Below are 64153 nucleotides of genomic sequence, written 5' to 3'. Positions count from 1 at the left end.
ACAGCACCTCAAGCTGCGGACAAGCAGAACTCGTGACATGGGTGCTTGTGCAACTGTGTCTATCTTGGGGGATGGGAGGGGGGGTTGTCTACTACTGGCCTGGCTGCTAAGCTACTGTGTTACCACTTACCAATTGATCATGATTCACTCAGGGACCAGCTCAATACACAGTACCTAGCTACTACATAAGTTAATGAGCATGGATTAACACCTACAAAACCACAAACTAAGGAGAGGAAATAATCAATATGGACAATCAACTGCCCCAAGACACACACAGTTAGTTGCACAAGCACCTGTGTCACGAGTTTTGTCTGTCAGCAGCTAGGGGTGCAGGGTCCCAGAACCCCCCTGCACCTATCTCCTTGATAGCTGGTAGGCTTTGTGGCCTGAGCAGGGGCCATTACCCCTGCAGTTTTCATGCTGCTGCGCCTTAACGCACACAGAATCATTTATGTCATAAGTTTTGCTTGTCCACAGCTTGATTTGTAGTTCCCCCCCAAACCCCTGCACTGATCTTCTTGAAACTTGGCAGGCTTTGTGGCCTCACCAGTGGCTACCACCCTTACATTTTGACCCTACTGTGGCTTAACACATACACGTGACATAAGTTTTGCTTTCAAGAATTTGGGGTGCAGTTCCCCCTGAACCCCTGCACCGATCTTCCTGAAACTTGGCAGGCTTCATGCTCTCAGCGGAAGCTACCACTCCTTCAAGTTTCATCCAAATCAGAAAAAAACAACAAAGTTATAGATATTTTATTGATTCCCCATTATACCCTATGGCTGGATCTCTGAAGCGGCTCTGAGGCTTTTCCAAAGTGGTTCGGAAAGCCTAACGAAGCCAGTGCTTCGATCCGAACATGCTGCTTTGGACGCCGAAGTTCCTCTGGATCCAAAGCACGGTCTGAAGCCTTGCACAGCTCTAGCCAGCAAGGCCAACAATATGCTGGTATGCATCAATTCATGCATCTCCAGCAAAACCATTGCAATGAAGTGATTTTCCTGCTCTACTCGGCTCTACTCAGCACTGGTGAGACTGCAGCTGGAGTACTGCGTCCAGTTCTGGGCTCTGCACCTTAACAAGGATGTGGTAAAGCTTGAGAGAGTCCAGAGCAGTGCCACTCATATGATCAGAGGCTTGCATGGCAAGCCATATGAGGAAAGGCTGAGGGACCTGGGACTCAGCCTGAAAAAGAGAAGGCTGAGAGGGGACTTGGTAGCAGCTTACCGCTACATCAGAAGTGTGCATCTAGGGCTTGGCAAACAAATGTTCACCAGGGCACCCTTGGGAAAAACTAGGAGTAATGGTCACAAACTCCTGGAAGATTGTTTCAGACTCATTTCAGGCTCAACATTAGGAAAAACTACTTCACAACTGGGGTGTCCAGACTGTGACCATTACCTATATTCTTGAAACTTGGCACGCTTTATGCCCTCAGAAGGGGCTACCATTTCTGCAAGTTTTATCCAAATCTGGCCAGACATTACAAAGTTATAGGCTGTTTTGACCTTCCCCATTATAGCCTATGGTCAAAACAGCAAACCGTTTCAACTTGCTTTGTTTTGTTTTGAGGCTGTTTCGACCATATCTGTTTCATTTTGATTTTGCTGTTTCAACTTTGAAACAGATTGAAACAGTGTTGAAACAAAACTGGTAGTGAAATTTTGCACGGCCCTAGTGAACATACTCCCACCAGTACATATAGAGGAGGTTAGTTTAGACACATCTCAAGGCGGGGGAAGGTTAGAGAGGAACGTCTGCTCTCAGCAGCGTGTCCAGTCCTGGCTGCATGATCCCTTTTTCTCCAGGCAGTTAATTTGCTTACACCACCCTCGGCTGATGGGTGTGTGTTGGACCGGGTGAATCCACTGTACCCATTAGTGATGGCCTGTTGGGGCTTGTGGAGCCAACTGGCATGCACCTGCAGCCATCCAAGTACTTCAAAAACAACAGACAGCAGACACCTGGTACTGTAAAAAGGTTCACATTTCTGTCCTACGTCAGGCTTTCCCAAAGGTGACAGCACATAGGAGTGGTCCAGGCAGAAGACAGGTCCTGTCCATGCCAAGAGAAGACACCAAGGGCCCAATCTCTTTGGCTGTGTGTTGGAGTCATCAGCCAGCTTCAAAAGAAGGATGAAAACTGTGGCTTCTCTCTCAAAACATGTCTTCTAAAATCAGGACACATACTCTTGCTTCATAGACAAGTGCGTGGAGGAGCTGAGCACTGTCACAGCTGACTGCCTAGTACAGCCTGGTCTTGTATGAGTTTCCACTGTGGCATGCACAAAGGTCATGAGGAGCTCATCAGGGCTTCAGTCCTCTGGAATCCCTGGGGGAAGACCAGGCAACAATGGACAACCCCTCATTTCAAGTAGAGAGCTTCTCAATAGCAAGCGAGATGGAGGCTCCTTCCAGTCAACAGCTATTCCGTTTCCTTTGGGACTTCATGTTTCGAGCATATAAGAGGAAGTACCCGTGACGGCAGTCCTCTTTTAGATAATTTCATAATCAGCCACAGACATATCTGCCACAGAAAGGATGATATTGGCCTTGAGCAGAATGCTGAACTGACCACGGAGGAGCATCTGCTGTCTGGTTTGGGTTTTCCCCCAAGCCATGCCTGTTGATAGCATCATCTCCAGGGTCTTTCATGACTATGTGTTTGCAGTGTTTTCCCCTTCCCAGCTACATTGGCAACAGCCTTCTGCATTCTTGAGGAGCTCAGGCTGATATTACCCCAGACCAGTGGACCAGGAGACCCTAAGAAAGGGGTGTCCTCTTTGCTTTCATTCCCATTTACACCTGAAGCTTCCACCCAAGGTTGCTCAGAGCCAATCCATTCATCTCCTCACTCAGCCCCTCCATTACACGTTTGCTCTTCCTCACTCCTCCCATGACATGCTCCACTTGGTGAGGGTTCTCCCTCTATTCAGACGGAAGGTGACCATCCCACAGAGCCATGTGGTCATGGATCTAATTCTGCTGGAGCACCAGCCACCTCCATTGCTCGTTGAGAAACGTTCCTCAACTGCATGTATATGAAACACTTTTCCTTCAGCAAGCATCCAGCTAATAACAGTCCTGGAAGGGTGTTCCCACAGCCAGTCCTCACGCCAGACTCTTGCTTACCCACTTCCAAGCAATTAGATTACTGTGTGAGAGTCATCCATCAAGGAACTTATGTGGCCAACCGCTGGAAGGATGGTCACATCTGCTGCCATAACTATGAGTCTCTAGGGAGGACATTCTCCATGTGGAGTCCGTGACATGCCGTCCTTCCCCAGTGCTGTGGAGTCCAGCTCCTTGAGGCCACAGTAGTAGCAAAGGAACAGCTAGGCCCTTTCCATCTTCATGTGCTGGTGAGGATTGGCAGGGGAGGGCACTAGAGTTCAGTTGTGGCTTTGGTGGACATTGCTGGTCAAGAGCATCTGATCTCTTGTGCACACGCAGGATGTGCCAGAAGAAACAGCACGGACATGTCTCAGAGGGCTGTGAGACAAGGACCTGCTGTTTCCGGTGACTACCTGTTGTTACCATGGCTGTTAGCAATAGCAGAAGTGTTTGTGACCAAAGAGCTCAGAGGCAATGGCCTCCATGTTGCCCAACCCTGCGCAGAAAAGGGCTGATGCAGACGCAGCCTCTGTGTGCTGCTTACCAAAGCAAAAGGGGGCAACTTGGAAGTGTCTAATGCTGGGTATTTTTCCCCTGTTACAGCCACTGGTCACGGAAACAGCTGCCGCTGTGCAAACCCCTTGTGAGCCAGGATGTACCCTGCTTTGCATGTATATCTCACAAGTGCTGAGGGGGCCTGAATGCAACTGGGGGCCCGCTTTCAGTTGGCAATGCCCACACAACCTCTGCCCCACAGCCTGTCAGACTCAGCTGGAAACCAGGGACACGCACACAGGCTAACACGTGACAAGTTGAGTTGAGAGGCTGTGAAACAGGCAGGGGCAAAGCAGCCCTTGGATGTGTTGGGGCATTGTGGGGGGGTGGGGAAGTCAGTCAGCCTTGGGATGACGTGCTCTAGGATTTGGCCTCCAGCTTTGCCTCTCTGCATGTGCGCTTGAGGAGTCACAGAGCAGTGACATGCTGTGTGTCCAGCCAGGCAGGTCTGCGGCAGCTCCAAAAATAGTACCCAACTATCCGGTGTCCCAGTGGGTTTGTTAACCGCAGTGCTGCAGGCTGCCTCCTGGCTTGAAGCAGGAGCGAGCGCCAAGAGCAGCTTTACATATCACTGCAGGAGGAGGTTTCTTCTGGGGGTTTTGCCTTCCGCTGAAGTGATCATCTGGGCATGTCTCACCTGATGATTTCCCTGGCATTAGCAATGTCCTTGTTTTTCTTGCTCTCATCCAGTGGCATGTTTGTATGGGGCACTTGTGGCTGTGATGCAGGAATGGTCCCCATGACCTATGTGCTTGGCAACTCCAGTATTGTCTGGTATCCTCTGCGTCCGTGGGATTTGGGTCCCATCATCCAGCCTTTTCTGAAACCAGGAGTATCTCTTGTGGAGATCAAGCACCTTTCATTTGTCCTCCCTCCACAGCTTACCCCCCTTCCCCCTCCACAAGCTGTGCCAGCTGTTTCATAGCATACAACAGCCCCATACGGGAGTTTCAGACAGGAAGTGAAGAACAGCTCAGCTACTGTGGGCATTCCCCAGTGGCAGCTGTGCCCCAGATGTCTCAAGGAAGCAGATCTTTAATTGAGTTTGCGGGGGGGGGAGAGGAACCTGGTAGTCAGAAGAGGAGCAGAGATGGGGAGGATATAAACAAAAGGACTCTTAAGCCACAAGATGCTGACTTGACCCTGTGGCTCTTAGATTTCCCTCCAGGGCCCAGGAAGAAAGCAAGACTATTGGCTTCCTACCTACCCTGTCCTGCTATCATCCACCCTTGTGAACAACAGGATTCCTCCCAAACCAAGAGAAATGGGGGCTGGTTGCTTTGACCTGTCAAAGATTATTGGCGTAGGAGACAACCCCCCTGCCCTCTTCGCAGGAGATCTCAGCTGCCTATCTGATTTGCCTCAGAGCTGTTTAGAGAGAAGAGCAGCCAGCATGTTTCAGTTTCAGGTTTGCTCTTTTTCCTGTCTGAAGCTGTGGCTCAGTTTAGTGAAGGGGGGTTACTGAGGCAGGGGGTGATTTATTTTTACCCAGGGCAGGTTGCAGATGGTGCTCCAGCTGGAGCTGGGCAGAGCAAGGCAGGATGCCTGGGTTCTGTGGTGGCCAGGTCTGGGGTGAATGGCTTGGCCTGGCTTGAACTCATTCTGTCTCTTGTATTATAAAGACTGTTCCGTCCCCACCCTCCAAAAGTTCCTTATCATCCTTACGTGGAAGGCAAGGCCCAAGAGCCTGCTGGCATCAGGGTCCAAGTCCTGCTCGATTACTGCCAGCTGCAGGTTGCACCTTCACCTGCTTGGCTCATGGACCCTCCTCCTTCATAGCCCTCCCACCAGTCCTGCCTCTGCTCCATTTGGGACTGCAGACACCAGAGTCTTTGCTCTTGGGCCTTGTCACACTTGAGCTTTGCTGTGGCAGATACTGGCCACCCCCTTGGGTAGGTATGATAAGCTGATTGGCATAGTTACTGGGGAAGATGAGAACAGGACAGTGTACAGCTCGCTTGGTCTAGGGAGGGTTGGTTTGCTTCCATATATTGCTCTGGGTTTCATAGTTTCTAGGGTCGGAAGGGACCTGAGCAGATCATCTAGTCCGACCCCCTGCCATGGCTGGAAAGAGTACTGGGGTCAAATTACCCCAGCAAGGTGTACATCTAGCCTCCTCTTAAAGACCCCCAGAGTAGGAGCCAGCACCACTTCTCTTGGAAGTTGGTTCCAGGCCCTAGCCGCCCTGACCGTGAAGTCGCGCCTCCTGATGTCTAGCCTAAATCTACCCTCTGCCAGCTTGTGACTGTTATTCCTGGTCACTCCTGGTGGTGCTCAGGGGAACAGGGACTCCCCCAGTGCCTGCTGATCCCCCCTGACTAGTTTGTAACAGGCCACTAGATCCCCCCTCAGCCTTCTCTTGTGGAGGCTGAACAGGTTCAGGTCCCGTAGCCTCTCCTCGTCGGGCCTGCCCTGCTGCCCCCAGATCATACGAGTGGCCTCCTCTGGACCTCTCCATGCTGTCCACATCCCTCTTGAAGTGTGGCGCCCAGAACTGGACGCAGTACTCCAGCTGCGGCCTGACCAGTGCCGCATAGAGGGGGAGGATTACCTCTTTGGACCTGCTTGAGATGCATCCACGGATGCATGACAAGGTACGGTTGGCCTTCCTGACTGCATCCCCAGCAACCTTTTGGCCAGCCTTTTGGATGACCACTTACGGATATGCTCAGAGGGACCTGCCCAAGGTCCTGGAGGACGTCATGGCAGAGTGCGGACTTGAACCCAGACTTGGCCTGCCTCTAGTCCCTACACCAGTTTGCATGGTTAGACATTGTTGATGCTGATGTGTTTTATTTTTTAAGTGGGGCCAGTGGACAATAGGAAAGTGGGGCTAAAAGGGACCTCTCAAGGTCACATCTAATCTGGCCCCCTGTTCAAAGTAGGATTGTCCCCAACTAAATCATCCCTGCCACGCGTCTGTCCAGCCTGCTCTTGAAGATTTCCGGGGATGAAGACTCCACAGCATCTCTAGGTGTCTGTTCCAATGCTCGACCACCTTCAGAGCTGGGATGTTTCTACTCATCTCCAACTTCAGTTTCCTCTGCTGCAGCTTGAGGCTGTTGCTCCTAGTCCTGTCTCCTATGGCCACGGAAAAAAGCCCATCTCCATTCACTCTGTCATCACACTCCAGGTACTTGAAGACCACTGTATCAAATCCCCCCATTAGTCTTCTCTTTTTCCAGACTGAATAACCCTAGCCTTTTCAGTTTTTCCTCAACAGTTTTGCTTCCCAGGCCTCTAATAATTTTTGTCCTTCTGTGCTGGACTCTTTCCAATCTGTCCACATCCTTCTTGAAGTGCGGGGCCCAAAAGGCAGCTCCAGAGTCTCTACAAGCTGTTCCATGTTGAAGCAAGGGGACTCCTCACTCTTTCCACACCCAGCCAGACCCCGGACAAAGAAGCACTAGCCCCTCAAAGGTGTGACCTGGTCCCCCTCTCCCTCCTCCTCCTGCAGCCAAGTGTGAAGCTCAAAGCTGACTTGAAAGCATTTCTGAGGCTTCATGTGATCCAGCAGCAACAGCCTGAGACAAATGGTCGGGGGGAGCATCCCCCGCCCTCCTCTGTCACTTAGCATCCACTAGGCTGCTCTCAAACCAGGATCTCTCCTTGTAGTGGGGGGAGCTGGGGCAGATTGGCCCTAGGACTAGCACTTAAGCACTGCCAACGCTCAGGTTTAGGGTCCTGCCCCCTCTCCTCCAGACAGGCAGCAAGATCCCTAAGGGACACACTCAGCCTGTAGGGTGGGGGCCTGGTACTGTTGATTTGGTCTGCAGCCCCCCACACACATAGATTCATAGATGTTAGGGGCTGGAAGTGACCTTACAAGATCATTGGGTTCAGGCCCATGCTGGAAGCCAGCTGCTAGGAACTGCAGAGGATGGGGTACACCTGAAATCCCCCCCTCTGGAGTTGCGTACAACTTCCTCAGAGGGTTGAGTGGAGCTTACCTAATGGCCTATAAAGTGGAGGGCCTGAGGGGTTCACACTTTTGAGGGGACCCATGAGGTTCTTGAGGGCCTTGCTCCTCTGCTCAGGGTCAGCCTGATCGTCATGGTTGGGATCAGGAAGTAATTTATCCCAAGGTCAGATAGGGGTTTTGCCTTCCTTTATAGCAGGGGCCACAGCCCTCTTCCTTAGATCTTGACCTGGGCCAAGCAAGAGGGTGTTTCCAGTACTGCCTGGTCATTTGGCATAAGGGTCATTCCTCAAGTTTTTTAGAACAGGTTAGATCATTGCTTTTCTAGGGTGGTTTAGACAGTGCTGATCCACTGGCAAATACATCTTAAGCCCCTGCCTAGGGGACAGGATAAGTGATTTTGCTGCTACGCAAGCGGAGAATTGCGTAGCTGAGCATCCGGTTTGTCTGTATCTGTGTGATGTTCCCTGGCTGCAGCCAAAAGCTGGGTTCATGCCATCACCCTATGAAGACAGTGATGGCAGATCTGTGAGCAAAGTGTATTGCAGCATGTTCCCAGTGTCTGACTTTCCCCAGCCACGAGGCAAATCTGTAGGATGACGACTTTCCTACACTGCCCATCAGACTATGAGAATTCAGCTACAATGCTGATCCTTCCCCATATATGCAGAAACGAAGATTTATACACTTACCCAAGAGGAACTGAGCCACAGCTTCTGAGAAATTACGCAACCCCAGCACCCATGTAGACTGGCTGCACCCCTGACTCAAACAGCCCTCTGAAACTCCAGTGGGGTTAGAAGTAGCTTTCCCCAAGTTGCAGATCTGAAACCCTTTAAGTGAGAGAGTGTTTTTTCAGGTTGATGAGCTATGCGTAGCTTCTCCTGTGCTTAGAGAAAACATGCTTTGGCTGGTTGCTTGCAGCAGTCAGGGAGGTCTGTTTTCTCCTCTTGAATGCTACTGATTTTGGCAGAGGGTATTTTTTTATTTCCTCTGAAGCACTGGGACCAGGGCCGCAGCCAAGGCTTGGGGGTTTTGACTGGGAAGCATTGTTGTTCCGGTACTTAAGACAGCTCGGAAGTTTCCGGATCGCGGGTCTTGCTCTTCTACTCAAAGTTAAACCAGTTGTCATATTTAGGGTGAGGAGTTCTCACCTCCCTGCCTGTCAAGTTGACCAGGCCCCTAGGGGATCTGTCTTTCTCTAGAGTCCTCTGAGCTTATGCTACCTTAACCCTGCTCTACTTTCACCTGTGGCATGGTGCAAGGCTACCCTGTGCTTTATGGCTGTGAGGGTTTTAAGTTAATGATTTTCAGGAGCTTTAAGGTTTTTGCTAATGTGGTGCTTGAAATCTGGCCCTGTGTTCTTCCGCATATGAAAACCCATGTGAGACATCAGCTATTTAACTGGGAGCAATGGGCGGCAATAAATCCTCTTAGCCCAATTGTTTACACGGTGGTCCCTTCACAACAGGCTTGTTGGGGCACAGTCTGCCACTAATTGAAATGTTCTGCTGGGATGCACGTAACAAGTAACAGGCCCATCACTCACTGGGCTTCTGAAAGCCCTCAGATAAGGTGATGGAAAGGGCAGAAGAACCGATAGCTGGAAGAGAAGTGAAACCACTGCTGTGTCTTCACCATGACTCCTGCTCCCTCCCATCCTACCTGCCCCTCTGGATACAATTTGCTGCTTAACTTCCTGCCCCCAAATTATGTCCCTATCGCTGTGCGCAGGTTCCTCCCAGGCAAGGGCAGCAAGCACCCAGCTTGGAGCTGGTCCGTTGGCAGAAAAGTTGGACCATTGGTTGCATCTGCATGTTCATTAATGCCCCATAATTACTGCGTGTTAAGTTCAGTACTTGGAAAATCAAGTACTAAATTAGTGTGCAGTAACTTGTGTGCACAGTGGCACCGGCGCACGGGTTTTTATAGTTTCATAGATTGTCGGGGCTGGAAGGGACCTTGCAGATCGTCAGGTCCAGCCCCCCAGCTCTACGCAGGAAGACAACTGTGGTTAGGTGACCCCAGCAAGGTGACTGTCCAATCTCCTCTTGAAAACCTCCAAGGTAGGTGACTGCACCAACTTTGGAGGGAGTTTATTCCATAGTCTCCACATCCACACTGTGAAGGAGTTTTTCCTGGTATTAAGCCTGAAGTGATCTTCCAGGAGTTTGTATCCATTGGTTCTGGTCTTCCTCAGGGGTGCCCTAGTGAGCAGTTGTTCACTGAGCTCCTGATGCACTTCTTTGATATAGTGGTAAGCCTTTTTAGTGATGCTAAAAGACTCCCAGCGGGGGTGATGCAGGCACATCCCCTGGAGATGTTCAAAAGGAGACTGGACATACCTTGCTGGGGTTATTTGCCCCCAGCAGTGTTCTGCCCAGAGCAGTGGAGCTGGACCCGATGGGCTCATGAGGTCCCTTCTAGCCCTAAACTCTGAATCTAACTGTGCAGTATCTTAATACTACTGCACGTTAGTGTATAAGCACGGTTTCTGCCCCGCACGCTACCATACAGCGTTATTACTAACAACTTATAACCTGCATGTCACCAGGTGCATCTACACGAGACCTAGTAAATTATTAGGTGTCATGTCGATGCACCCAGTGACACCCTGCTCTCTGCTCAGTGAATCCCAGAGGCTGCTAGGGCTTTGCTGCCAGACCTACAATAAATACGAATAATAATAAACCACCGATCTGTGCCTGTTTGTGCTGTCCCAGCTGCGTTTTTTTCTCCCTCACCACGGGAAAAATGTGGGGCTCTGGGTTTACCGCCCCCCTGTACTGCCTCTTCCAGCCAGCGGCCTCAATAGGTGGAAAATTCCAGCTTCAACCAGAGGCCACTGCTTTCCCATTACATAATGCGGGGGGTGAGAAACGCCGACATTTGGAAAAGTGTAGGCTCCGCCCCGCGGAATTTTTCCAGCTCTTTCTAGATCCCTCTCCAGCCCCGCGGGGTCTTCCTCTGTGTCTGCCCCGGTACCCCCCCGGCCCATGCCCACCGCCATCAGCGACCACCCCCCGCGCTCCCCTCCACGTGCCCCCGGAGAAGCCCACGCCCCATCCCCGCCACCCAACTACCCCCTAAGCCCCTCCCCCTCCCTCCATTCACAACCTTGTCCCTGGTCCTGCCCCCCGACGCGTGACGTGCACCGCCAGTGACGTCTTTACGTTCCATAAAGACAGCGGCTCCACCCATCGGCCTCCGCTTTTAGCTCCGCCGCGCCGCGATCGTCGCTGCAGCCATGTTGAACCTGAAGCGGAACGCTGTGCTCGGCCTCAACCTCTACTGCGGCGGCGGCCCTTCCATGGCCCCCGCGTCGCCCGCGTCGCCCGGAGTGGGGGGAGGCGGCAGCGCCGGCTCCTCCGCCCCTGCCAGCCCCGCCGAGGAGCCCGCCGTGCTGCTGGGCGGGGGGGCGCCCAACAACTGCTCTGAGGCCCCCCGCTCGCTGATTGGCTGTTCGCCGGCCCCCCGCTCGTTGATTCGTTGCCCAACGGCCCCCCACGCGCTGATTGGCGGCGCAGAGCGGTGGCGGCCTGAGGAGGAGCTGGACGGCTGCGAGCCCGAGGCCGAGGACGAGCTGCGCCGGGCCTCGCTGGCGCTCATCGGCCGCTACCTGCGCGAGGCCGCGGGCGCCGCCGACCCGGGCCCCGGCGGCAAGAACCTGTTCAAGGGGCTGCTGGGCGCGGGCGGGCGGGCCGCGGAGCCCGGCCTGGAGCGAGCGCTCGACACGCTGCGGAGGGTTGGCGACGGCGTCCTGCAGAAGCACCAGCTAGCTTTCCAAGGTGAGGGGCCGGGAGCGGGGCTTTGGTGGTGGGGGGCGGGGGCGTGGTCGGTGGGGGGGGGCTCCGCTGGGTGGAAGGGCTCTGCAGGTGGGCCCCTGCCATCCAAGGGTGTTGTGGCGGGGCGGGACGCTGGACCCTAATGGGGTGGGGAGGTCTAAGGGGAGCTGGGGGCGGGGCCTCCACGTGGCGGGGCGGGGCTCCAGACTTCTGGGGGGATTCTGAGGGGCCCCGAGGGGGCGTGGTCAATCCTGAGGGGTAGGGCAGGGCTCCATGCCCATCCGTGGTGGGGTTGCAGAGCCCCTCAACCCCCTTCCAGGTTGCCCCACCCTTCTTGGTGGAGGGTAGGGGGTGGGGTGCTGCAAGTCATCCCTGTCCTGGTGGGGTGCTGAGGGAGCAGAGATATCGAGGGGGCGTGGTTTTCAGGCCAGGGGGCAGGGCTCTGCATGTCACCCCTGTCCTGGTGGGGTGTGAAGGGGCAGGAGCTCCTCACCCTGCTATGTTGGGGGCTTGGGTTAGGGGCAGGGCTCTTGCCATGGTGTGGTGGGGTGCTGAGGGGCACTGAGGGTGCATGGGAATAGGGTGTGGGTGGGGCTCTGGGGGTGACCTCTGCTATGGGGGTGTGGCTGGGTGTGGCTAGTACTAAGGGGCAGGGCTCTATTGGCTCCTCCCCTCTGCCATGGTGGGCTGCAGTGTTATGTGGGTGGGTGGGGTGGGGTGGGGGGCTGGATGCCTGGTGCAGGCTGTAGGGAAGGGCAAGTCGCGTCCAAGCTTTTCCCATCTACACAGGGGTGAGGCTTGTCCAGGGGGCTGCAGATACGGCTTAATTTGGGGTGTATGGGTGAGCCCTGAGGTTGCCTGGTCCGGGGCAGTTCCCCTTGCACTGCAGGACCTTGGCTGCAAGAAGCATCTCTGGGTTGCAAAAATGAAACTGAACTTTATTCACCTTGTGGGGGTGGGGGAAACCTCTGGGTTACTGATTTACTGCCCCCCCTTCCTTCCCACATCCTGCTTGGCCCTGGGTGCCAAATAACAGGCTATTCACTCATAAACAGACTTGACCAAAGATCAGCCAGTCGGGATGGGGCCACCTCGTTCCCAAGGCTGGGCCGAGCTGAACTCATGCATTCCTTTCCCTGAATCACTTTAGTTTCAGCTTATTTTAGCCCCTGACACCAGCTCTGTGCTAAACAGAGCCTTAAATAGTTACAGAAACTTGAAGGCAAAAGATCCTGCCTGTAGATTGGGTTGGACAGGTGTTGGGTTTTGGTAGCTAATAGCCATGTCTTGGGTTTCTAGTGCTCTCTGAAGGGCAGGGTCTGCCATTCATTCCTCAGTGTTTTGAACATAATGATGTAAAATGAGACTTCTGGGAGGGGAAAGAGTTATTGCACTAAGCAGCTAGTTTTTCAGCCATAGCCTTCATTTCACAATTCTTTTGCTTAAGTGACACAGTGGTAACCACCAGCCTGTAAAGGTCTTTGAAGTGATCCTTTTGAACAGTGCTATTCCTAGGATAGGAGTATCCTTGCCCCTCTACAGCAGTGCTACTGGGATAGGAGTATTCTTGCTTCTATACCACAGAGCATGGGAAGGTAGCATTTAAACCTGAAGGGTGATTTATAGCAAAGGCAGTTAGAGAGGGTTTATAGAATTATGGATTCCATAAAATCTTAAAGCGATTAGAGGACGGAGATGGGTTTTTTTCTTTGACTTTAAGGGCCAGGACTAGGAGCAATTGCCTCAAGCTGCAGCAGGGGAAATTGAGGTTGGAGATGAGGAACTTTCTGTTGATGGGGGTCATCCAGCTGGGACAGGCTTTCTTAGGGAGGTTGTGGCATCTCCATAGTTGGAAATACTCCAGAGCAGGTTGGACAGAGATTTGTCTGGGAAGATCCTGCCTTGAGCAGGGGTCTAAACTAAACCCCATGCAGTCCCTTCCAACCCTGCTTTCCCTGTGATCTTTGGTTTAAAAGGAAATGGGAAGAAATTTGATCTTCTTGAAAAGAACCCTCAGCTCTCCTAACATTCAGGGTCTCTAAACCATTCAAGTATTCAGATTTTCCATAGGGTACTTGACTGAAGTATAAAAAGGCTTTAATCGGGCTTCATTCCATGGGAACAGAATTAGCCGATAGATATGTGGCTGGCTTTTGGCCAGTTGTATAATCTTGCCTGAGTTCTGGGTATGTTACTGGAGTAAGCAATGATTCAGGGCAACAAACTCCATTGTGGTTGTTGAGAAGCTAGTTTGAGGAAGCATTCTGCCAACTTGAATAATAACAAGAAAGGTTTCGGTTTCTGAAATGCACGTCTTGTGCTTATTCATGAGGAGTTCCTTTAGGTCAAAATGGTCAGCAGTTATCCTAATAACAAAGAGATGCCTCTGTTTCACAGCAAGCCAGAGTCTTAATTCTCCTAATGTAAAAAGTTTAAATTTTTCAAGTAAGGAAGCAGTCATGATGCTCTTTCCTCCTTGTTTTAAGTCTTGTGGAACTTTAAAATTTCCACGCAAGGCTTTTTGCAAGACTGACAGGCTGCATCTGACTACTCCAGAATTTATTGCAAATCTGTAAGTGTGTGCAGCACTTGGTCCCTTCTTGGAAATCATTTCATGACAGTGACCTAAATAGTTACGTTAATTGTTCATTAAAGCCTCTGGGCTGAACTCTTGCCTATGCAGATAGTGACTGCCCTGTATTCTTGCATCTTTTGGCAGAGGGGGTTTGCTTCTCTAATTGGCCTGACAGTGTTCGTAGGAAACCAGCTAATGTTTGACTGCAAATACTTTGCAAAGACCAGTTTGTGTGGGGCTCAGGAGCATGGTACTTGTGTAGTTCTAGCATGTGCTTGTTTCTGATGCTGTTCTTTTCCTCAGGGTTGCTCCGGAAGCTAGAAATCAGGAATGAGGAGGATCTACAGTCCGTATCGGCAGTTGCAACCCACATGTTCAGTGATGGGGTAACAAACTGGGGGAGAGTGGTGACACTCATCTCTTTTGGTGCCTTTGTTGCAAAGCACCTGAAAAGCATAAACCAGGAGAACTGCATCAACACATTGGCAGGGATCATCACAGATTCGCTTGTGACAGACAAGCGAGACTGGCTAGTCAGCCAACGAGGCTGGGTAAGTGAGATGCTGCAGGTACTGAACGTGCTTAATGATTATGCTGTCCCTCAGCCTGGTAATGTTGTCCTATCCCCACCAAACTGTGTGACACCTAGGTGTGTACGCAGGCCGAGTTCCCATGCTGATTTAATCCCTGGCTGATGCAATGCAGGCAGGCTGCACATTTTATAGTTTTTAGGGTTGGAAGGGACCCGAGTAGATCATCTAGTCCGCCCCCTGCCATGGCAGGAAAGAGTACTGGGGTCAAACGACCCCAGCAAGGTGTTCATCTAACCTCCTCTTAAAAACCCCCAGGGCAGGAGCCTGCACCACTTCTCTTGGAAGTTGGTTCCAGATCCTAGCTGCCCTGACTGAAGTAGCGCCTCCTGATATCCAGCCTAAATCTACCCTCTGCCAGCTTGTGACCGTTGTTCCTGGTCACTGCTGGCGGTGCTTGGGGGAACAGGGACTCCCCCAATGCCTGCTGATTTTTTCCCCCCCCGACTAGTTTATAACAGGCCACTAGATCCCCCCCTCAGCCTTCTCTTTTGGAGGCTGAAGAGGTTCGGGTCCCGTAGCCTCTTTTCTCATAAGGCCTGCCCTGCTGTCCCCTGATCATGCGAGTGGCCCTCTGTACCCTCTCCATGCTGTCCACATCCCTCTTGAAGTGCGGTGCCCAGAACTGGACACAGTACTCCAACTGTGGCCTGACCAGTGCCGCATAGAGGGGGAGGATCACCTCTTTGGACCTGCTTGAGATGCATCTGTGAATGCACGACAAGGTACAGTTGGCCTTTCTGACTGCCTCCCCACACTGCTGACCCATGTTCATCTTGGGGTCGATGATCCTTTACCCCCTCTGTGCTGACAACCTGTTCCCCAACCTGTAGGTATAGTGCCGGTTGTTCCTCCCCAGGTGCATCGCTTTGCACTTGTCTGTGTTGAATCCCATCCTAATCCCATCCTATTCTCATCTGCCCGCGCTTGTAACCTGTCCAGGTCCAATTTGTAGCCTGTTGCTTCCTTCTAGTGTGCCCACATCCCCCCACATCTTAGTGTCATCAGCAAATTTGAACAGGGTGCTTTTTACCCCCTCGTCCAAGTCACTGATGAAGATGTTGAACAGTGCGGGCCCAAGGACCGAGCCCTGCGGAACCCCACTGCCCATGTCCTTCCAGGTTGAGAAGGACCCATCCACTACCACCCTCTGGGTGTGGCGCTCCAGCCAGCTGGCGACTATTTGACTGTGTGGGTGTCGACACTATAGTCCCCCAGTTTCTTAATGAGAACGGGGTGAGAGACGATGTTGAAAGCCTTCCGGAAGTCCAGAAAGACTATGTCCACTGCTACCCCTGCATCTAACGATTTGGTGATCTGATCATAAAAGGCCAAAAGGTTGGTCTGACAGGACCTGCCACTAATGAACCCGTGTTGGTTGCCCCTAAGCATGCAGTCCTCTGCTGGCCCCTCGTGAATGTGTGCCAGAATAATTTTCTCGAACAGCTTGTCTAGGATGGAGGTAAGACTAACTGGCCTATAGTTTCCCAGGTCCTCCTTCCCCTTTTTGAAGATGGGAACCATGTTGGCCCTCTTCCAGTCCTCCGGCACCACACCAGAGCACCACAAGTGCTCGTAAAGCCGTGCCAGGGATCCTGCAATGGCCTCAACCAATCCCTTTTAGAACTCTAGGGTGGAGATCATCCAGACTGGCTGACTTGAATATGGCCCTTGAATATGATCCAAATGATACAGGGGCCTGTGCTGTTGGTTGCATGTTGAGCACTCTTCTCCCATTAATTCAGGAGCACTTAGGAAAAACAAGTGGATGTATCCCCCCCACTTTGAGCTGGAGAGCTGGGAGGAGGTTGAATTCACTTGCTTTGAGCTTCTTCTGGGTTCAGGTCCCAGTTCCAAACCACTTCCCCATATCTGTTACAATGCAGCTCCTTGTTCCTTTCACTGATGTAAGCCTCCCTTGACAAGGTTACTTTGTAATCATTGTTGTGCTGGTGTGGGAACAGTAGTCATTCCCCAAGGCAAATGGATTGTGAGCCCCAGAGAAAAGTCTGGGTTGGGTTGGTGGTGAAACTAATACTTCAATTCTTTCTTCTAGGAGGGATTTGTTGAATTCTTCCATGTAGAGGATCTAGAAGGTAGCATCAGAAATGTTCTGATGGCCTTTGCAGGCGTGGCTGGACTGGGAGCGAGCTTGGCGTATATGATACGGTGAGCCCCGGAGCATGGGGTCAGTGACTGAATTCCAAGCAAGCTAGTACTTGGGACTGGAGCTAGTCACCTGCGCGCTTTCAACTGTGGAGTATTTACGAATATGTTCTTGAGGGATCGCATCTGGGAATCCCATTGGTCCTCTTGCATACAGGAAGGTTGTCATCCAATCAGAGTGAGGATACCAACAAGGATTTTCTTTTGCTAACAGGAGCAGAAAATGGAGGGATAAAAAAACAAGGACAGTATTCTACTTCTACCAAGGCAGAATCGCAACTGAAAGCATAAGAGGACTAGAAATAGACTTTTTTTTTTTTTTTAAATCCCAAAGGGTGTTCTTTTTTAAATCCCAAGGACCCCCTAAGCAAGTCTAATACACACACCAGCAGTTCGTTTTGGTTTTCTTTTGTTTTTGTCTTGGACTTCTGGAGGCTATTAGATTTGGAATGATGGCCGTGTGTGGAATAGGTTTCATTTTAATTTAGCACAGTCCTGATTGTAGGCTACTGGGGAATAAATAGGGCCTTAGCATTCATTAGGTTTGGAATGACCAGCTTTCTTGTTGAACTAGAAGCATTCGGATGCCAATTGCCACATACATTCCATGAGCAATAGAAGGGTACATACAGTTGCCTTGAAAGCCAAAAGCCCTGACCTCCTTGTTGTAGTTACTTTACTATTGATAGCCTGTAAAAGGCCTCAGCCTATTGTATGTTAGCTCTCTAGGTGGTAACAATTGCCCCCTCAGATCACAAGAACATCTGAGGCTAAAGATGAGGTGGGGAGTGGATTTGTAAGTATGTAAAAACTTGTGGGTGGGGAGGCTGTACAGAAAGAACCATGTAAATGTCTATGAAACTGTAGCATATGTACATTTTTACAAAGATTTATCTCTTTTTGATAAAGGTGGTAATGAGGGCTCTTGAATATGGCTCCAGAATCTTGACCGCTTCCCAGACATTGTAGCATTTTTCTATAGCCAAACCTTCTCTCTTGACTTGCCTTCCAGAAGCTCTCTTCCTTGTGGTCTAGTAACAATACTGGCCTTCCTTGGTATAGAGATCAGGAACCCAGCTGGTACTCTGTGCCCTGTCACTTTTTCTGGCAACCGTTTAAGATCCTAATTTTATTTTTTATCTAGTTCAGGATAACTTCTAACTTTTGGATGCCCATCCTGGCAGTATCTGATGACATCTGTTTCCTTTTCCTTTTGGATTAATTTTTTAACTATTTCTTAAAGACCCAAGTCAAAGGTGAACTAGTACTTGAATGTAACAATCTCTGCAACAATAAAAACAGCTGAGTTGGATTGAATCTTTGATCAATACTATGCATCCCGTAACCTGACAGTCTAAATTCAGTCCTTCAGCAGGTTAAACTTCAGCCTGGACGTGGTTGGCAGGGCGATTGGATGTTGAGTTTTAGAGCTCTGTTCAGCAGCTGGTTTGTTACCTGTTCTGTAGAGCCACTTCACTTGAATTTGGTCTGAGTGAGGTTTGAGTGCAGTGAGGATTAACCTGCCTAGTGCTGGAAGCTAATGTAAAACTAAATCGAGGCTAAACATGGTGCTAACATGAGGCTTGCTTATTTACTCAAATGAGCATCCTGGGTTTGTCAATAAATGATGTTTTTCTGTTCGGTTATGTGGTAGCAACTTTTTTGTTGTACTTTCTTTACATAGAAGCTAAGGCAGCTCTGCTGAATTATAATCCCAAGACTGTTCTACTCAGCCTTGGACCTTTCCCCAGGAAGGTCTGACAACCCACCAGCTTATGCTGTGATCCTCCAAGAGCTTTGTCTCCTCGCTTCCAGCTGTCCCTAAACTTTCTGCAAAGGGTCTTCACTACAATGGGGATCTGAGAATGGCTGGGCTTGTGTCCCCAGGCATGCTGCAGGTTCAAGGGAGCCTGTGCCCCCAACTACCAGCTTGCTCTGAGAGTTAAACAAATTCAAGAGACCACAGTTCTGAGGAGGAGGGGGTTGAATCCTCACTTTAGGTAGTGGAAGCTGCTCTTCAGCCCTTGCAGGCAAGACATGCAGCACAGACATCACACAGGGCTGCAGGAAGGCGTTACTGGTTGCAGCTAGTGGCTGAGCCCTGCTTAGCCACAAAGGGAGCGGCTGGTTTAGAGCCTGAATGCACCATGGCTGCAACTCTTATCAAGCTTTTTTATTTGAAGGGTGTCAGGTTTTTTTCCATCAGCATTTCCTGCGCTGCTTGAATGCCAGGCTAAATTGTGTACAAAGCAAACATGTTCCCCACCTTCTCCAGGAAATGTGCTTGCTCTATTAGATCCCAGCTCCTCTGCCACTTGGGCTGGTTGGTATGCTTTCCTATGCACAGTCTCAGTCTCCTATGAAAATAAACCACATAAGCATGTGACGTTTGGCCTCTATATTTAAACAGCCCCTAGCCAGGGGCTTCTATTAATTGCACAGTAGAGCAGCCAAGTTGCAAGATAATCTTAAGTTCTTGGCTGGAGGGAAAGGATCCTTTTTATTTCCAAGTCAAGGAGACCTCAAACCATGACATGATGAATTTATCCTAAAGCACAGACCCCTTCCCCCTCCCCCTCTTCACTGCAGACTTTCCTGTGGAAGTGGATGCCGATAGAAGAATGCCTGGATTCTGAGACAGCAGCTTGATAACACTGCCACGTGACCCTTTGAGGCTCTTCTCTAAAACTGGGTAAGTGCTGGAGTCTTGGCAGCCTTTGACTTCAAGCAGTGGTTCTCAACCTTCTTAGACATGAGAATCCCCTTGTTAAACTCCAGGGCCCCCTTGGAAATCATCTCACACCTTTCACCCTCAGACCTTTCACTCCTCTTTGAGACTACCAGAAAGTACCAGAGCAGCCCTTCTGTTGCAAAGAGCTCAGAAAAGCCACAGCAGAGCAGGATGTTTTTAACACTACATGAAATCTTTAGGTTTATCTTGTGAATCACTGTTGCATGCCTAACAGTGCAGCCATTGCATGGCAGGCACCCTTGAAAGGGTCTCAAAGCACCTGGTTGAGAATTGCTGACCTCCCAGCTTGTGTAGAGGAGGGACAAGGGCATAGTGCATGTCCAGTGCCTTTTAGGTCATGCTCTGTCCTCCACCCCACTGCTCTGAATGCACAGATGGGTCCAGCTGTCACTGAATGAGGTGGATAGGCCCAAGATGTCTGTCCTCTGTGACATGGCCAACCACTCCTGCATGCAGAAACCCAGTGGCCTGGGTGTGGGGTTTTTTTCCATCTATTTTTAAGGCTGCTACTACTTGCGCTCCTCTGACAGCCCAGCACCCTCATGCAAAGTTGGGACTTTGCTATGGAAACATGCAAATTTGAAGCTTGTATAGCAATCTCTTTTTTTTTGCATAGCTAACCCCCTTGCAGCACTGGGCTGTTCCGTTTCTAGGTAATGGGTGTCAAGTGGGTCAGAGCTGTTTTTGCTTCCTGGTAACATGCTGCTGTTAAGGCTCCAATACAAAACACTGCAACTTTGGTAAAGGGAGGGTGGAAACTTCCTGTCTGTCTTTAAAGGGCCTCAGCAAACAGACTCAAAAGATCAAGTCTATCCTTTATTGTTTTATTTTTCCCTTTGGAGTGTTGGTTATTAAAACCTTATTTTATTATCCAGGCTTTAGCCTTACCTTTCTTCTTGCATCTGATTCAAGTGGTTGGGTTCACTTTATTTCTGCCCTGCCCCCCCCACTTTTCTAAGTGGTGCTCTAGAAATGTCTAGACTAAGGGTGGCCAGCCTATGGCATGGGCAACCTTAGTGTGCAGCAGGGAGCAGAAAGCATATTGGGGCAGGGAAGAAGTAGAAAGCATAGTTGCAGAACAGGTGGCAAGCACAGGGCAGGGAGCAGAAAGCAGAGTGGTAGATCAGCTGGGGAGCAGATCTGGTGGGGAGCGTGATATACAGCAGGAAGAATGGAAGATCGATCAGGGAGCAGAAAGCAGCAGCAGGTTGGATGGGGAGCACAGGTTGGAGTAGAAAGCAGAGCCGCAGGTCAAGCAGCAAGCAAAGGGCATGGAGCAGAAAGCAGGGCTGTAGATCAGGTGGGGAGCTGAAAAAACAGTGGCACATCTGGTAGGTGGAGTGACAGCAGAGCAGATAATCGGGGAGCAGAAAGTGGATAAGGCAGCAAGCATAGGACAGCAGGGAACAAAGCGGAAGAGCAGATGAGGAACAGAAAGCAGATTGGATGGGGAGTGCAGGTCAGGGAGCGGAAAGCAGTGGCAGATTCAGGGGGAGCAGAAAGCAGAGAAGCAGATCGGGTGAGGGCTGTAGGACGGGGAGCTCCCCTTCTGGCAGTACCAGAAGGTTTGGGGTGGACTCTCCACAGTGCCAGATGGCTTGCTGGTAAAGGATGTTTTAGTGTTTCCCTGACACGGAAGTGTAATATTTACTTGTACTTTGAATCCTCCACGATGAAAAGCAGCCAACAGATAAGGGCCGTAGCAAAGGCCACCTGTGAAAGCCTCCTTTTACCTGTTGTCTCCCCTAACCCTCCTGGGTGCAAGATTCCCCGGATCCTGCTGCTCCCAGCTACCTTTTCAGTTTGGGCGGTGTAACCCAGCCAAAAGTGCTACAGCTCAGTTTGTCAATACTGCCTACAGGATTTGGATGTGGGTGGGGTGTCCAAACCCACACAGCCACTTTGAAACTCTCCACTGAGCTCTGGACTCCTGAATCTCCTAGAGCTACTAAGGGAATGGAGAGTCACAGCTGGGACATCAAACGAGGCTGGTTCTCCCACACCCCGTTGCTGGTTGACCTTTCTGCATCCTGCACTTAATTGCTAGAGGAATTTTCTGTGACTTTTTAGGCCTTGGGGGGCCGCCTTCTTCGCTCAGTATGGATCCCTTGAAACCCAGCTTTGCCCCTTGAGTCCTTCTCCGTGCCCTCTTGTGGTTAGTTTGGACCAGGAGGGCACTTGCTTTGCATCTTTGCCCAGCTCCAGTGGGTCTCCGGAATGGCTTGGGGCCTGCCAGCTAGTAAATATATCAAGATTTAAACAAGGCAGGAGCCTAGATGGGAAAGTTCAAGTTCTTGCAAGCTGCTGTGGTTAGAAACGCGCTGCAGAGGCAAGGATCCTTGTATACAGGGCTTATTTATAACCCAGCTGGGCTTTTGTCTCCCAGGGCTTTGGTGGTACTGACCTAAGGTTCACCACAGGGGGAATTATCCAGCAAACGAGTTTTTAAGGTTCAAGTGCCTAGCGACAGCGTTCAGTGCTTGATGTAATAGTTTCCATGGTTCCAGACTGAAACCATAACCAGGCGGCTGCCGTGGCCAGCTCTGCTCCAGCTCCCACGTAACGTCTCACCCGTTGGCTCCGTGCACAAAAAATTATGCTTTGCAAAAGCCCAGCGTGGGACCTATCGTGGACTTGTTCCACGTGGCTGCCTCCTGTGTTCTTGCTCTTTGTTGATGGAAGGGCTAAGGGCAGGCAGTTTCCTAACCATCCCATCAATAGCAGTGCTTAAATCATGCTTCAAATTCTTGGGTGTTGTGCAACTGTTGTGCAAACCTCGCTGGGGGGGCATGATTCTGCTCTTGATGGGCACAAGGGGCTAACGTGATCGAGAGTCAGGCTGCCACTTCCATGGGAACCAAACACGGAAACAACCTAATCCAGCTCCTTCTGACCCACAGCAGATAAAGGATTGGCCCACGAAATCTATTTGATCTCCCAAGCAATGAGGCTTCCATCACTCACCGAGGGATTAGGCTTTAATTATTTATCTTTCTCTCCTAGCTGTGGTGATGGCTGTGTTGGGACAGTTGGTTGTAGGTATTTAGGTGCTTGGCTTCCATTAATTTCAGTGGGAAGAGGGTTCTTAATACCTCTAAAAACCCAGGTCCTCCTGCCCCATCATCATCATATCTCAATGTGCCCTACATAGGGCAGTATTATTATCCCCAGGCAAGAGGTGAGGGTATGAGATGGAGCAACTTAACCTCCATATGGGAACACATGCACCTTAGAGCAGTGCAAGTATAGGGTTTTTTGTTTTGTTTTTTGTTTTTTGAGTAGCTTTAACAGCCTGGGTCCCCCATCCTTCTCTGCCCCCCATACCTGAACACCTAGCACCCATAGAACCTCCCAAGGGAAGACCTGATGCAAATGCCTCCATGGCCTGCTGGTTAGGCCACTCAATGCCATCTGAGCAGAGGAAGTGGTGGGCACTTGTGCAGAGAGCTCTGAGCCTGTGCCTTGGCTCCAACCCTGCTGTGGTGCCTCTTCTGCAGGCACATCTGCCCTCCTTGCTGTTGCCTGCCTGGCGGCTCCAGCCTGCGCATTCCCCTTCCCTTTGGCTCCTGGCATTTGAGAGATGCGTTCTTCGAAAGCCCCTTTGCTCTGTTCTGCCAGCCAGCAGGTGTGGGTGTCACAGTGATTCGCAGCACGTTGGTTGGGAATCCTCCCCCCCGCCCTCATGGGCTCCAGGCAAAGATAGATACTGTCCAGCCGCAAGGAGCTGAGCTTTTCTTATAACCCTAGAGCACTGGGCACAGCCAGCTCAGACAGGATCTGGGCGGGGGGTTTCTGGACCTCTTTTAACTCCCTGTCCTGAGAGCAAACATCCCAAGGCTTCCCAGATGGTAACAGCATTGCTGCGGGGTGAGATCATTGCTGTGGTTGTTCCTGTAATGAGAGAGACACCCAGGGCTTGGCAAAAAAAACAGGATCCTTCCTGCAGAAAGGGAGGAGGAAGCAGGGATGTTTATTCTGCCACCCGTTGGCTTTGGTTCCGGGCCAGCTGCGGTGGGGGATGTGGCCTAGGGGCCTTGGGCGAAGCGCACACTGCTGCGCCTGGGCCTTGCCTCCCAGGGACCCTAGGTGTGAGAGCGGATGTGAGACTGACCCTGCTTGTTCCATGATTCTGCTGTTATTCAGCAGGAGAGGGGCCAGAACCAGAGGTGTGCCCGCGGACAAAGTGCTGGTGCCTACCAGGCTTCCACTCGGGGTGGCTCCAGTGTGGCAGTGATTCATGTGATGCCTTCCTCGGGTCCCTCATAACCATATCCCAGGGTCCCTTCCTCTCTCTAGCCTGGCATGTTAGCTGAGTCGATTCCCCAGGGAGAGTCCTGACCCAGATCCCCGCCCAGTGCAAGGACTACAGTCCATTGTATGTGCAGCACCTGGTACAGGGACCATGGTCCATTATGTGTACAGTGCCTGGCACGGGGACTGTGGTACATGGTGTATATAGCACCTGGTGCAGGGATCATAGTCCACTGTAGGTATAATACCTGGCACAGAGGCCATGGTCTGCTGTATGTATGGTGCCTGGCACAGGGGCTTTGTTTTGTTGGGTGTACAGCACCTGGTGCAGCAACCTTGATCTATTGTGTGTGCAGCACCTGGCACAGGGACTGTGGTCCACTGCATGTATAGCACCTGGTGTGGGGACTGTGGTCCATTGTATGTACAGCGCCTGGCACCTGATCACTAGATGTGCCTTTGTTAGCAAACAGGCTCTCTCTGGGGCCGTGCTTCAGCACTGGCCATCTTTGTTTCCCTTGTAACCCCTAGCAAAGCGACAGCCCTGGCCTTGGGTGTCGGCGCAACTGAGAAATGGGGAGGAAGGGCGGGAGGCGTGCAGCGGTTGGGGGATTGTGGTGGCTTCTTGGAATTGCTGCGTCAGCCAGCGCTGATAGAGGCCCCAATGCGCTTATCAGCACTTCCACACCAGGGGGGAGGCGGGGGCCAGGGCTTCCCAAAGCTGTTTAGCTCAGATTAAAGATGCATAGAGCCCTGTAGAGTGTCCAATCCCTGCTCTACAGGTAGGAAAACTGAGGCAGGAAGCTCTGGGAATGACATTGCCACCTAAGGGAGCTGGTGCTATGGGCCCTCAGAGCCTGGCTGCTGCACAAAAGGAGGAAGAAAATGCACCCAGACAAAGGGTGCTGGGAAAGGCAGGGCACGGACGACAAAGCAGTGTCTCAGCCGCAGCCTAGCTGGGGCGGCCAGCCTGACCTCCATCTGCTTCCCATTGCAGCAGCTGCCCCTTTTGTTTGCCCCCCCCCACCCCCTCCAGGCCCAGGGCAGGTGGGGCACTGTGTAGAAGCAGCCACCAGCCCTGGCTGGCCAAGGACCACATGCACCCATGTGGCTCTGATGTCACACTGGAGCTAGGGGCCACATGCTAAGGCCAAAAGGGTCACATTAGTCCCTTGCACCCGCCTCAGCCCCAGCTGATGGAGCTGGCCAGGGGCAGCTTGCGACATCCCAGCTACAGGATCAGCCTGGCAACCTCACGCACAAATCACGCGGCTTGGGCGCAGCAGGGCCTGCGGGATTGTACATGTGGGCAGCTGCATCTCTAGGCTGCATCTCACGCCTGTCTGATGCCTCCCATGCACTCAACCCACGCCAGGATAGGAAGCCCCCCCTGTACATGCATGCATGCACACAATAGGGTGTGGTGGGGGTGAGAAGCATTTGGTCTGCTTGGGCCCCTTCTCAGCACTGATGCTGGCTGTGTCAGGAGGCCTCACCTGTGTTGGCTGCCCTCCCTGCCATGGGGTGAGGCCTGGCTGCTCCCTGCTTGGGCATCCCCATGTGTCTGCACCAGGAGCTTCCCCTGGATAACTCCAGTGTTGCATTCATGCTGGCCAGTTAAAGCTGGTGGATGTCACCAGATGCAGCCAATACTGGAGGACTCTTGGGTCCAACCCAAGGTCATGACACTGTTTCTGCGCCACGCACTGTACATACAGTGGACCATGGTCTGTATGCCAGGTGCTGTATGTACCATGGAAGATGAGGGGCTTTCCCTCCCTGGCAGTGGCCCACACATGGGACATTCAGCCCCTGGTAGATCTTACTAGGCTCCATTTCCCTGTGACTCTAGTTCCGGGAGCCCTGACACAGGACCACGGGCTGCCTCTCTGGGACTGGATGGGCCCGCTGGGGACACTGAGGTCTCTCCAGAGGATACCCTGAGGACATGATTTGTTGGTGCTTGGCTGTGTGTGAGGGAACCTGGGCTCATGGGGATCTCTTTAGCATGTTGGTGGCTCTCACTGGGTGCATGAGCACGTTCCTGGCATGAGATGAGTGCTAGGGGATACTCTTGGCCTGTCCTAGCACCCCGTATGCCTGTGGTATCACCTGCCTCCCTCAGGGTGTCGGTGATGTTGGATGAGTATTTGGGGGCTCTTGTGTAGTGTGGGGTATTTGTGGGACTGAAGCAGTGTCCTGGGGGACCGTTGTGTGCCCAGGGGGACCTGCAGCAGTCAGGTCCTGCCGTGTTTTTTTGTCTCCATGCCCTGTGAGTCAGTCTCCCCGCTGGCCCGGAAGGTGGGGGAGATGGGGGCAGGGGGCAGAGTTGGCATTTAGGCTGGGTGACTAAGCCAGGCTGCATGAGTGACATGACTTTCCAGCACAGGCTGCAGTTTGTAGCCATGTGGGAGGGGAGGGGAGGTCTCACAGGAAACCCGTGGCCTCCACGGGGCTTTTGCCAGGCTGATTTGTGTGCGATTTGGTTTCCGTGTTTCTTTGGCAGCGAGGGAGGTGCAGCTGAGAGCAGGGAAGCCCCGGCGCCCCCACCCAGCCTCAGGGACCATGCCCCCCACCCCACCCATCCACACCCAGCTCCTGCTATGAGGTTGCACCCAAGAGCCCAGCCCTCAAATGCCGGGTGCTGCCCAAACCCTAGAACATAAAGCATGCCTTGCTCACAGTCCAGTTGAGACGGTGGCTAGGAGGGGAAACAGGCATGTGGGGTGGCAGAGCCAGGCGCGGAAGCCAGGCATCCCGAGACCCTCAGCCAGGGGCTCTCTCCACCTGTTGCTGGCACCTTGGAGACGCAACCTAGCTGCCAGCACATCTATTAATCCTATTATAAAGATGGGAAAACTGAGGCATGAGTGGCCTCCCTGTGCTCAGTGGTGGCACCTGCCCTCCCAGTCTGCTACGTGTGTCAGGGTGTTGTTAAGTCTCCCTGAGAGGCACTGGATGTCTGAGGATGTGGACTGGGCTGTGCCAATGCTTCTGCTGGGACCAAAGCCGGACTGTCTTGGCTTAAGAGTCTTGCCCCTGCCCTCAGGGTCAGGCTCATGCCATATTTGGGGTTAGAAAGGGATTTTTACCCCCTGGTGAGATCAGTATGGTCACTGTCTGCTGCGGGCTTCTTGCATTATCTCCCCCAGGCAGCCATTGCCAGGTGTCCTCGGGGCCGGGGCCCTGCTCAGAGCCAGCCGTACTGCCCTGGGGCTGAGAACCCCTGCTCTCGTTTCATAACGGGCTGGGCCAGTGCAGCCCCAGCCCCACAGAGCTCAGCTCCCCTCTCTGCAGCTCCCAGGATGCCAGGGAAGAAATGCAGCTGGCTTTGGGGTGGCATGTGCAGGGCATCCCCAGGGCTCCTGCTGCTGTGCAGCTTCCTCCTCTGCAGTGTTGGACACAGTCTTCTTTCCCAGATCTGCTCTTCTACCCTCGCCTTAGCAGGGCCCTGTCTCCCGCACAGCCTGGCGTCAATGCAGCAATGGGGCTTGATAGCTTAAGAGACCCCTCCACCCTTCTGTTTGCAAAGCCCAGCTGGAAATCCTCTCTCCCCAGCATACCTGGCTTAGAAAAGGCATGGGGATGTCCCAAGCTCTCGGTTGCCCCCAGACCTAGTGGCTCAGCTACTCTGAGGCTGGATCTCAGTCTGCCGGGTGCTGTGCGTAGCACAAGGGAGGGCTTCATGCGCTGATTTTACTCCGGGTATTTCCCAGGCTTCTGGGCTGTGCTGGTTGAACACCCCCTTCCTCCCTCCCATATATCAGGGGGTTTTTAAGTGTCCCTCAGAGGCACTGGGTGTTGGCTGAGGATGGGCATAGGGCTGTGCCAATGCTCCTGCTGGCACCAAAGCTGGAGGCTCCTGGCTAGAGGGTCTTTCCCTTCTGCTCAGGGTCAGGCTGATGCTGCATTGGGGTTAGGTAGGGATTTTATTTGTCCCCTGGTCAGATCAGTATGGACCTGGGGGGTTGTAGCAGGGCCATAGCCTCTGTTTCATGTATTAACCTTTTGCAACAGCAGGACGTTGGCGGCTGTGGTTTCCCTGCAGCAGGTTCTGGTGTGATGGCTGTGTAGTTTCGGGGTTGACGGCCGTCTGATGCAGAGGTGAGACGATGGGTTTGTCTGGGATGGTTTGGACCGGGTTGGACTAGATGTGACTCTTGGGGTCCCTTCCAGCCCCATGGCTCCATGATGGACATCACTGTAACGTCAGCCTGGCCCCATCGCCCCGTGCCACTGGGCTTGTGCCAAGCCGGCACTGCTGCGGGCATTTGTGTCCTTGCACAAGGTGGAAGGGAATCAGTGGCCTGAGCAGGCCTCTGTGGGGGGCTGGAGTTGCTGCCCCCCAAACTGGGCCAGGCCGTGGTGTCGGCTGCCTGCTGGCTCCTTCGTGCTGCTGCCAGTTCCTCTTTCAGTTCCTCTCACCTGCTCTGTCAGCCGCCCCCGGACTCTGGAGGAGGCTGATGGTTGCACAGCTCAGCTGAATGCACAGGCCCTGCTTTCAACCCCCAGTGGAGGCTCGCTGCTGACTGCACAGCTTCCCCACGAGGCATGGGGGAACCGGCTAGGTTTCTAGGATGGCACGAAGGCAGGGCATTCTCCCTGGGTGCCAGGGCTGGTCCAACCATTAGGCGAATTAGGTGGTTGCCTAGGGCACCAAAATTTGGGGGTTGCCAAAATTATATGCAGAACAAAATAACAGGAACATCATTCTAAACAACAGCCCTGGCCAGCTACAGCTCCACCTTGGTCTAAGACCTTTGGTTCGGGAAGGAGAAGAAAAACCTCTGAGAAGATCTCGGGAAAGATCACTAGAATCACGACTCCTGCCTTTCCACCTCTCAAGCGGACTACGACAAGGCTGACACCGTCATCCTAAAAGATGAACCCCTCCTCCTGTATCATCTTACATCTCCTGACACCGATTTCTTTCACCTGCCTCCTCCCTTCCAGCCACCTTTTTTTTAAATGTAAAGCACCCTAGATTTCATCAGTTGCGTTTAAGATTTTGTCAAGTGTAAGACGACCAAAATACATTGGGGTTAATGAAAAGCGTGAAACTCTATATTTTTTTTTATTGGTGTTTTTTTTTTTTCATTTTGAATATCAAATAAGTACAAGTTCATTCTAGACTTCTTATTTTCCTCTATATTGGAAGGGGTGGGGGTGCCAAGGTACACAGTTCACCTAGGGTACCAATTCGCCTTAGACTGGCTCTGCCGGGAGTGCCCAAGTCTCTTGGCTGGACCAACAGGGTCAGGGCTGGGAGAGATGCCCAGAGCCAGACCCCTGCTGGGGAAAGAGCCCAGGAGTCTGAGCGGGGACGAGATGGGACATAGGACTCCCAGCTCCTGTATCTTAATCTACTGGCAAGCTTGGTAGGATTGAGGCCTGGCTGCTTGGGATCTGCCTGGCTCATGGGTCCAGGCTTGGGAGGGCAGCTGCAAGAGAGACGTGGAGTGAGGCCTTCCCAGATGTATTTCCCCTGGTGCTTTCTGCTGCTCTGGGGTGTCTGTGCTGGGGGCTGCAGATAAACATGAGCTCCTGGCGCAGCCCGTGGGTGACTCAGGGTCATTAATCTGAGGTTCATTCTTTAATGAGCAGGGGCTGGATCACGACTCCTGGGTTCTTTTCCCAGTTCACTTCCGTTCTTCCTCTTTTTGCTCTTCGGCACCCCTTGCTCCACCATGGCTTAGGAACACCAGGGCATCTTTTCTTCTTTTTCTTAACAGTACTGTATGAACACTGTGCCAAGCGTCACATCAGGATCACTTCACCCACTGATGAAATGCGGCTGGTTCTGGGGTGGAGCCGCCAAGGCCCACAGCAACGCTGGCCCAGTTAGTCCTGCATCCCATCTCCAGGGGCCACCATCTCCCCACTGATGCCCCTTGCTGCATGCTGGATTCCAGGGTTCTCCCCCCCAGCTCTGCCCCCTTGGCCCTGTGGAGAGGCTTCAAAGCCTTTTAAGTGCCCCCCCAGGGGGCATGGAAGCCAAACCCCAGGCAGTAATTCCTACCTGCAAAGGGCTGGAGCTGGAGGGGGGACTTGGAGGAGGATGAGAGCAGGGTGGGACCCCCACCCCAGGGGCAGAAAGGGTTTACAGTGACCCCGGGGGGGGGTGTTATGTCTCAGGCAGAGCCTGTGTTGGTGCAGCCTGAGTTCCCCTTTGCAGAGGGGTGAGAGGCTGCAGCTGCAGCTGGGGAGATGCTGGAGGAGGGGAAGGGAAGCGGAAGCCGGTTGCAAGCGCCATCCCGGCCAGCGGATGCGGGGGCCTTTCTTAGAAGCCCGAGTCACGGCGGTTCTGCGGGGGGGCACCCGCCTTCTGCTTCTGCTTCCCTCCCTGCCAGAAATGCAGCCACCAGGGCCTTGCTGGGGTGGGGGGAGCCCTTGGATTACAGAGCGGGCCTGATCCCAGCCCACAGGTGATTCCAAGTAGTGTGGCCTAGTGATGTCTGCTGCTCGGTGCCCCCGGGAGAGATGGCCCCAGGCTGGGCAGTGGGGACAGGCCCCGGCCTGGTGCCAGGGTGTTGCCAGCTCTCCCCTTGACTGTGCCAGGACCCCGAAGCTGGGGGGACCCCTGGCTCTGCCCCTTACAGTTCCCCCTTGCCCAGGAGTCCTGGTGCCCCCACACTGCACTGCACAGCTGGGGAAAACCACAACCTGCCCCTACCCCCACCCCCTTGCTCTAACCCCTAGGTCCCCCTCCCCGCCCATGGGGGCGGTGCCCCTTGCGTGCTGATTGGCCCAGGCTGGGGCGGAGGAGTTCTGCCCAGCAACAGCACAGCCAATAGCAGCGGGCGAGTCACATGGGGCCGCTTCTTGGAAGCGGTGTAGTCACTGTGTGGTGGAGGGAACTGAGAGCGGCCCTGCCCCACCACCCCAGAGCCAATCGGGCGGTGTCCAAAGGGGGCGGGGCTGGGGGGGCAGCACTTCCTCTTGCCCTGGGACCCGCAGGTGGAGACCCCGGCCGGGCCTGCACGTGCAACACGCGCACACGTACGCAGCCGTGCACACACGTACACACACAGACAGGGTATGCCCCTGATTGCACGTACGCACACATGCACATGTTCACCCGTGCATGCATGCACGCACATTCATGCACAGGTGCACACTTGTACATGCATGCACACAGACACGTATGCTCACCCATGCACTCATATATGCATATGCACACGAGCGCACCCATGCATGCACACACACACTTGCACACACGTATGTACACCCGTGCATGCACACATACATGTGTGTACACCCATGTGTACACACATACTTGAACACATTTGCACACACATACACACCCACATGTACACCCGTGTGTGCATACATGCACAACTGTGCATGCATGCATGTGTGTGTGAGTGAAGTGTCACAAAGGCAGTGGGATTGTCGTGGCCTTGATCCCGGGTGGCTGGTGAGGGGGCGCGGTGCCCTGGTGCCAGGCTGGGCTTGAGGCCGCGGTGACACCTTCCGTGTATGGGTCTGCGTGTACACATATGTGCATGTATGTGTATCTGCAGGGCTGCAAGTGTGTGCATGTGTGCCTGCGTGTGTGCGTGTTCTGGCGGGGCTGTGTGACGCAGCCAGCCAAGGGCACCCTCCTGCCCCGCTCTGGCCACTGACCCCCACTCCCCTCCCACAGCAGGGAACCCAGGTGTCCCCCCCTGTTGCTTTGCTCTGCTCTCCCCACCAGGCAGCACTGCCAGAGCCTGGATGTGCAGGCCCACAGCAGGCTGCAAGAGAGGAGGCTGGCACCACACACACACACACACACACACACACACACACACGTGTGCACATGGGCACACATGCACATGCTCATGGGGCCATGACTGCTGTGGAATAGCTGGAACACGCCTGCTCCCCCACCGCTGCAGCCAGACACCAGGCCCTCAGGACTCCTGGGTTCCCCCTGAACTGTGGTGCTTCTGTGCCTCAGTTTCCCTGTCTGGATATGGGGGTGACAGGGGCTGCGTGGTAGGGAACGGGTTGATGGCCATGGGGCATGGGTGGGGATGGGGGCAGGCTGTGGAGCAGATATTTGCAGGATGGGGGGTAAAATTTCAGCGGCATTGGGCTCCTGGCTCTCCTGGATGGCATCGGGCCTGGCACAACCCCTGCCTGGGCATCTCCAACCTCCGATGGACACGGACCCCTCACTCGCCTCCTGCAGATGTGAGCCCCATCCTCAGGGGATGATGGGGGTGGAATTGTCTCACACCCCCGGAAAAGGCAGCTGCTTCTGGGGTATGACTTGTCCTCCTCAGCTCCACTGCTGCTGGAATTCACCTGGTTGCTCAAGCCCCAGGCTCTGCCGTTTTTCTTCCCATGAGAGGCTTGTGAAACACCCTTGGGGCAACAGTCCCCAGTTGCAAAGCACCCTGCTGGCATCACGTAGGCAGGACAGCACAGTCTCCCACCCACCCTGGACATTAGACCTAACCCTGCTTAGCTCCAGAGCCCAGCCAGCACCCCAGCCCCACACACCACCGTTGTATGCCACCCAGGCCCTAGCAGCATCTGCTCCCCTGCCAGATGTGGGGGGCAGAGGGGCTAAGCGGGTGCTGAGCCCTCTGGGGGTGGGGACCAGCCCTCTGCCCTGGTCCTGAGTCAGCCTGTGCCACCTGATCCTTGTCCCTGCGGGGGTGGCCGTTGTGTCAGCGCCAGGTGAAACCATCCCCCCTGGGGCCTTTCAGTTTCCAGCTTCCCAAGGTCACAGTGCTGGGAAACTCCTGCCCGCCCTGCCCCAAGGGTGGGATTGGAAAGTGAAAGCAGCCAGCGTGGGTGCCCAGACGTCTGGGGCACTGCTCTGCCAGGAAGCAGAGTTAATGGGGGGGAGGGGGGAGAGGGGCAAAGAGTCCTGGGTTGCAGCCCTGCTGGGGTAGGGAAGTGCCAGCAGTGGTTAGCGAGGGTCTTGGAGGTTCTGGGAGGGGAGTGAGAGCCAGTGGTTAGCGCCAGAGGGGCCTGGAAACAAAGACACCCGGGTTCTGGACTCAGCTCCCCTGCCCGGCCCTGTGCCTCAGTTTCCTTCCTTGCCGTGGAGCAGAGTGAAGGCTCCAGGGGTGTCAGGCTTGTGCTGCCACGCTCGCAGCCAGAGCCAGAGTTCAGCCCCGCTGTGACCACCTCCTGAGTCCTCTCCCCCACCCACAGGCCCTTTGGCCCCTTCCCCAGGGCAGCCACCGCCCTTCACTCTGCTTTGAGGTGCTGAGGCACTGTGTGTGCATGTTTGTGCACACAAATGTTTGTGTGCACATGCATGTAGGAGCCCTTTGTGTGCATGAGCTTCTGGGTGTGTTTGTACATGATAGCTGCTGCATGCAACAGTTGGGCTGGGAGGGCATGTGGTTGCACACGTGCATGAGATGTCTGTGTGCGTATACTGTATCTGTGTGTGAGAAATGCTGCCTGCGTGAGAGGCTCTGTGTGTGTCTGTGCATGTCTGAGCTGAAGTATGAAAGATGCTCTGTGTGTGTTAACATGTGTGAAATTGTGTGCACATGCACAAGAGATGCTGTATCTGAGCACGTTCTAGGCATGTGCGTTCATACATGTTTGCGCTTTTGTAAGAGATGCTGTATGTACGTGTGTGTGTGTGTAAGAGCTGCTCAGTATGTGTGACAGATGCTGCGCACACCATGGGGCATGTGTGTGTTTGTGCACACGTGTGCATGAGAGGGTGTCTATAGTGTGTGAGAGATGCTCTGTGGGTGTGCATACATATACTGTGAGCAACACTGTCAATGTATGTGTGTGTGTATGCACAAGCTGCTGCATGTTTGTGCACAAGACACTTTATGTGCACATGACTGAGATGATGCATGCATGCATGCATGTGCAAAGTGCGTGCTTAGGCACACTTGGCTGTGGTCTTTGTGTAAGAGATGCTGTTGTATGTTTGTGTGGCCACACATGCATATTAGAACAAGTTTGTATGAGAGATGCTGTGTTTGTGCATGTGAGACTGCGTGTGTATGCATGAGGTGCTCTGTGTGTATCTTTGCACATGACAGCTGCTGTGTATATGCAGATGTCTGTGAGATGCATCTGTCCATGTGTGTCAGCTATGCTGTGTGTGTTTGTGCCTGTCTGAGCTGCTGTGTGCAAGAGCTGCTGGGTACATAGATTTTTGTGTGTGTGAGACAGATGTTCTGGGTGTGAGATGCTGTGTCTGTCCATATATGTGTGTGTGCATGTGCATGTGCCAGCTACTGGGGCCTGACTGGTCTCTGCTGCATAGGGCCTGAGCCAGTGGTGGGCACAGCTGGGAGACATGAGTGTGCGTGTGTAAGAGAGCGCGAGGTTGTGTGCGCACACAGCTGTGTGTGTGCGTGAGCTGTCAGAGCCTGGCTGGTCTTGGGTCATGGTCCCTGAGCCTGGCACAGCCCCTGCTGGCAGCAGGGCACACTCCCGTGGTGCCAACTGCCCTGGGTCCGGGCACTGCAGGGGGCTGGGGGCCAAGTAGCTTCTTCTGGGCTTCAGCTCCTGTGGTGCCAGGCTGAGACCAGGCACAACTCAGTCCACGTGCAGCACTTGGGCAGCCTGCTCCTGGCTGCCTTGGACACTGCCCTGGCCATGCCTAGGGCCCCTGACCCTGTCTCTCTCCTCCCTGGGGCCCTGCCCAGAGATGCTGGCTATCCCCAGCAGGGCCAGGCTGGCAGGAACTGTCCAATCATCTTTAATAAAAATAAATTAGATTTTCATAATCAACCCCATCCCCCCGATACATTCTTTACCATAGACGTTTATAACTTCATATAACTCTGGGTGCCCCCGACTAGGGGCTATACAGTGCCCTGGCTCGGCTAGCCTGGCACGCGGTGCCTGGGAGGATAACAGCTTTCTGCTGCTGGTGGCTGGGGCAGGCGGTGGGGGAAGGGCATCTCCAGTGGGGCAGATTGAACTCCTCCCCCCCTGCCCAAGCCAGATTGGACATGGGGCCTGGCGCTGGGCTGATATGGGTCACCCCTCACACCCCTGCATACAGCTGTTCCAGCTGGGCAGAGAGGGTGGGCTGGTGCGGTGGAGGGGAGGAAGTGCCCAGCTGGTGGGGAGTCTGGGGGGGTGAGGGGGGTGTACACAGGTGTGCCACGCCAGTGCTAGGCAGTGCTGCCCCCTGCCGGTGGGGCGCAGGAAGGTACCCCCCAGGGTTAGCTACAGAGACGGCCACATCCTGCCCACCCTCTCTGGGGGGGGTCTGAGCACCTGGGGGGCAGGTTCTGGGCACCATCACGGGCTCGAAGGGACCTTGAGCTGACTCCAGCCCCCTGATGGGGTGGGGGGATGGGGGTGGCCACGGGGGGCTCCCAGCCCTGGCTACAGAAGGGGCAGCTGGGGCAGGACAGGCATCTGGGCTCAGACGTTGCTCCCTGCTGGGGCCATCAGGATGGCACAAGGGGCCTGATCCTGGGCAGGAAGGGCCCAATCCTAGCCCCGGGACAAGCAGGATCTCTGTCTCCGAGCCCAGGACGGAGGGTCCATCAGAGGCCGCCAGGGGCTCCAGGGTGGCATCTGCCTTGTCCTGGGGGCCGGGTGCTACCGAGCGGGTGGGGCCTGGCGGCGGGCGAGGGCGTGGGCACAGGCGGCACAGCAGACGGTTTGGTAGTAGGCGTAGACGCAGAGCCGCGCCTGCACCACCACCACGCAGTTGGGATGCTTGTCCCGGCAGCTCTCATCTGCGGAAGGAGGGCACAGGGCTCAGGGGCCGGCACTCAAGGGGCTAATGCCCCCTCCTCTCCCTCTACCGGGGCCCCACAGTGGGGTGGGAGAGGAGGTCTCAGCAGCCCTAGGAGCAGCTGGTTGCCGTGCCAGACAGGTGGAGAAACTGAGGCATGGGGACAAGAGACGGACGGTACTGAGTGTGGAAGCCAGGCATCCAGGCTCTCACTACCAGGCTCCAAGCTGGGCATGGGACCCAGGCATCCAGGCTCTTGCTTTTGGCCACAGCCCTTAGCGCTGGGCTCTGCCCTGGGGTCCCTGCCCCCCTCCTCCCCCGGTGCACCAGGGCAGGGGATGCCCCCAGCCCCCATCTCTCCCTGCCCAGAACCAGTCGGGCTGACCTGGGGGCATGGGGTGGGGGAGGAGTGTCCCAGGCCCCTTACCGAGCTCGGGCGCACAGGGCTGGGCGTTGCAGACGCGCTTCTCAGGTGGCTGCAGCTCCGGCGGGCAGCGGTCGCTGAGGGTGCGGTTGGGCGTCAGGCACTGCACCTCCCGCACCTGCACACCCCCCTCGCACGACTTGGAGCACTGCGGGGGCACAGTGGGGTCAGGAGGGTGCCTGGGACCCCCCCACCCTCCCTGGCAGCCAGGTGCAGTCATCTCTAGGAGTGGGACACAGGGCTACCAGAACTGGCCCGGAGTGACGGGCACTGAGGTCATTGGACCTTGGCTGGGGGCTGAGATGCAGCCAGTTCTGGGGTGGAACTGGGTGCGGGTAACAGCCCCCACATCCCGACAGGCCACCCACACGCCACCTGGAGCCACATACGCTTCCTCTAGTTTGGGACAGGAAGTGAAGGGTCCCCTCTCTACTGGGGTGGAGGGGTTGTGGGGTGCCCAGCACAGTGGGGGGGTTAACTGGTGCCTCCGTGCCCAGGCAGGCAGCGCCCTCTGGTGGCCCCTGGGGAAGCTGCCGGCATGGTGCTGTCCCCTGGCAGCCAGCCCTGAGCTGCTGCCACCATGAGTCCTAGCCCCTGCGGTGCCCACCCAGGGGGATTCCCTGGCAGGGTGGGGTGTGGGGTCCTCACCGCGCTCCAGGAGGTGGAGAACCAGCGGGGGCGGCAGGAGGTGCCGACGCAGGGCTGCAGGGCAGGTGGGCGCGGCTGGGGAGCGCAGTCGGCTGCCCCCGTCACGTTGAAGTCAGCACCCAGCTGGGTCACGCAGATCACGTCGCGGCGCTGCGTGCCCGTCCCACACTCGGCTGAGCACTGTGGGCATGAAGGGCATGGCGCTGTAGCTGGGCCTCCGTGCCAGCTACAGGGGACCTGAACGTCGGCTGCCAGCCACAGAGGACCTTCGCCAACCATGTGGGAGTGACACAGCAGCCACATGGGACCCATGCACCAGACCGGTGGGAACTGCACAGGGCCCACATGGACCCTGGGGATCCAGATGGCACCTGCATGGGACTGGGGCACTAACAGGCCACCCACACTTGAGAGATTCACATAGTACACACATGGGACACATGCATGACTCACATGGGACCCTGGGCACCCACTCACCACCCGTAGACCCCCCCCAGTGCCATCCATGTGCCACGTGGACATGCACATGCCACCTACAAGGACCGGGGGAAACCCATGCAAGATTCAAGGGAAACTCATGTTGCCTGCCTGCCACCCTGGGGAGCACAGGGCACCACAAACATACTGCATCTGTCACACACACACACACACACACACACACACACACCCCCTTGGTGCTCTGTCTCTCAGCGCTGAGCGCACATACACACATACGTGCATGCACGCACATAGATGTGTGTACGCACACACATATACAAACATGGACACACATACACTCATGCACGCATCTGTATTAAAATGGACACGTGCACACAAACACAGGCATGTATGCAGGAACATGGGCACACATGCATGCACCCTTCTGCACTAAGCTGGACACATGCACACACATGTATGCAGAAACATGGGCACACGTGCATACACATATACATGCATGCAGAGATATGCACATGTGAGCAGACACACACACACACGCACACAAGCCTGTGCACCTGGTGCTGAGGCCCTCTCCCCCCACCCCTCCAGCTCACCTGGTTCCAGGGCCCTGTGTACCAGCGGGCAAGGCGCTGGCAGGGCCCACTGTTGCAGGCACGCATGTCGGGGGGCCGGGTGCCCACACAGCTCTCCTCCACTGGCCCCTCGCCCGGGCTGGACAGACAGACCACGGCACGGCGCTGGATGCCTGGGCCACACTCCGCTGAGCACTGGTGCAGGGCAACTGCAGTCAAGGGGCAGCCGTGGGCACCCCTGCCCTGAACCCCCCCATCCCCAGGCATCCCTGCCCTGGCTGCCTGCTCCCCTTCCCTCAGCAGCTCCCCGTGCCCAAGGGTAGTGGGCCTAGCCCACGCCATTCCCTCCACCTGCCACCAGGGGGCATCACTGCCCCACCTCCAGGCCCAGGTGATGGGAATGGGGGGTGCAGATGGAGAGTGAGGGGCACCAGCTGTGCTGGGGTGGGGGCAGTGCATGTGGGAGCACACGCCTGTGCACGTGTGTATGTCCAGCCGGTCCTGCGTGGCTCCCAGCACTGTGGCAGGGTTGGGATGGCATGCACACGTGTATGTGCTGGGCGACAGCTGTGCCCGTGTGGGGGCGTGTGCGTGCAGGGGGTGGGGGGTGGCAGTACCGTGTCACTCCAGGCGCTGTGGAACCAGGAGCGCTGGCAGGGCCCCATGTCGCAGGCCTCACGGGCGCTGGGCTGGTGGGTGCCCTGGCACTCACCATCGTTCAGCACGTCACCCTGGTCGCTCACGCAGCGCACGTGGCGGCTGCGCTGGCCCAGCCCACATGGCACCGAGCACTGCGGGGAGGGAGGGGGTGTTATACCCCAATCTCGGTGCCCCCCAGCCCTGCCCCCAGCTGCCCCACGGTTGCCCCCTGGATCCTCCTGGACTCCCCACTTCGGCTTTCTCGTCCCCCCTGCGCACCCCCAGCGGTCCATGCCCAGACCCTCATGCCCCCCAGCTCCTTCATGGGCCCGCCCAGGACCTGTCCCCCCACGCCCAAATACCCGCTGTCCCCACATGCCCCCGGCACTCACTGCGCTCCAGCCGGTGCGCACCTCCCAGTGGCTGCAGGGCCGCGCCTGGCAGGCCTGGCTGGGGCTGGGCCGGGGCAGCTGGGCGCAGCGCTGGACCGGCACTGTGGTGCTGCGGTTGGCGAAGCTCTGGCGGCACAGGACCTGGCGGTGCTGCGTGCCTGGCCCGCACGACCGGCTGCAAGCTGACCACTCGCCCACGGCCCAGCTGGGGGGCAGCAGGGGGTCAGTGCCGGGCTGGGGGGCCCTGACATCCCCCCCTTAGGGTGTGGCAGGGTTGGGGGGGCACTCACTAGGCTGGGCAGGGCTGGGTGTTGCAGGGCTCGGGGGGCGCGGGCGGGCGGGGGAACCCGTGGCACCGCTCGTCCTCCAGCTCCTCATGCGAGTGGCGCCACGTGCAGCGAAACAGTGGCTTCCAGGACCCTGTGGGCAGGCAAGGGGCAGGTCAGCACGGGGGGGTGGCTCTGGACACCAGGGTCCCTCAGCCACTGGGATTCCCCAGGCACTGGTTTTGGCTGGGTATCAGCTCCCCATCCCCGTGCGACTGAGTGCCCAAGAACACCAGATGCATGTGAAGCAGCCCCCCCTCCCCACGCCCCCCTGGGAGATGGAAGCGGGGAGTTGGGGGTGGAGCGGGGCATTACCCTGGCCATCAGTATCACGAGCGGTGCTGGCCTTAGCCAGCCACCGCGGCCTCACCTGTGCCGCAGGAGGCCGAGCAGGGTGTGGAGCCCACGCGCTTCCAGTAGAGGCCATGGGAGCCAGTGGCAGGAGGCGGCGGTGGGGGCACGCGCACGTTCCTCTGCAGTGTGCCAGGGGGCCTGGCGGGCATAGGGGCAGGTGGCGTGGGCAGCTCCAGTGGCTCACTCGGTGACACCACAGTCAGGGCACCTGGGGGGAGCAGAGCTGGGCTCAGCCAGGGTCCCCACCCCCTGCCCTGCCCGCCCCGTGCCCCTGGAGCTGGGCAGGGGGCCATACCAAACTGGGGCTGGGGGCTCTCAGGCCTGGGCACTGCTACGAAATACTGGTAGGAGATGCCAGGGTTATCCTGCTGGAAGATGATCTGTAGGGGCAGAGGAGGCTGGATTAGGGGGGCCAAGGGGATCCCCTCATCCAGCCCCTGCCCCCAGGGCTGTGACACCCAGACTCACGTAGACATCGAGGGGCTCGGCTGTGGGGCCGTCAGCCGTCAGTGTCTCCCCGCCACGCTGCTCGCCAGGGCCGGGCCGGGCATAGGTGAAGATGGTGCCACCAGCCTCGTAGCGCCCCGGTGGGTCCACGGCCCAGTTCCCATTGATGAGGGACTTCCCAGTGCGGCTCCGCAGAGCTGCAGGGCACAGCGGGGTGGCTCCAGCATCTCCAGTGTGTTGGAGGGATATGGGGGCTGGGGCACATGCATGTGCAAGGGGTGGGGGCATTGGTGCATTTGCACTCCGCACTCCATGGTGCAGGCATCAGTGCCTTTGCATGTAGTCTGTGTGTAGAGAGCACATGCATGTACGTACATGAGCACTGCCTACCAAGGCTATGTGTAGAGTGTGTGCAATGTATGTAAGCATCACGTGTGGGTGTGTGAGAGGTGTGTGCGCGCGTTTGGTGCACCCATGCCAAGCAGTGTGCACACAAGGCCTGTGTTTATGTGAGCAGTGTGCACATGAAAGAGGCACGGCACACATATAAGCCATGGGGGGGGCATGCAGACAACCTATGTGTGCTCAAGGGCCTGAGCACTGCATATGTGTATGCACACGCGTGTGTGCCAACTCGTATACATGAGCCTCTGTTTGTACAGGCAGCATACACGAGTCAGGTATCCTGCATGTGCCAGATGTGTATAGGGGTGTGCGTGTGTGTGTACAAGGCAAGCAGGCAACACGTGTGCTCAGGGGCCTCAGCACTGCACGTGTAGGCATGTGCATGATCCAACTACTTTACACACGTGGCCTTGGATCTGTAAAGGTCACGTACATGTGCATCAGGCATGTGTGTGCATGTGCATGTATGCATATAAAGCATGCAGGCAACACACGCATGGATGTGCAAGGAGGACGTGCAGAGGAGCTGCGTGCGCAAACCTAGGGCAGACGCGTGTGGGATCACACAGGCCCCCCCCCCCAGCCTCACCCAGGTAGTTGGGGCTGGGTGCGCGCTGGGCCAGGCGGATGTGGGTGGCGCTGGCCGGCAGGCGCAGGATGCGGTGGTAGCCGATGGGCACGTGCCGGTCGCTGAAGTTGCCGCTCACCAGGCGGCAGGTGGAGCCGTCGCCCCCGCAGACCCCGCAGGCGTCCAGAGTCCGGTTGGAGCCCAGCACCCCGTCGCAGCCGGGGCTCTGCGGGGGCAGCGCAGCCCTGAGACCCCCTCCACGGGGACCCCCCAGGACAGGCTGGGGCTGGGCAGGGGGCTGTGATCACCCCCCGGCCAAACTCACTGCACACAGGGCCCCCAGTCCATGCCAACCCTTGGCCTGTGTATGCCCAAGAGCAGCTGCCCACTGGGTGGGGCTTATGGCATGAGCAAAAATCCACTGCCCCCAGATGTCAACAGCCCAGGCACATCTGGACCCCACACACTGCATGGAGCATGACCACCCCCTCCCCTAGAAGGGGTGTCCCCCGCCAAGTAATACCCCACTGGCTTGGCAAGGCAGTGCTGTGGTCCTGGCTTGCAGGCAGGAAGGGGTTAATGAGTTGCTGATGGGGGCAGAAAGGACCCAACTGAGTTGGGGGGTGGATTTCTACCCCTTGGGGCTGGTGGGGGTGGGGAAGGGACCCAGGAGTCCTGGCTCCCAGGCTGCTACGCAGACCAGCACCCCGCCCAGCTCTGGGCCGGGTCCCAGCCCTCGGGCCCACAGCACAGGGGCACTCACCAAGCAGCTTCCAGCCACGCAGACGCCGGGGGTGCCGGGCTGGCAGGGCGCGCCGTCCCGCACCGCCTCCGTGTGCCGCACGTAGAAGCGGTAGCCGACCGGGCGGCAGTTGAGCTCGCAGCGCTGGGCTCCCCGCACTGCAGGACAGGAGACGGACTGGGACGCGCTGGGAGCCCCCTCAGCCCAGGCCCCATCACCCTGTCCCTCCATCTCACCGCGCTCTACCCCCACACTGATGCCACCTGCCCCATGAGCCCAGCCTCAGGCAGAGCAGTAAGAGGAGCAGAGGACAGGGGAGAAAAGGGGGTTACAGCCAAGCCAGAGCTGCCCTGTCGGTGATGGGGAGAGGGGGCTGGGGGCAGATATCCCCTATCTGGGGGAGGTGGGTGCCCTCACCCTGGGCCCCCCAGGGGATGGCTCAGCCCCCCTAAGCCTATGTGGACCCAGTGCCGTCAGTGTGGACCCAGTACCCACCCCAACCTCCATCCCTGGGCCCTGCCCCAGCTCTGACCCCCGCGGTGAGGCTGGATGTTGGGGCACTTAGACCCCCGGCTCCAGGCTCCCCAGCTTCCTTCCTGCTCGGCGGTGATCTCAGCCCTGGCCCCTGGCCACCGCCTCATGGCTGGAAGGGAACGAGGCCTGGACATCTGCGCTGTGTCCTGCAAACAGCCTCACCCGCAGGGTGGAGGCCGGAGAGTCCCAGGCCCGGTCACAGGCGTGGTCCTGGCATGGGGGCACAGCTGGAGCAGGACCCCAGGCTGGGGCACAGCAGGAAGGCAGGGGCTGGGCTGCACATCTGGATGGGGTGGGGGCCTGATCCTGGAAGGGGCTGGGTGGGGTGGCTCTGTACATCTGGACTGGTCTGTCCATGGTAGAGCTGAGGGCTGGGACTCCCCCCACCACGAAGAAAAGCCAGGGGCTCTGAGGCCCCAGGTCCAGAGAGGAGAGCTGGGGAAGGAGAAAGGGCTGGGGAAGGGGGGGAGAGAGAACGTGGCAGGGCAGGGACCTAAGTGAAGGATGGTGAAAGAAAGAAAGAAAACAAAGGTAAAAGCAGAAGAGTGAGAAGAGGCAAAGGGAAAGGGGCTGGGAAAGAGGAAGAAAAGGGAAAGTGAGGCTGGGAAGGGAGGTGGAGGCCAGGCAGGAAGCAGGGAGGGAGGAAGGACAAAGGGAGGGATGCCGGGAGAGGAAAGGAGGGGAGGAAAGAGGAAAGGGGGCTAGGGAAGTCGGGGACTGGGACTCGTGGCTTTTAAGCCCAGTTCAGGGGGCTTCAGGGTCACAGCCGAAGCTGCTGGGCACCAGGACTCCTGGGTCCCATCGCTGGCCCCGGGAGGGCGGTGGGGTCAGGGGCTCACACAGGGCTGGGGGCTGCCCACTCCCAGGCTGAAAACACGGACCCCCAGGATCACTGCCCTCAGCTCAGGCTGGGAGTGGGGCTCTGCTGTGGACTCAGCCTAGCCCCGCAAACACCAGCCCACATCTGGGGCCATCCATCTCCCAGCGGGATGCCCACGCCGGGTGCTGTCCCCGGCCCCTTACCGTCGGTGAAGGGCTCCCACTGGTACAGCCGGCCCATGAACTCCTGGCTGTTGAAGGCTGCACACTGCAGGGCCCGTGGGTCAGGCTGGCTGGGGGGGCACGGCTACAAGGGAAAGGGGGGTCACCCATGGCCAGAGCCCCCTGGACTCACAGCCCCATGCCCTCTTCCTCCCCAGCTCTGCCATGGTCCCAGCTCCACAGGGGCAGGAGTTGGAGAGCAGCAGCCAGAAAGAAGTTCGGCTGTGTGTCCTAAGCCCTATACTGCGGGCTAAGCCCTATTCAAAGGCCCTCACCTCCTGCTGGCAGGCTTTGTGCTGCTGGCTCTCGCCCTCGCAGTGGGGGCTCTCGGTGCCAGGGGAGTACAGGTTCCAGCGGGACGTGTCGGCGGGGCCGTGCCCCGCGCTGGGGATGGGGTGATGGAGCAGCCACGTGTCAGGCTCGGGCGCCGGCTGGTCCACGTAGAGGCTGTGGGTCATCCTGGTGCCCGCCCGGGGCCTGTCCTGGCGCTGCACCCGGGGGCGGGCGGGGGGAGGTGGCCTCCCGGAGTCAGGCCCCTCCCAGTTCAGCACCCCCTTCTGGATGCCCCCTGACCTGGGCTGGGGCAGGGAGCTGTGGTTTCCCGGCAGCTGCCCCCGGGGGCCCATGCCCGCCTCGGCCCTGGGGAGCCCTGCCGAGCCCGGCTCATCCCCTGCCCCACCCTGGGGCTCCAGCACTGCAGCCCCCAAGTCCCCGATCTCCCCCTGCCCTGAGCCACGAGGCACATCAGGCCCCCCTGGCTCCACGCCACCCTTGGTCAGCGGCGTTGCCGGCCCCCATGCCGGGTGCTGCATATTGCTGGCGGGCTTCTGCCGGGCCGTGGCCAGACCAGCTTTGCGCTTGGGCTTCTTGACTGGAAGCGGGGGCCCCGGGTGGCGCCGGATGCGGGGGGCACCCTCCTCCCTATGTAGGGGCAGTGCGAAGGGCACCTTGCCATAGCCATACTTCCCCGGCTTGATGTTGTCGCGTGTCTGGGACCTGCAGGCAACAAAGGGGGGTTATTAGAGACCCTGCAGAAACACAGCGCTGCCTTCTCAACCAGGAGCCCCCACCAAGCTGGGACCCCACCTCTACCCCCTGGCGGGAGAAATCAGGACTGCACATCTATGTGTCCTGGCCCCTGCATTGCACAAGAGGGAGATTCTCCGGGAGCAAGTGACCTGTGAGGCACCTCCTGGGCTAGCAGATCTGTGCCCAGAGCTGCTCACGGGGTCCACGGAGCATGGACGCAGAGAGGCAGGATGGCTCAGTGATCAGAGCCACGGCCGGGGACCCAGCTTCGATGTGTCTCTGCCACTTCCCCCGGGTGGCCTTGGGTGAGTCCCTCAAGGGCTAAAGCCCCCCAGAGTTCCCAGACACAAGGGTGCCAGGCTCCAGAGCAGGCCCTTGAAGCCCAGCTGGGAGGAATGGGCTGGAGGAGCCATCACCCTGGATCCCGGGGTCCCACTCACCTCCGGGCAGCGCTGGACACTTGCGTGGGGGTCGCTGTCCTGCTGTGGCCCACGGAGCTATGCCGGGGCCTGTCACCCACCTCAGGCTTGAAGAGGGGGATGACGCTGCGGGCGGGGGCCCGGGAGGGTGGGCGGCGCGGGGCAGGGGCCACGCCATGCCCAGAGGTGTCGTCCAGGGCGGGGGGGGGCCGACGGAGGGGCGCAGCGGGCAGCTCCTCATGGCGGGTGTAGCGGGGCGGTGGGCTGTAGCGGGGGGGCAGTGCTGGCCCCCTGTCCGTGCGCAGGGGGTAGGTGCCAGCCCACTCCTCCTGGAAGCGGGGTGCTGGGCGCCGGGTACCCCCCCCAGCCCAGGCTGCTGGTGGTGGCGGTGGCAGGAGGCGGGGCTGGCAGACACGTGTGCGGGCTGAGACCCCCGGGCCACAGGGCTGGGAACAGGATGACCAGGGGCCCCAGCTGCCCCAGACGCCCGGCACGCGAGGCCCAGTCCCGTCCTCCTCTGGCGCCTGGCGGGATGTCCGCGGGGGCACCTGCTGGGCAGAAGGGCACAGGCTGGTTACGGGGGTCTCAGGCCCTGCCCCCCATCTGCACACCCAGGGGTCTCTGCCCAGACCCCTAAGCTCCCTGCCACCCCCTTTGGATCCAGGGCAGAGGCCCTGCCCCATCCCATCCCATGCCCCCATTCCAGCTCTAGGCATCCCAGCCAGGCGCCCCCTCACTTGCCCAGCTGGGCTGGACAGTCCAGCCGCAGCCAAAAAAGGCAATCAGAGCTGCCGGTTGAAACGCTTGGCCTGGCTGGCGCGGAGATCCCACCACCCACGGTGCCAGGGAGAGTGGGTCTCCACCTACCCATTGTGTCTGGGCCCTGAGATGGGGACCAGGGAAGTGTTGGGTTAATTGTTCCCAGAGCCCCCCGGGGTGGGGTCAGAGTTGGGGTCAGGAGGCACTGGGGGCAGGCCCTTGGGGGGCTTTGCTGGGCTTTCGGGGGCACCTGGTTGTGAACCCAGATGGGAGCTGATGCACTGTAAAGCCCTGGGGGCTCCTGCTGGAACAGCCAGGGGCCTATCCCAAGGTGCTTTGCGCTGCAAGCAAGTCACTCTAGCAACTTGTCTGCTCCCAGAAACTCATCTGCCCCACGGGATGCAGGGGAGGCTGGGAATGGGCTTAGGGGAAGAGCATATCCCCCTTACCCTGCACTGGGGTTTATCTCCAGAGCCGGGACCCAGCCCCATCCGTGCCCCGTCCCACACGCTCAGCGAAGCACGTGGGGGATTTTGTTATGTAAAGGAGGTGGGAATGGGCGGGGGGGGGCACAGCCAGGGGCACTTCCAGCAACCACAGCGGCTCTACGCCTATCAGACAGGTGGGAGAAAACTGAGGCAACCGGCAGACACGCAGGAAATCGTGCCCCTGCCATGAATATGGAGTTGAGCCTAATTGAGAGCCGCCTCGGGGCTGCTCTACTGGGCTCCAGGAGTCTGGAGGCCGTGGGGATGGTTTCCATCTCCCCCAGACCTGCTCCAGCTGCAGCGGGCAGGCTAGGAGCCCCTCCACAGCCCCCTGCCCCCCAACAGGGGCATGTGGGGTGTTTTCAGGGTGATCTCAGCCCCCCCAAGGCCCAAGCCTGCTCTCTGTGTGTGCCACGGTGCACAGCTGCATGTGCATGCAGAGCACGGCCCGGGCTGAGTCCTGGCTCCCATGTGGTTCCTGACACGGGGGCGCGAGGCCTGCCTGAGCCAGGGAGCACTTGGCTCTGCAAACCTGCCTCGGGGCTAGCAAGCCACTCCTCTGCCCTGGGCCGAAGGATCCTGGTCCCTTCTGATGTCTCCCCGAAAGCAGGCGGATGGAGAGGAGGTGGTCAGGGGGCTTCTAACTTGCCTGCTGCAGCTGGGGCAGATCCAAGGGCAATTCTAACCCACCCCCACGCCAAGGCTCAGCTGTTTGCCGCTCCCCGTGGGGCCAAACAAGGCAGCACCGGAGGGAGTGTCACCCCTGCCATGGAGAAAGCAGCTCCCAAAGGGGACAACACCCTACTACACATGGCAGGGGCTCCAAGGGGGAACAGCAAGAGCACAGAGGAGGAAGCCCCACCACCATGTGCCCGCCGCAGCCTCCCATCCCCACGCAGCTTGCACCAGAGCCGGCTTAGCTTCCCGGTGGTTTGAGGCGAGCAGACGGGGCTGGCAGGGCCCCAGCTGGGGGGGGAGATTTGCAGCCTGCCAGCTATTATAGGCTCAGCCCACTCGTCTGACCCCAGCGCCCGCCGCACAGGGGGCAGGGGTCAACCTGGCCCGGTGCGGAGAGCGGGGTGGGCTGCAGAGCGAGCGGGGTGGGCTGTGGCCCCCCGCAGCCCTGGGCTGTGCCATGCAAGAGACCCTGGCAGCCCCCCATGCCTGGGACAGGGGTCTCGGGGTGGGAGTATCCTGCTGTTCAAAGCCTCTGAGGCCGATGGAAAGCAAACAGCCGGGAGCGGGGCTGGGCCTGGTGTGTGGTCCCGGCCAGGCGAGGTTGTCTGGGCCCCTGGGGGGGGCCACGCAGGTCACCCCGCGGCTGGAGAGGAGGCTGCCGGATGCAGACGGGTGGAGCTGAGGGGAGGCTGGGAGCTCTGCAGAGCCGGCCTGGGGCTGGGGGGGGGCTTTTCCCTGTCTGCCTGCAGCTGGGACAGGGGGGCTGAGCCCACCCGGCAGGCCAGTAATGCGGGGTTGGGCCCATGATCCCCGCTCCCCATAGCTTCCCTGGCCCAGGCTCACCTTGCGGCTGGCATGGCAGAGCTGGGCGAGGAGCAGGGGCAGCGTCAGGGACAGGGCGGCCACGCGCAGCCTGGAAGGACAGACGGATGCATCCTGTTAGCATGGCTCAGCTCACCCCCCCCAACTTTAAACCCACAGCTCCCCGGGTGCGGGGGCAGGATGGACAGGGGGCTCCTGGTTACCCACCGCCATCCTGGCACTGCTGGAAACCCCACATCTGGGACAGATCTGAGGATCCAGCCTCCCAAAACAAGCAACAACCACACTGAGCCGCCCCAATGCCATGAGGCTTCAATGAGCCGCTGGGCGTAACACCATGGGCAGGTGCACGAAGCTGCATGTCCAGTGTGTGCAGGGGCAGCAAAATCCTCTGTGCTGCTGTTTTCCACCCAATGGTGATGGAAACCCAGCAGATCCTGTGGGAAAGCTGATCCCGCACCCCTGGGCAGCTGGGCTAGGGCACTCGGGTTCGTGCCATTGCCCCTTCCTCGGCAGACCTCCCCACCCGACTTATCTCCTTCCAGGAGCCGGTTACAAGGACCCCAAAATACCCTGCTTCTATCAGGCCCCAGCTTCTTCTGCTACACCGCCCATGTCAGGAGCTGCCCCCCCCCAGCACAAACCAGGCCCTACGCCCCAGCTGCCAGCAGCTCTTGAACCAGGGACCCAGATCCCCTCGGCTGTGGGCTCCTGAGTTATCCAGGCTCCCAGGACAGGATGTGGAGGTTTTTTCCCATGGAGATAGATCACTATCTACCCAGCAAAGCCAGCTGGTGGCAGGGAGCAGCCTGGGGAGGGGAAGAGTTCAACTCGGTGTGGGCGTGATGGAGCTGGAAGCGTAGGTGATAAGGAGGATTGGAGGGTGGGGGATGCCCTAGACTGGAGTCAAGCGCCGGGGGTTCAAGCCCCAGCTCTGCCCTTGAGTGAGCAGCTCTCTTGCTCTGTACCTCAGTTTTCCCCACCTGCACTACGGGTATAGTGCTGCCATGGATCCAGCCTGTTCGGCTCCGGGAAATGGGGAGCAGTGAAGAGAGGGGATATGGGGCCCATCCTCACTGCCTTCTCAGGGCCAAGTCAAGCCAACCTGGTCCTTGCAGCTGAGTCCCAGGGGGAGAGCTGCCATCTCCATCTGCTGGGTGGGGAAACCGAGGCACAGACGGCTGTGGGGACAGGCTCCCCAGATTCGCTCTGCCGTGACAGCCCTGCTGGATCCCAGGCATCCAGTCTCTTCCGCCGCAGGGCGGCTGGGGTCCTGACTTCAAGCCCTGGCTGGGCCCCGAATTTCACAGTGGGGCTGCAGGCATCTGCTGGCCCCCCGCTCTGCTCAGCACACGGGCTGCGGGGGGTTAAGGCCTGGCTCCCTCTCTTTGCAGTGACTAATATCCCAGCCTCTCCCCTGGCCTGCGGCCACTGGCATATCCAAGGAGGGGCCGACTCTGAGTCGCTTTGGGTGATGCTTTAACACGGGTCCCTCCAAGGGGCTTGGAGCTGGATCGCAAATGTCTATTGATCCCAGGGCACAGGCTGGCTAGAAACCCTTAGGGGGTTGGGGGAGAGACACAGACTATCCCCCATCGTGGGGGGGGGGCGGGTATCATCCTCCTTATCTGGGCCCCACAACAGCTGTGGGATGATGGACACGGACCTTCCCAAAGCTGTAGGAACAGTGCAGGTCTGGCCCCCCCGGCAGCTCCAACCCCCCCTGCTCTGGGATGTCTGCCAGATGAGTCCCCAAGCAGCGTCCTGGCACCCACCTTTCCTCCTGTGTCTGCCCAGCTGGGCAAAAAGGGGCCAAGATCCCAGCCGTGACCCTTGCAGGCTGTCACCGCGCCCCAGGGGCTCTCTGGCTCTGGAAGGCAAGGCTGTGCCAGGGCCATGGATGTCTGCTCTGCCCCCCGGATGAAATACTGCTATAGAGCAGGACCCCTTGCCCACGCCCGGGCCCCCTGGGGCATCTGTGACCTGGGACAAGTTGTGGGGGAAGCTGTAGGATCTCCATCCCTGAAGCTTTCCATGAGGTGGCTGCAACTAGCACTGCAGCCTCCGGCATCTGGGGACCCTCGAGGATCCTCTGCCCTGCAAATGGAGCCTGTGATGTCTGGTCTCCGCTCGCAGCCGCCCCCTGCTTCAGCCCCGATGACTCATTTCTTCCCCAGGACACGACCTGCCCAGCTCTCAATGAAGCCGCTCCACCAGCCAGCAGCTGTAGGAGGCTCTTATCCTCCACGCCGTGTCCCCAAAGAGACACCTGCCCTAGATCCCCTGATGGGACCCGGTGGGGTGGCTGGGGGCGATACAAACCCATGAGACGGGTCCGGCCAGGAGGATCTCAGTGGGGGTTGGACTGGGCCTCACCCCGGGTTCACCCCCCTGGTCTCCCGCGGTTTGTTTACATGCGTTGCGCTGTATTTACATCTCAGGCTCTTTGCAGCCAAGAGCATCTTCAAGCAACAGCTCCCCAAAGCCCTGGGTCCAGCTTGAAGGTATTGGATGGGGGGGTCTGCTTTTGGGCATCAATACCAGCCCCTGGCCCAGGAGCAATAGGGCCCTGCCCTCCCCATCACTGGAGACCCTGGGGGGAGATGAGGCAGGGAGCTCAAGGGACCATCCAGCCACCCCCCACCCCCAGCCTGGCTGGACATGCACGTGCACATGTACACACAGGAAGCAGAACAGATAAACACAGGCCTGTGCCGGGGACCACCTGGCTGGATAAATAAGGCCCCCGCAGAGGCAGGACAGTCCAAGGGTGAGGATGCTGGTGGTGGCTGGGAGGGCCATGTCCCTTACTCCGTCACTGCTGGGATGAGCGGCCTTGGTCTCTTAGCCCACAGTATGTCTCCTCCGGATGTGGACTACAGGGTTCAGGGCACTGCCCACCCACAATCAGGTCCCTGCTACATTGTTCCACCCCCTGCCACGTCCCAGAGCCACGTGAAGCATGGAGTGGCAGCCAGCTCTGCGGGGCCTAGGCTCCTTTCTTCCACCCCAGAGACCCCTTCCCAGCACCTGCTGCAGACCCCATGTGGGGTCCCCATCCTGGTTCCTTCTGCCAAGGGAGAGTGCGCTGCCCGGCTTCACTCCCAACCGGTTGCTCCAGGTCTCAGCATCTGCTCCTGGTCCGTCCAGAGGGTCCTCCGGGGCTTTTTCGGCGTCCTCCTCCCTGGGTGAAATGAGGCAAGCTGCATCGGGCTCCACCTGAAACACGGAGCCAGGATGAGGGCTTGGGACCCGGCTGGATTTGGGAGGGTGCTTTGGTACTTCGCCCCCCATCTAACCAGACACACTGGCCCCAGCTCATCTGTGCCCCTGCTATCGCTCCCAGCGACGTGTCCTAGAGTCCGCGCTGCAGGGGGATTCTCACTTAGCTCAAGCCAAGAGCTAAAGCACCTGACTCTGGGACCTGGGGCTTTATGGAGACCGTGAGTCTGCTGCTCCCATGAGCTGATGCCCCAGCCAGTGCATGGGGAGAAACCCAGCAGCTCCACCTCCCAGCAGGGACTCACAGCCCCAGGCACGGAGCAGGTGCTGGGAGCAGGGGGTACGAGAGGACCCGGCCCGGCCCAGGCTGCAGTGGAGGAAGGGGCCGGAGGGGGCGTCACCTTGGGTCCTGGCATCCCACTCACTGCTCCCCCCACACCTGGCAGGACACATCCCAGGCCCAGAGCCAGGGACAGCAATATGCAGAGGCCGCTGCGCAGTGGTGCAGCGTGGTGGCTGGGGGGGGAGGTACAGACGGCGCTGGTCTCCCCACACATGTTCTCTGCTGCCCCTTTGATCTGCCATGAGAGTCCCCCTACCCCACCACCATATGCCCCCATGGCACAGAGCAAAGCCGGCTCCCCAAGCCTTGCAGCCGCCCCTCATCTCCTGCCAGTGTGCCCAGCAAGGCAAGGGGGTCACTGCCTAGCAGCAGCCTCCAGCCCAGTGGGCACAGATAGGCCTGGGCACAGACCTATTTCCTCTGGCGCGGCGGCTGTCACATGGGCTGTGCATCCCTTCCCGCGCTGCGAAGCCCGGCCCCCCCTTCACCCCCTAAGTCCCTGCTCCTCATCCAGTCATCGCCTCCCTCTGACCTCTGGTCCTGCGAGGCGCTGGGTGCTTTGATCTCGTCCTTGGGGACGCCCAGGCCCTCCGAACACCGGATTGACTCTTATTCTCCCTGGCTCCTTCCTACCCCGGTGGGTGGGCAGCCACCCCCACACCACTCCAGATGTTCTCCCCTTTGCCCAGACACATCTGGGGGGAGCACAGACTTTCCACAGAGACTCAGGGCTCGGCTGAGCTGGACACACAGTGCTGGATGTGATCCTCCAGACTGGAGAGGCTTCAGCAGTGTTCAGCCGTCTGTGACCGGGCACCGTGTAATGGGAAACAGCCCCACAAACCCGATGGATGGGCTAAAAAATGCAGCTGATGGGGAGGAACTGGCTGGAGAAGGTGGAGGGGGACTGAGACCAGTGCGCAGGCGGCTACGGAGAAGCTGGGGGTTGAGGGGCAAAGAAGGGACTGATACTGCAGCCGGGCAGGCGGCAGAGGGGTGGGTCAGCTCCCAGCAGCCCCCCATCACAGGCTGGGCCGCCAGCGCGCCAGGCACTGTACAAACCCAGCGACTTGCACGGCAAACGTCTCAGCATGAACATGCATGTCGAGGCAGTGCCGCAGCTGTAGGGGCTGCAGTGGAAAGGGGAGCGGGGGCTGGTGTGTTAAGACCACATGGTTAACCCCTGCCAGGGGAGTGGGGGTGGGTGTGAAGGGACACGGGAATTTGGCCCCTCTGTTTCACTTCCCGTGACTTTTGGGGTCCCACAAAAAACACCAGCATGTCCCCATCATGACTGCAGCTGCCCTCACTCCTCCTCCAAAACAAGTAGCATTGCAGCCCCCTTTTACACCTCCCAGGAGCCTGAGCTTGAAGCTTGGCCTACTGATCTGGGCACCAGATCCTACAGAGAATCACACACCGCCCCAAACCCCACCCCCAGCAATGCTTTAGGACAGGGGAAAACGCTGCCAACATTGGAAAATCCTCCTGGGAGAAGCCAACCACTTCCCGCCTGGCCCTGGGACTTTTTAGAAGACCTGGAGATACCTCCAGCTAAAAACCTCCTGGAAACCGTAGAGTTTCTATCGCGCTGTTGCCATTTGAGGCCAGGAGGTTAAAAACCTCGGCCTTGCTGGAGATGAGAGCTTGGATAAGAGCTTTTCCAGGTGTCTCTTCCACACTATGGCTTAGCATGGAGAAAGGTGGATGGCACAGCAGAGTGGCACCTTATAAGCTATATATATATATAGCTTATATTTATAGATGTGCCTTCCACCTTTCTCCATACACATGTATACATATTATATATATATATACATATATATATACATATATATATGTATCCCCCGAGCTTTTGCAAGCTGAAGCTTACTGGATCAAAGATCAGACGTGATCACATGCCTCTCGTGCAGAGAAGATACAGCCCGAGTCCCCTGGCTGCAGGACCAGAAAAGGGAGGTGAATTATAGCAACGCCTGCTTTAAGGTCATTTTACGTTGCCGGAGTGGAGTAAAGAGGCCCTGGGGAGAATCAGTCCCCGGCAACATCAGTACAGCCCCCCTGATTCTAGCTATGCCCCGTCTGCCTGCCGCGGGTCCCCACTCTGGTATTTATATTGAGCTGGGATCCAGCCAGCGCCTCGTTACGAAGCAATAAATCACCGACCCGACCGGGCTGGATCCAAGCGTTCCCCTGCATCTGTCCAAATTGGTGGTGACCGAGTGGGCAATTAGAAACAGCCGCGTCTCTGGGATAGGGGAGCGGTGGAAGAGCTGCTAGGCCGTAAGCTTATGCTGGGCAGACGTGGCGAATGCTGGTGCTTGCGGACCGCTCAGACTGCGCTTGTGGGGCACCGGGACAGGGGGTGGCCAACTTACCTGGGCCCCGTTTCTACAGTTCATGCCCTCCCCCCATCAATCACCAAGTCCGTGGGAGACCTCATGGCTGCACCTGTCTTCGACACCCTCTTAGGGATGTGATGTTCCCCCACGGGGCTAATCCTGGGCAGGGGCTGGGAGGCTGGCAGCGGTGCCAATGAGGAAAGGAAAGGTGGGTTTCACCCAGCGTTCCCCCCTCAGTGACGTCAGGCAGCAGGGGAAACTGAGGCACAGAGGTGGCTAGTGACGCATGGAGGAAAGTCATATGGGGTTACTGCAGGTCCCCACTTGCGCTCAGATCCCCGTACCGTTTCCAGACCCAGCACCGTTTGCACCCAGACTCTGCCCAGGCCGGGGGGTGCCTGGAAGGTCCGGCTCGGTTCTGGGTTTCTGGCCCCACGGGGGAAAGGAAAACACTGCCTGTGCCACCGGCCTCCGTGGGAGGCAATCAGAAGGCCGGAGGGGTGGATGCAGCACTGCCCTGGCACCGTTCCCAGCCCAGCTCTCTCCGAAGCCCAGCTGGAGCCCTCCACCTGGCCCCAGCTCTCCCCGCCGCTGCCTCTGTCTAGCTGGAAAGTCATCGCTCTCCTTCTGAACACGCATCTCGCACGTCCCGGAGCTTGGAATGGGAGAGGCGGCTGCACGGGGCTGGAAAAGCCCAGGTCTCGGCGCCTGGAAAGCTGCAGCCAGGTGGGGCCCAGAAGGGGCCGTTCACCCCCAGCCCTACACACAATGCCGCCCGGTGCCCTGATCCCCTCTGGGCACGGGAAGAAAAAGAGGGTCCGGGGAGAGCAGAGGCAGATGCCCGCATGCGATGAACGGGATCCATGTGGATGCCGTGAGCTAACAGTCTAGCAAGCTGGTCTAATAGCACACAGAAAAACAACGACAGCAGCAGCGCCGGTGCCAAAGCAGCTGCCTTTGAGGAACGCTCTGCTTGGAAGAGGTCCTGCCCATCCCGGGTTTCTGGCCCCCGATGACTTCGAGGGCCTCACAAAGGCCCCGCCTGATGCCGTCACATCTCAGCCGCCCGCACCAGCATCAGGCACAGCTGTCAGCACCTCGGGGTTTGGAAGCAGGTCTCCCTTGAGGCATCTGGAGATGTTCCCATGTTGGCAGCTCTTTCGGCGGATGCCTTCAGAGGCTCTCATCACAGGACTCCGGGGGCTGGGGCTTTACACAGCACCCCCTGCATCCAGAGCCCCTTGATGAGATCACAAGCCTTGGCAGTGGTGCCGCAGTGACCTCAGACGCTGGAGACACGGTTCCAGGGAAGATCTAGAGGGTGGCCAGGAGGCAGACCGCGTTCTCCGGCAGCTGAGGGCAATAAGGAAAGTGGGACAGAAAAAAAAGCCGTCGCCGCCAGCCAGCTGGGAGCACAGTGGCTCTTCCCAGAGTCGTTTCCTCTGCCCTTTCCCCATCAGGAAAGGCGGTTTGCCTGCGCCAATAGCTAAGAGCCAGCTGCACACAGCAGCTCCGACCCTGACCCTAAACGTGCTTCTAGCAATAAAGATCCATTAACGCCCTGGCTGGGGCAGAGCCTGTCCGGAGTTACACGGGTTAAGGGCGTATCATCACCTGACCGCTGTTCCCAGTCCCTGAACCCCTGCCCCACCCCATACCAGCAGAAAGCTGGCAGCTTCGCTTTCATGGCACCCTTCACCGGGCGGCAGAATGATGCAAAGGGGCCAGAGCTGCGGGCCCAGACTGGTCTCATCACCCGGGCAGAGCCCAAGGACGTGGCTTTTCAAAGACTCTGCCCTCGGGGGGCTTGTAACGACAGAAGTTATAATTTAGAGACACTCCCTTACTCAGAGGGTCACAGAAGTCAGGAGCTAGGAGACAGCACCTCGGTGAAGCTGGCTAATTAGAGCCAAACAAAGGGTCTGCAGAGGTTGCCTCTTGCTCCACACATAAAGTCCGCGGTTACTTTTTCTCCTGCACGGCGTGCCTGGATTTAGTGAACCCAACAATCCTGACAGGGGCAAAGCCCTGCTGGGCTCTGGGCCCCAAATCAACACCCCCATCCTCCCCCCAGGCACCTACACCAGCCAGAAACCAAACATCTCTGCTCTCTACAGTGGGATGAGCCACATCTCCTGGATCCAACCCCTCTCCCACCCTAACACAAGACTGTTTCACAGCCTGAACTTTCCACCTCCCTCCCACTGTGCAGGGCAAACTGGGGCTCTCCAGCTAGGGAAACTGAGCCACAGGCCAGCAGCACGAGAGCAAACCCTACTTCTCCAAGGCGCACAGCTCCAAACACAGCAACAGGGCCTCCCTGATACCCAGGTGCCTGAATCTCCTGCCCCACCTTTGCTCCAGAGAAGCAGGGCACCGGAGTCCAGCCCCATCCCCGGGGCAGAGCCAAGGACACGCTCGTGATGACGTCACCCCCTCTGGCCTCCACGCCAGGCCCAGAGCCCGCAGCCCCCTGATTACCAGGGTGGGCCTTTCGCTCGGAGCCACGGCCGTTCCAACTCGTTAGGCTCCCATCTGCTCCGCAGGGATAAATCAAGCTGCTTTTGTTTGAGCAAGGGGTGGGGGGGAGTGTTGCTTCAAGAGAGCAGCCAGCCAGAGGCGCCGGAGCCAAGAGGCAGCAAAAGTTCCCTCTCCCGCAGCCCGAGCCAGTTGGGGTCCGGCCCGCCAAAGCCACAACACCCCACCCCAGAGCTGACAAGGCCGGGAAAAGACAACACAGGGGCTGCAAAGGCCTGGATCAGTGCAGATCTCTCCGTGCAAAGAGGTCTGGCTTAGAGGGATCTGTCTGGAAGGGATCCTGAGACCCCAGCCCCACGTGTAGGGGGGGCAAGAGGTGACACACACCCCACCAGGCACCTCCTGGGGACCCCCCCCAAAAGTCTCTCTGATACTTCCCCCCCCCATCAAAACTCCAACAACCAGATAAAAAATAAATGCTTCTGTTTCCAGCAGCCACCCAAAACTGGGCATTTTTTATTTTTGGCAGTTTGGGGTCTTCAGTACTTGGATAACAGGGGAAATCCCCACCCCCCGGCTTGCAGAACAGGGTCGACAGTAGCTGGACAAAGAGGTTAGATTATGGATGTGGTTAGATTATGGGTCTACCTGGGATGCTTTGGACAGAGCTGATTCTGTCTCAAGCAAGGGTCGGACTAGATGTGACTTCTGGAGGTCTCTTCCAGCCCCACTTCTTGGTGATTTTACAACCCAAAAAGGGGTGGCTGAGAAAAGGAACTTTTTTTGTTTTTTAAGCCAAGTCTTTGACAAAAAAAAGGCAGACGACTTGGCTGAAACAAGGCGCATTCCCCACAAAAATGCCACAAACTGGCTATTTCCCACTCAAGGAAACCTCAGCGAGAAGTATGTGGCCAGCTGAACTCGGCGATATGGGCCCTACCGCTGGGAGAGCTTTGAATCGCAGACCAGCCAGGCTGGAAGGGTCCCCAGGAGTTGCGGCGAGACCATCCCAGACACGTCCTTGTCTCACCTAGCCCTGAAACGACAACCAGCTGGGTTGCACAACCACAAGGCCTAGTGACACCAGGAGCCTCTGAACCTGCCCCAGGTCAAGCCAGGGGATGAAGGCTGGCAGTGTCCTGCCAGTGCAAAGGGGGTTAAATGCCCTCCAGAGATGCCAGGGAGGCACCATGCCCCCTGATACAGAGGAAGGTAACCCCCCAGCCCTCCCAGTCCATACCAGTCTGACCAGGGGGGATGAAGTCTGGGAAAAAGCTCAAGCACCTTCTGCTCTGCTTTGCACCCTGTGGGCAGCAAATATCCATAGATTTCATAGATTTAGATTTCATAGACATTCGGGCTGGAAGGGACCTCGGGAGATCATCGAGTCCAGCCCCCTGCCCAAAGGGCAGGAAGTCAGCTGGGGTCACAGGATCCCAGCAAGATAAGCATCCAATTTACTCTTGAAGGTGTTCAATGTAGGTGCTTGAACCACCTCCGCTGGCAGACTGTTCCAGACCTTGGGGGCTCGGACAGTAAAGAAATTCTTCCTTATGTCCAGCCTGAAACGGTCTTGCAGGAGTTTGTGACCGTTCGACCTCGTCATCCCTTGGGGCGCTCTGGTGAACAGACGTTCTCCCAGATCCTGGTGGTCACCCCTGATAAACTTATAGGTGACCCTTTTCTAGGACAACCCCAGGGCTCCCGGCACTGCCCCTTCATTAGGCAGCTCGTTAGGGGGGGTGATCGTGTGCTGGACAAGCTGGCGGTGCATCCTCCCGTCCGTGGGGAGCAGGCTGTGCCGGGCCCTGCCCCGAGCCACCCTGTCGCTCGGGGCTTAGCCCAGGTCCGAGGTGAACAGATGACGAGGGCAAGGGAGTGCACGCATGTGTATTTGTGTGCATGCATGAGCTTGTGTGTGAGTGTGATGATGACCTCCTGCGTCCGCAGGGATCTGGGCAGAGGCGTGACCCACACACACCCTTGCGCAGCACGGCTGCACGTGCACAAGCTCATGCATGCATGCAAACCTGCACAGACATACACACTCACAGAGGCACACATGCAAACATGCACATGCATGCACACATACAAGCTCACACAGGCAGGCAAACACACACGCAGACACACAAACACATGTTTGCACATAAATACACACACAAACATGTACACACACATGCAAATGCATGCTCACATATCCATGCAAATGCACACATGCATACAAACTTATGCATGCACACAAACACAAGCACACAAACATGGACACGCACACACATATATGCAGACCCACATGCACACACATACGAGCTCACACACGCACGCAAACACACATATGCACACACCTACAAACATGCACAAACTCACACAAACATGGGCATGCACAAATACACACGCAAACACATGCCACCCTGCACAACCACACAGACACATGCACGCACAAATCTATGCCCCAAACACACATGCAAACACAAGTGCACACATGCACGCAGATACACACCAGCTCACAGGCACACATGCACACTCACACTCAAATCTGCGCGCACACACGCACGCTGCCCCGTCCTCAGCCTGCCTCGCAACCCGAACATCGCCCTAAAATAGCGCCGTGCCCATTCTCGGTCGCTACAAACACGGGTTATTCTGGAGGTGCCAAGAGCGCGCGGTGCCAGGCCCTTCCCAGCCGGTTTCCCATCCTGGGGTGGGCTGTGGGGTTGCCGTGGCCAGGCACTGGCACGGCCCAGGCGCCCCACGAGGGCGAAATCCAGCCGCGGTCCCACACCACCCAGCCCTGCTCTCTCGCAAGCCCTCTGGTCCTCGCACTGCTCCCTCAGGCGAGGCTCCCAGTGCCCCCCACCCCACTACACCGGAGCCGCCTTCCCCGGGCCCAGAAAGCACGGCCAGCTCCCACAGCAGCCGGCCCCGTGGCGGCAGCTTTCCTCCAAGCTCCTGCTCCCGGAGTCCCGGGAAGCCCAGCTCTGCCCCGGGAGGAGCAGCCCGGGTTTCCGGCCTTTCTCCGCCGCTCCGGATTTCGCAGGGGCCCGACTCCGGCCTTCCGACTGTCCCTGGCAGCGCGGGGGCAGGGAAGCGACAAGCAGCGGCCGAGGGGGCGAAAAGAAGCGCAGGGCCCCTCGCTCCTGGCCGCCCTCTTCAAAGCCCAGCCCCGGCGGGCTTTGCCCCTGCAGCGGGAGCTGCTCCGCGCAATAGCCGGGCACCGGCGCGGACAGGCGTTGAGCTTTGGGGCCAGGAGGCCTGGACCCCGCAGGCTCCCCAGAGCCCGAAGGGGAAAACGCCCTGGCCGGGTGCTGCCGGCTGCCGGCCCCGGTGCCCGCCGCCAGCCCTGCGGCGGGGAGCTGCCGCTGAAGCCGCCGCGCCCGCGGCTCGTCCCGCCCGGGCCCGGGGCTCAGCGTAGCCCCGGGCCCGGGCGCCGGGCGGGCGCTGCGGGGGGCGCCCCGGAGTCTCTCCCTGCCGCGGGCACCCGCGCTGGGCCGCCGCGCCGAAGGAGTCCGGGGCATTTCTGGCCGTGGAGGGCGGCGGGGGGGGGGGGGGCCGCGGCCCGGGGCAAGTCCCGGCTCCAGATGCTGCCGGCCCGGGGCAAGCGGGGGAGCCGAGGGGCTCCTGCAACCCCAAGTGCCCCCGTGACCCCCGCACCCCCGTCCAGCCAGATCCCGGGTCTCCTGGCTGGGGGGGGCAAGTCCCACTGTCTCTTGGCGGCAGGGGACCGGATCCCGGTGTCCCTTGGCTGGGGGGCACCAGACCCCTGTATCTCGGGGGGGGGGCAGATCCCAGTGTCTGCTGGCTGGGGGGGGGGGCGATCCTGGCGTCTCTTGCCTGGGGGGCAGATCCCAGTGTCTGCTGGCTGGGGGGGGGGCGATCCTGGCGTCTCTTGCCTGGGGGGCAGATCCCAGTGTCTGCTGGCTGGGGGGGGGGGCGATCCTGGCGTCTCTTGCCTGGGGGGCAGATCCCAGCGCCCCTCGGCCGGGGGATCCCGGCCCGGCAGGTCGCGCACACGTGGCAGGTGCGGCCGAGACTCCCGCGCCCGCCGGCCCCGGCCCCGAGCCCGCCCCGGTCCGGCCCCGATCCGGCTCTACCTGCTGCTGCTGCCGGCGCTGCGCGGGCGGGGGGCGGCGCGGGGTGCCGGGCTCCTGCCGCCGCCGCCGCCGCCGCCGCTCCGCCCGCGGCGGGCTCGCCCCGGCCCCGGCCCCGGCCCGGCCCGGCCGCCCCGCCCCGCCCCCCGCCCGCCCGCGCCGGGACGGCCTCTGTGCCACACGCGCGCACGGACCCGCGGCTTGCGCGCCCGGCCTGACGCACTCTCTACACTTTCTCCCCAACACTGCACGGGGAAGACATACACCCCCCAGCCCCAATGCACAACCTACCTCTCACACTGTACAGGGGAGACGCGCGTGCACGTGCACACACAGCCTACGGGGGGACACGCACCTGTGCACACCCGCATCAATACCGATCTACAGGGAACACGCACGCACACTCTGCACGGGAAAGAAAGACACACGCGCACAGCTGGACAGGGAGCACCCCCCGACCCCAGCTACAGGGAACACACGCAAGGGCGGGGAAGACCCCCAGTCTGCGGGGCGGACGCAGCGCCCCCCATGAATAGCCCCTCTCGGCAGGGCCTTTCCGGACCTGGCCCGTGCGGAGGAGGCCGCGGCCCAGCCCTGCCCCTGGTTCCCCCCAGCCCCGTGGAGCAGATCAGGCCCAGGGCTTGTCCCAGCTCCCTGGGTGCTGCTTGGAGGAACCGGGAGACAACCCGGGCGTCGGGGCGCCCACCGGGGGCAGAGGCACCTGCTGCTTTGCGCTGGGCCGCACGGGGCCCAGCGGGGGCAGGTGAAGGGCCACCAAGGCAGCAGCAGACAGACGAGCGCCCCTTTGAATCCAGGCGCGCAGAGGAGCAGTTGGAAACGATTCATAAACCCTCAGCCCAGATCCCCCCCGCTCGCACTGGGTCTCACAGAGCAGCTCCTCGCCCCCAAGCCGGCGGCGCTCTTATCCCCATCTCACACCCAGGCAAACCGAGGCACACAGCAGGGACGGAACGGGATCGAGATCACTCGGCAGACTGGGGGCAGAAATGCACCCAGGTATGCGGCAGCCCGGTGCTCTGCCTCTCACGGGCACAGGAGAAAGTTACCCCGTGGGGTGGGGAATGGCAGCACGGTGCTGGACAGCACGGGGAGCAGAAAGCAGAGCAGTGGATTGGGCAGGGGAAGGGCACTGGAGTGCCACTCAGAGGAAGCGGGGGTGTTTGAGGCCCACCTGCCCACCACCGCTCCAGGGCCTGGGAAACCCCCTCCAGGGTCTCTCTGGCCTCTCCAAGGAGCCAGCCCCTGGCCCACGGGGCGAGCGTGGCAGGTTAGTCACTCGGCGGGGATCCTGCAGGCGCTAGCCAAGACTGTAGCTGGAGCTGCGGGTCCCACGCAGGGCGAGAGCCGTCTTCCAAAGAGCTCCCCGTGGAAGCAGGCCAAGTGACGCGGTCCCGGCCCGGCGACACCCAGATCAGACCCCCTTCTCGGAGGTCCCTCGAGATGCACCGGCTGCTGGGCCTGGCTGCTGGGCCGGGGATCGGAGCCCTGCCCCGGGGTCATGAGCAGCTGGGGGAAGGCCAGGAGCACGACGGCTTCCCGGGTGCTCTCTGCTCTCCCCTTCCCGCTGGCCCCTGCCAGCCCAGATTGGAGCAGGAACCTGAAACCAACCATCTCCCGACGGCAGAGATGCAGCTCTCGGGGCTTGGCATGAACTCCTGGCACCAGCCCAGGCCTGGCTCGCGTTCCCAGCAGGCCAGGCTCCCCCCCACGCTGGGGAGCTGGAAGCCAGGGGCTCAAATGTCCCTTTTTTGCCCCCTGATGCCACCCAGGAGCGTCACCCCAGGTCTCCACTAGGGTGGCCTTGGTAAAGTCCCTTCCGCTGCTTGTGCCCAGTCCTTGCAGAAGCTAATAATCGAACATCCCTCGGGACCCCCAGGATGAGACACAAGGAGGGCTGGGTTTCCCTGTTACTGTCTGGCAGGCCCCGGCCCCTCTCTGGGAAGCATGAGATGCACAAGCTCCCAAAAAGAGAAGGTCAGGGATGCTTTCAGTGGGGCGGGGGGGGATAAAAGTCCTGCATCTATCAGATAAGAGGGGCGTTGCTATCAAGCCAGAACATGGCATTCTGGGAGCGTGCCAGGTTGACCTGTTTGAAACGCTCTGAATTTTCCTTTCAAAGAGCCTTTGCAAAATAAGCCCGACCGTCCGGCAGCTCTAATGCCGCAGAGAGTTAAAAGAAGGTCGCGCCGGGGACAAAAATGTCTCTGTCTTTATCAGCGATGTGTTTCAGTGACTTCAGAATTCCTCCTTTTATCCCCCACCTCCGCTGCCCACCCCCGAAACACACACACACCCACACAACAGGGCCATTTTCTGCCCACCTTAGAAGAAAAATCTGCAACCCCCCGATTTCCCGAAAAGCGGGAAAAATCCAGCATCTGCTTGATGAAGAGCAACCTCAGCTGAGCCTTTCCCCACCGAGGCGCTTAGAAGTTTGCTAACTCCAGATGTTCCTTTTCAGCTGTTTTTTTTTTTAAATTTGGAAATAACTTATTGCTCCGTGGACGCCATCCAGCTGAACGCAGCAGTGCTGGACTGTTGCTATCCAGTTCCTCCACTGTAAGAGGTTGGGGTGGATCGGGGCAGGGGGTGCATTGATGCCATGCACCGCAGATTTAAACCAAACTACCTAGCAGTAGAAGTGGCATTTCTATTTGGGGAGTCCCGACTTCTGGGCTCGTTGGGCCCTCTCAGCTCTTCATGACGCGTATTAATGACCCTCGCTCTTTTTTAGCTGTCTCAATGCTCCACTAATCAAGCTGTCCGCCCTCCTGCAGTTCTGCCGCCTGTTAGGTGCTCCTGGGAACAGAGCTCTTATTTCGCAGCCCTGCTGCCTGGTTTTTACCTCTAGCTCAAAACACGAACTGAGACGTGAGGACAACATTTCAGCAAAGCTCTGGACGCACTCTCAAGACAGTAAAAAAAAAAAAAAGAAAAGAAAAGAAAAGCTCAATTTTTTTTGAGTCTGAAAGATGCACTTTAAAGTCAAACAGCTACGGGGCTAATGAAACTGTTGAGTATTGTTTTTGCCTCGTTGCTGGGTTTTTTAAACACATGGGGTATGATAGAGCAGATTAATGACCCTTCCAATAAAGAGGCCTGCGAGGTTTTGGGAAGATGTGATATCTTTTACTTGACCAGCTAAATATTTGGAAAAATTGTTCTTTGCAAGCTTTTGGGCACAAACACCCTTTGTCAGGCAGATCCATTTGTTATTGCTTCCATCTTAAACTGCAGACTATAGCCTGAGGCTCCCGGCAAATTAGCAATGCTTCTAGGTTTTTTTGACCTGGAGAAGGATATGTGTTGTGTTATATGCACCACACCATCTGCACCCCTGTTTCAAAATCCTAGCTCTGCCCATAGCTATGCTATTACTCTCTACCAGTGGAGCTGGGCTGATCTCCATGGCGGCAGATGACAGGACAAGGAGCAATGGGCTCCAGTTGCAGACAGGGAAGTTGAGGTTGGATCTTAGGGAAAACTTTCTCACCCAGAGGGCGGTGAAGCACTGGAACAGGCTCCCAGAGAAGTGGTGAGGTCTCCATCCTCGGACGATATTAAGACCCCACTAGACAAAGCCTTGGCTGGGATGATGCAGTCGGGGCTGGTCCTGCTTGCAGCAGGGGCCTGGACTAGATGTGACCTCCTGAGATCCCTTTCAGCCCTCATTTTTGATGATTTTGTGATCTCTGAAATGATGCTTCATTAGAAAGATGCAACTACGTCATTGTTAATTAACTGTGCTGTCATTACACAGTTACTACACTGGTACAGAATCATACAGTCATAGAAAATGAGGGCTGGAAGGGACCCCAGGAGGTCACATCTACTCCAACCCCCTGCTCTAAGCAGGACCAGCCCCAACTGCATCATCCTGCCAAGGCTTTGTCAAGCAGGCCTTAAACACCCCCCAGGATGGAGACTTCACCACCTCCCTGGGTGACCTGTTCCAGTGCTTTACTGTCCTCCCCATTAGAGAGTTTTTCCTAATATCCAACCTTGACTCCCCTTCCTGCAACTGGAGCCCGTTGCTCCTCGTCTGTCATCTGCCACCGCTGGGAACAGTCCAGCTCCATCTGGTGACGTCAGCAGCAAGGGTGGGGCAGGTGGTGAGCGGCGAATCTCAGGGTCGGCACGTGGCCCCCCTACGCGTCACCTATGATGATTACCGTGTTCTCTGCTATTACCACCCAATTCCTATGGCATATGATGCTATTACTCTACCATTATTATAACACATTCAACTATTACGATTCGTCTTATGCTTACTCTGGTCTGCCACGTTTTTTCCCTATTAGCTTGATCTGAGCCTAAAAGGCCATGCTTTGCATCACTCCATCTCTATATCAGTTGGCATAATGAGTGCTGCCTTGAGAGCCTTTCAGGGGTGTTAGCACTGTTAGGTGTGCAAACCCAACTTATAAAATAAGCCCAGGGATTGCAAACGGGAATCCAGGGTGGCACAAACATCTGCTCTCTGAGCTCTTTGCAACAGAAGAATCACACTATTATTTTTCTGCCATCAAAAAACAAGTGAAAACTAAGCTGGTG

The 64153-nt window shown here is 57.6% G+C and overlaps 2 protein-coding genes across 9 annotated transcripts; one reads left to right on the top strand and one right to left on the bottom strand.

Moving 5' to 3' along the window:
* Nucleotides 1-10774: 10774 nt before the first annotated feature.
* Nucleotides 10775-28841, top strand: MCL1 (MCL1 apoptosis regulator, BCL2 family member). 5 transcript variants are annotated; one of them, XR_016442867.1, is made up of 6 exons: nt 10775-11378; nt 14254-14501; nt 16597-16709; nt 19296-19398; nt 27730-27813; nt 28433-28841. XR_016442867.1 is itself a non-coding variant. In XM_090050689.1 (4 exons), exons 1-4 carry the CDS (start codon nt 10838-10840, stop codon nt 19321-19323), a joined length of 930 nt encoding a protein of 309 aa, XP_089906815.1. In that variant the 5' UTR covers nt 10775-10837; the 3' UTR covers nt 19324-28841. The 5 variants fall into 5 exon arrangements, 2 of the variants coding, with proteins under 2 accessions (XP_089906815.1, XP_089906816.1); XR_016442866.1 differs by having other exon boundaries at nt 27727-27813; XR_016442865.1 differs by having other exon boundaries at nt 19296-27813.
* A 5530-nt stretch (nt 28842-34371) lies between these two features.
* On the bottom strand, nt 34372-59707 carry ADAMTSL4 (ADAMTS like 4). 4 transcript variants are annotated; one of them, XM_090053139.1, is made up of 18 exons: nt 59582-59707; nt 50139-50327; nt 47130-47199; nt 44383-44912; nt 43189-43909; nt 42896-42998; nt 41360-41496; nt 40618-40822; nt 39645-39820; nt 39472-39556; nt 39193-39384; nt 38787-38916; nt 38497-38701; nt 38083-38256; nt 37487-37660; nt 36456-36635; nt 35811-35955; nt 34372-35384 (listed from the first exon to the last, which is right to left on the bottom strand). In XM_090053139.1, the coding sequence occupies exons 2-18, from the start codon at nt 50165-50167 to the stop codon at nt 35245-35247; spliced, it is 3396 nt and encodes a 1131-aa protein (XP_089909265.1). In that variant the 5' UTR covers nt 50168-50327; nt 59582-59707; the 3' UTR covers nt 34372-35244. The 4 variants fall into 4 exon arrangements, with proteins under 4 accessions (XP_089909265.1, XP_089909267.1, XP_089909266.1 ...); XM_090053141.1 differs by having other exon boundaries at nt 44383-44909; XM_090053140.1 differs by having other exon boundaries at nt 50139-50292; nt 59582-59673.
* Between the last annotated feature and the right edge of the window lie 4446 nt (nt 59708-64153).

This window comes from Crocodylus siamensis, chromosome 6, assembly GCF_052110815.1.
Source record: "Crocodylus siamensis isolate JL-2025a chromosome 6, ASM5211081v1, whole genome shotgun sequence".
NCBI lineage: Eukaryota > Metazoa > Chordata > Crocodylia > Crocodylidae > Crocodylus > Crocodylus siamensis.
Note: the sequence above shows the minus strand (reverse complement) of the source record. Positions and strands in the feature narration are given on the sequence as shown.

What these genes read in the sequence shown, in the direction of transcription:
- MCL1 (XM_090050689.1), top strand. Translation starts at nt 10,838, where the DNA reads ATGTTGAACCTGAAGCGGAACGCTGTGCTCGGCCTCAACCTCTACTGC. An exon ending in GCACCAGCTAGCTTTCCAAG is followed by an intron (nt 11,379 to 14,253) that starts GTGAGGGGCCGG and finishes TCTTTTCCTCAG; the next exon opens with GGTTGCTCCGGAAGCTAGAA. An exon ending in AGCTTGGCGTATATGATACG is followed by an intron (nt 16,710 to 19,295) that starts GTGAGCCCCGGA and finishes TCTTCACTGCAG; the next exon opens with ACTTTCCTGTGGAAGTGGAT.
- ADAMTSL4 (XM_090053139.1), bottom strand. Translation starts at nt 50,167, where the DNA reads ATGGGGACCCCACATGGGGTCTGCAGCAG. An exon ending in TGCGCACCGGCTGGAGCGCA is followed by an intron (nt 38,257 to 38,496) that starts GTGAGTGCCGGG and finishes CCCTCCCCGCAG; the next exon opens with TGCTCGGTGCCATGTGGGCT. An exon ending in ACAGCGCCTGGAGTGACACG is followed by an intron (nt 37,661 to 38,082) that starts GTACTGCCACCC and finishes GCCCTGCACCAG; the next exon opens with TGCTCAGCGGAGTGTGGCCC.